Source organism: Gavia stellata, chromosome 3, assembly GCF_030936135.1.
Source record: "Gavia stellata isolate bGavSte3 chromosome 3, bGavSte3.hap2, whole genome shotgun sequence".
Lineage (NCBI taxonomy): Eukaryota > Metazoa > Chordata > Aves > Gaviiformes > Gaviidae > Gavia > Gavia stellata.
This window is the reverse complement of record NC_082596.1, coordinates 27,968,091-28,040,179: the sequence shown is the minus strand read 5'-3', so window position 1 is coordinate 28,040,179 and position 72,089 is coordinate 27,968,091.

Genomic DNA, 72,089 nt, shown 5'->3' with positions numbered 1-72,089 from the left:
CTATATGGTAAATTCATCAAGGGAGAATTGTAGCGCTCTATAAAAAGTTAGAGTGTCTTAGTAGAGTTTATGAAGTATATGGAAAGGAACTGTAGCTATAGGGCAGGGAACATAAGACATAGGACATGGGAATTAATTAAAGTTCATGACAATTTACAGCTCTGATGTTGAGGCCAAATGACTTATGAAGTCCTCAGGTATACAAGCAGGTCAGTGATAAGTAGAAATTAGGAGTTACTTTTCACCTGTGTGTGCACTGGTAAGACTAATATGAGAACATGGCACATGGGTCTACAGTCAGCTTTTTAAACAAGACATTCAGTAATTGGAAAATAAGAGTAAAGGAAAATGAGGAAAAAAGAGTAAACAAAATTATCTGAGAGCTAGAGAAGTTACTTTGCCTTCACAAACTTGAAGCTCAGTGTGTTTATTCCAGTGAAAAGATGGATGTTGAAGTAACCTTTAATCAAACAGATACGGCCACAACAAGAGTTATGGCTGGAAGGTCTGGCCAGATGAAGTCAGAAAACATGAAACATACTCTGAGCAGCGAGGGCAAGTAACTGCTGCAACACAATAACAAAACAACAGTGGTATTGCCTAAACAAGTCTGAATGCTTTTCTGGAAGACTTGTGTTTACTCAACACAAGTTTCACTTTAGTCACACATATTACTGAGCTCACTCAGTATGTGAAGACTGGATAAAACATTGTACTCTGGGATGTGCAGGAGAACAGACTAAAAGAGATGTTGGTCCATCACGGCCTTAAGCTTTAGCAACCTGGGTAAGGCCAGGTTTCTGTCACCCCTTGCTTCACACATAAAGGTGGAAAAACAACCCTGAGGGATTATTTGTCTTTGCTTTTAAAGGAGGAAAACAATATCAATCTTTTTACAGAACTAGTTAAAATGCATTTCAGCAGATCCTTTCAGTTCCTTTGATTGAAGTTAAATGACTTAACATTTCCAAATAAAAATGTCTGATTTTGGTTTGTTCGCTTGAACATTTTACTTCAGGAGTCAGAGGGACTCTGATTCCTTGTGGGAACTGTAGTTCAAATGTAACGTTCACATTTTTCCACTGTGTTTTGGGGGGTCCAGCTGAACTGGATCTCGTCTGATGTTTCACCTTCAGGAACGTTTATGGTGTAGCTCAGTAAATGAAGCTTTTGCAAAAAGAAGAACTGGGGCATGCATTATCTGAACTAAACTCCCATGAGGCATTGCTATGACTTTCGTGACCATGAAGTAAAGTTTAAATGATCTGGCCTGAAGAGTTTTAACAAACTAAAATGTTTCCCTTGGAATTAGTGTTGCCCAGTGAAGACTCAGCAACTTCAAGGAATATTATTAACATTTCCTCACAGTCAAGTTCAGTTTTGCAGAAAATGCTTTTTGTATGAGAGAGCATTCATGGAAATTTCCTGACTAGTTTTATTTAAGAACTAGAGAACCAGCTCTTAATTGAAAGGGGGAGAGTGCCAAATATTAACACCCCCAGGGACAGCAAAACTGATTAAATACGTGTCTAATGTTCTGTTTTTAATCCAAGGGAAACTGCATCGATGGCATACGTGTTGTTTTAAGTTTTTTTCATTTTTATGAAAAAATGTCTAAGTAAAACAGCATGTTCTTCATGCTGGGGTCCCACTCCCTCGGGTTACTCCCATCGTGCTCACGGTGCATAAGCACTGCTCTTTTCTCTGAGCAAGCAGACATGCCAGCAACATGAAGCAACGATGAAGAAAACACTGAAGTGGTCCTTGTGTGCGCCTGACTGCTCGGTCATGAGTCGCGGTGATCTAGAGACCTGAGCTCTCTTACACAGGTGTGGTTACAGTTTCCATTAACTTCCCATGCGGTGCTCACTTTTACCCTCTTACAGTGCTGGCTGTGGCAGTGAAACAACCAGGCCATGCTAAGGCCACAAAAAGACAATCGTCCTCAGTGACTTGTCCTTTCCTGAAGCTACAGCTGTTATGAACAGCCCCACTTGATGACTAAAATGGATGGTGTGAGATACTAGAAATAGCAAAGTTTTGCTGCAGAAAAATCCAGCTTTTTTCAGAATCACAGAATCACGGATTGGCTGAAGTTGGCAAGGACCTCTGGAGGCCATCTGGTCCAACCTTCCCTGCTCAAGCAGGGCCACCTAAAGCCAGTTGCCCAAGATCATGTCTAGATGGCTTTTGAATGTCTCCAAAGATGGAGACTCCACAACCTCTCTGGGCAATCTGTGCCAGTGCTTGGTCACCCTCAAAGTAAAAAAGTGTTTCTTGGTATTCAGAAGGAACATCCTGTGTTTCACTTTGAGCCTATTGACTCTGGTCCTGTCACTATGCACCACCAAAAAGAGACTGGCTCCATCCTCTTTGCACTCTCCTTTCACGTATTTGTACACACGCATAAGATCCCCGCCTTGAGCTTTCTCTTCTCCAGGCTCAACAGTCCCAGCTCTCTCAGCCTTTCCTCATAGGAAAGATGCTCCAGTCCCTTAATCATCTTTGTGGCCCATTGTTGGACTCTCTCCAGCATGTCCATGTCTCTCTTGTACTGGGGATCCCAGAACTGGACCCAGGACTCCAGGTGTGGCCTCACCAGTGCTGAGTAGAGGGCAAGGATCACCTCCCTTGACCTGCTGGTAATGGTTTGCCTAATATAGCATAGGATACCATTAGCCTTCTTCGCCACAGGGGCACAATGTTGGGTCATGTTCAACTTGGTGTCCACCAGGACCCCTAGGTCCCTTTCTGCAATGTTGTTTTCTAGCTGGGTGGCTCCCAGCATACAGTGGTGCATGGGGTTGTTCTTTCCCAGGTGCAGGACTTTGCACTTGCACTTGCTGAACTTCATGAGGACTTCCTCATAATAGTAGGTGTTACCGGACAATAATCTTTGCTGGACAGAAACAAATTACATTAAAATGTAGTTGATAATTTAAAGACAATTATTCTGATGATCTATCAATGCTTACTGGCATGTATCCACCACCAGCACTATTAGATTCATTAGAATATCTTATCTCCTGCTATATCAGATCCACCTTTTCCAGAAAATGTGCATGTCATTGATCAGCACTCTCTAACAATGATGAAAATCTAAAGATGTGGAGCTATTGAGACTACCCTTAACACTGAAATAACATTACCAAATGTTTCAAATCTCTGCTGGCAAGAGGAGAAAGCAAACATCTTGGGTTTTATCCCTTGACTTACTACCATTGCTGCACATGCTGAGAGGCAAAATGTACCATCTCTGAAAGCAAATCCGCATCTCTCTAATACAGACATTTAACTTACTGACAGTGATCAGATGGTCTTTTGCGATACAGACAGGTGACTTAAGGAGATAGGGATGAGAGTCCAAATTGCCTTAGCAGCTCTAGCTTCTCAAAGGCTTTAAATTTGTAGGATGGGTTATAGCAATGTTATTGTAATAACTGTAATATCAGCTGTCTTAGTGCTCATTAAGTTACACCAAACTACATGATTTTTCTTAAAATATATTACATATTTATATGTATGTGTGTACATATACAGTTTTTTTAAATTAAATTCACAAGATGGCCAGCTGACATAAATCTAGGTACAGTGCCACACTCTTCACTGGTACTTATTTCCTGGAAAGGCTGATGGATAATTGTAACTCTGGCAAATATATTTGCTTAGGTGACTCTAAGGCTGAAAGCCATCTGTATAATCTGAATGTCTCATCCAAAAGTCACATGTAAATGTAGGCAAAGGTTAAATAAAATCTGAACCTCTTTTACAGTACAGAAATGCAGAGCTGAGGTCAGATTAAAACCACAATCCAGTTCTGTAGACAACACCCTGAAAAAAGGCAGAAGTTCTGAGAAAAACTCATCCATCCACAACAAGCAGGTGCTTTTCATCAGTGAACACAAAACCAGAGAAACAGAAAAGACCGACAAAGCATTAGTTTACTTTTACCACTAATTTGTGGATGACTAATTGGAGAGCACTGTGTGACAGCAAGCAACAAATGCTCAGTGTTTATATCAAGTAATCCAGTGAAATGGTCAAAAACAAGACAAATCATTTACAGGAGGCTTTCAGTGTGGCAAAGAGTTTCAGAGTGGCTTTGCCAATACACAGCTAAGCTCTGTTGGAGATGTTGTATCTGATTCTCAGCGACTGATCCTGGTCTCCGCATACAAGAGTAGTGACTGTGTCTATCTGCATAAAAGGATTAGGTTTCTGGCTGCTGTTCTCTCTCAAATGGTTAGGAACATGGAGTTGGAACTTTAGAAGAAAGATAAACGTAACAGTTCAGTGTGATGTGGACAGGTAGCACATCTCTGATCTGCAATGCCAAAGACGTGCCTAAGGGAGGAAGCGGAAGAGCTGCAGTGATTGGCACTTGTTTCCAGATCTGCTCCTGGATTAGATTAGGACTGCCGTATTTGTGACAAGGGTTTCCTGGCCAGAAATATGTGTGCATGCACCACCCAGATGGCCTGCACATGGACTGGAAGTGCATCCCAACCTCAGCATGTCTGATGTACTGTGCATGTGGTATGCAGCTGTGCACGCATCTCCAGTCAGACGGATCCAGTACACACTGCATTTACACTGTCATCTGTACAGTCTATAAACTACCGGGGGAATCAGGCATATGGTACATGTATACAATGTAGGATTTCTGGTTGCTTTTCGACTTCCTACATCCTAAGATTCAGCATTGGGGTAAAAAGAGGACATGCCTGGGACAACCCAGACAAATGGGGAACATTCTTTCTTGCATATGATTTACCCAAAAGGTGATTTTTTAGAAGTTGGAAGATACCTGTTGTGCATTTATGGACTGGGACACAGACAGCGTGAGCAAAACCAATGCTTTGTTCATCCAGTGAAAGAAAGTAAGTGTTTAATACATGATTCCTGGACCAAGCTGAGAATGAAATCATATCAAAGCAAAAATGCACCATTCAAGCGATGCAACATAGCTCCCAGATGCATAAACCTTTGGAGTAAAATGAAACCACATGATCCCCATTCATAAAAGCAGCCTTTGGTGGCATTTGCTCTGCCTTTGACTTGCAAACATTCAAGTGTGGAAGCTTTTGTTCATGAGGATATCTGCAGGGCTCGGAATACTCCTACATGTAGACTACTGGCATTAAAAACTATATATGTATGCAAACCTCTGTGTAAATAGGCATCTACTATAGCGACTATCTTGAATGCTTCTCTTCATTTTGGGAGTCAGGAAGCAGAGGGTATATGGTTTTGATGAGCAAATGCAGAGTTGGAAGAACAGAGCAGATAAACAGTTCATATAAACTGCTATTATACAGAATCATTTGAAGAAATGTGTGAAAATCAATTCTGTACTTTGGTAAGGCACTGTCTAGGAAAGAGAATATAATGGAGATGATACATGGCTCATAGTGATAGGTATGCACAGTTTTCAGCTGTGTGTAAGTTAAAATTTTATTGTGCACAAGGAGAGATGCTTGAAAGATTTACAGAAAGGAAATTCACAATAAAAATGCAGTGAGCATTTTTGCCAATAACAGAGCCTCTCGCAGAACGTTTCTTTCCCTTGTCATTTCAATTCAAGACCTAAATGTTATTCACTGACATGCAAACTAACAATGACATTTTAAAGCTTGCACAGCGCACATGCATCCAGCTCCCCTAGGAAAAGTCAGGCAAACACCTGACGCCTGCTGGGAATTTCGCTGTGGGTGCCAGACAGCTGCTGCCCATCAGTGTTTCCAGGTGTGCTTATTCGGTTGGGAGGTCGCTCCAGCTGCAGACACAATCATAGCAGGGACCCAGGCAGGCTGGAGAGACAGAGGACATGCTCAGATTTTGCTGCTTGGGCTGCCTTGGTTTTGGCCTGATTTAGAGCACCTGGCTTGTTGCAGGATGCAGATGTTTGCTCTGTTGCCCAAGAACCAGCACTTCATCCCCTTTATAATGAGCACTGTGACCTGGGGGAGTTATTAAATCTCTGGTTGAAAACAGTCTAGTTTTCCTCTCTTTTTGTTTCTCAGCTGACAGTCTAAAGTTCACAAACAGATTAGTGGAAGGAGTATATAGAAATTAAAAACTTAATTTTCAAACCCCTCTGAGTCAAACCTAATTGACAATTTGAATTATAGCCTGCGCAGTTCTTTGTTTCATTTTTCTTTGGGGAAATCCCTGGTTATAGTTTTGCTTTGTCCTTTACTACAGTTTTACAAGCCTATATTTAAAAATTATTCTGAAGCAACTTCTAGAGTCTGAAGCAATTTTAGGACTACTGCAGTGCTGGTGTGAGACCAGGCAATATTCAAAATTGAAGAGATTATACCTTACTCAGGAGAATAGGTACCTTTTTTAAGACCATCAATTTAATTAAAAAACACAGGCACTATATTAGCAGCAAGCTTATGGATCACCATATGCCAGTCAAACATAATGAAATACATGCAAATGTTAGATGGCATATTCTTTTGTCTCTGAAATTAGCAATCTCAGGGAACACGCTCCATGCTGTGTGGGGGGATTTACTTATTTATTTAGCTTTATATTAAAAAAAAGTGCCTATCCAAGTGTGTACCTTTTGAATGATAAGAAAGGTTATAAATAATCCATTGGCAACAATGCTTTCTTTATAGCTTATGGTTTGGCATTCGCACCTTCTATCAGGGTTGTCTGCATCCTGCACAACATTGACATTGAGTCGAGATACTCCTTTTTCTATAAACACGCTTTTGCCTTTGGAGTTCATTTGCATTGAAAGGGGAAAAAGTCATGAAACTGAAGCCCTGGAGAAAATCATTTATGCTCAAGAAACACATTTCAACCTTTCTGTCTGAACAGGTTTGTTTTCTTTTCCAACTTCATTCTTCATCATTGTCACCCATCCACTCGGCCATTTGCATTTGGGAAGTCAGGGGATAGGAGAACATGTGTTCTTTGTATTGCTGCCACTGTCAAGAGCTGTAGTGGAGACTGGACAGCTATGATGTAACAGTTTCTGTGCCTAAGTGTCTCTGGGAATCTTAATAAAAGCAAACTAAATTTAAGTAAGGGACAACCTCACGATTGAGAAATATGCAAAAAGCACAATATATATTGGGAAAAAAATCCAGAGCATGACTCTGATATGAGGAAAACTGCAGAAATAATCTTTCTGATTTATACATCTTGTCTTAAGACAAGATCTTAAGGATGTCACCAGTATATGACATTAAGTTTATGCCAAGGGGAAGAAATTCTGCAGTTCTTTTGTCCCATAGAAATATGATTTTGATTCTATTGCAAGGTCTTTGTTGAGTTCTGTTGGCATCATTTTTAGTACATTATCTTAAATTGTTACAGCTCTGTCTACAGATACTATTTCTATCAGTACAGGGCCATCAGAAGTTCTGTAATGACCAAAGTAATATAGGTTAAAAGGGTCTCATGTGAGGAAATTACCTTTTAAATCAATATATCAGAATAATTTCTTTCTTCATGAATATGACCATTCTTTGCTCAATTAGTGCGTTTGCTAGTGCTCTCACCTTACCCTGGAGATATGCCATCATATTCTGATTAAGGTCTGTTCCTTCAAATACATTCTGATAACAGTGGTAATCGAAGTATTTCCAAAGATGGTAAGTCCTAAAGGCATTTATGACAGAAAGGGCTGAATTCTAGGCCTGATGTGACTTTGTTTTTCAAAAGCCACTTTTCACATCTATTTTAAAATTATTATTATCTAAATTATTTTCTATTATTATTATCTATTTTAAAATAGCCCTACTCTATTTTGATTAGCATGAAACTAAAAATAAAATGTCACATTTATTAAATGTCTCCAATTTCCTGACACCTGTAATCCTACACATACAGAAAGCTTATTGCACTTGTAAAGTGCTGTTTGGGACTATCTAATCAATAATTTTTTTCATAACCAAAATTTGGATTGTTCTTGTTAAGTTATATAGAAAAAGAGAAATTACATCCGAGAAAGGGTAATGACAAAATACACACTTTTCCTACAGTTGAACCACAGGATGTCACTGTTTCTCTTTCACAAGAAACAAGCTTCAGATGTGAAAGTAGACCAGATTCTTCTTAAAATGACAGAAATGCACAGAAATGACATAAAAAGCACAGAAATTAAGTCAGACATTTCCTTTTGTATGTGTGAGTCAACCTAGGCAATGTGTTGCCTATGTAGAATAACAATTTAATATTCAATTCAGTCTCATAATGTACCAAGATTGATATATTTTTGGTACATCCCTCCAGACAGAACTGACACATATCAATATGTCCCATATTGCATAAAGAGTCAGGCAGAGCTGAATAGAGTTCAAGAGAAAGTTAATGTAAGACATTAAAACTTCTTGTAGCCTTCCCTATTTAGCACTGAATTTCTAAAATTTAGCACCCTTCACTACCACAAAGCTGGATCTTGACAAACACATGCTGCTGCTTGAGATTTAATATGATCCCTCTACAAGATCCTTGGTTGCCTTCATATGTAGGGTGCCCATCACAGATGACCCAGTGGGATGCTGGAAACTAACTTAAAGAGGCTTTAAAGGGTCAGTGTGCTTCAGGCAGTATTTTTCAGGAGTCTCTGAGGGCATTGTAGAATAAAGTCCTCTTCACACGGTCATCTTGATGCTTCCTTCTACACATGGAAGTCTTTCCTCATTGCAGTACATGAGGGAACTCCCTTACTCTTTCCATATCTCCTTCCAAAGAACCTTGTCCAGAACTCCAGTAATATTGATCTGCCAGTTCACACAAGCCAAAATACTGTTTATTTACTTACTGTTGGCTGTTGATTCCACTTTTAGCTTTCTTGGGCTTTCTTGGGCAGCAGTCTTGGTCTTCCTTAATTTCTTCTCTATTGTGAGAACACTGCTTGCACACAATAAATAATGAAGGCATTGTATTAGTGTCATAGATTTTTCTCATACTGTAAGGTCTAGCGGCATAGGTTTTAAGAAATATTGTGTGTGGCAGATGACTGCTCCCTGTTTTTTCTGGAATTGCTTGTGTAAAATGGAGGCATTCTGGCACACTTTACTCACCTCTCTGATTTTTATCCTCTTCTTCTCACAGCTTCAGTAAAAGGGACTCTTCTATTTTCATTCCCTTTGTGGGATGACATGTGAAATATATGGAAAACGTGTAGGAAGATTTTTTACAATCGCCAATTTCATCCCTGCAACCCACTGAGATCTCGAACTGAATCACACCCCATCTTCTATATGTCTGAAATAATTCCCATGTTATTCTTTAAAACAGCAGCCAGGAGTCAGTGAGAGGCGGGTGCAGCAACATGAAACAGAAGAGGGTGCAGTACCTACGGAAATCTTTTTTCTGAAGTCAGGGACTAGATCATCTGGCATCTCTCTCTGAAGACTAAAATTTCCTATCACTGAGGAGCTCCTAAAAATAATTATGCTTTTAATCTTCATTATAAACAATGAGGGTACTTTGCATGAACCAGTCTCACTAGTTCTCCTTCCAAAAAGGAGAGGAGCTAGCAGTTTGGGGCGAGGGATTGTGTGGTGGTTAGCAAGACATATGGTGTGCAGCATAAGGACCATACTGGATGCAACTGAAGGCAGTAGCAAAATTCCCACCCACATCAGCAGATCTGAAGCTGGCCCATAAACACTTTCTTTATTTGACAAACCATAGTATAAATTACTTTCTATTTTATAAATGGACTTTAAAGAGGAATTATGAATGCTGTTGAGTTCTCCCATGCCAATGGCATCCTCGTTGCCATAGGAACTAATGTACTTGAAAGGCGGGGGCAAATGTATGGAGATTAAGAAGGGTTTGTAGGACAGGTACCTAAACCAAATACATGGTGACAAGTATTTCCTAGAAAAATTTCCAGTGTTTTATGGAATATTTAGCTGAATTAGGCAGAGGTGTCCATAGGCTGGAGGATAAGGTTGCGGTATTTTATCTATTGATACGAGGTGGCTGGATGGCACATTTGTTCCTTCAGTTTTCTGTTTGCACAAACTGCAATGAAAACTGCCTCCAGACACTAAATCTGTACTCCTGCTGGGTCAGCTTGTGCTACTCTTGCAGAGTAACTGGGGGTCTGACAGCAGTGTGGGCAGACACATCATCAATAGACTCAGCAACACTAAAACATGAAGCAGCAGAAAGGAAGATGCAGCAGCATGGATACCTGTATAGGCTACCAGCTAAACACTCTTCTTGTATGACAAAATGTAACCCATGGTCTTCACTGCAGTATTACTGGGGCTGGTTACAAAATGGCATCTTTGCTTCTGTCATACCTTTGGGTGCAGCAGTAAGTTGCGCTGTGATAGCACTTCCATTAGAGTTTCTCTCCATATGCTGGCAGACTATGCAAACAAACACACCAACAGCCTGAATTCACACCAGGCAGTGGAGTTATGGCAGTAATATTTTTTGCCTTTTCTAGACCATGTGTCAAATTTTACTTTTCTCTGAATGGAAGGAGAATTTTCTCCAGAAGAAAAGATAGGGGAGATCCTATTAGATAGAAGACAGAACACCGTAGGGAGAGTGGGGGGGTTACAAAGCTCTCCAATGTCTTCTTTTTAGCTGTGTTGAATTTTTGTTCTAATTTCTATTTAATTTTAAATGAATAAAAATAATTTGTAGGCCTTAGGACCCTCAGGGATACTCAAGCCTGCAGCGAATTTATACTTACTTACCACTTCAAAGTGAACTGGGCTTTCTCTTACAGTAGACTAGTTAGCATTTCAGGGGGAAAAATTCCAGGGTATTTCTCACCGGAGATGATTGTGGAGGAAATGTACTTGACTTCCAGCAGAAAAAAGGTGGTTTTGAAATACTACCTTTTTTATATGGGGCTGTTCCCTTTAATATCTTCTCAATCCTCTGTTGTCCAGACAGTCACAGCTTCATTCAATACTGAGTTGTAACATACAAAATCTCTCCAAATTTGGGCAGATGGACAACAAGGGCTTTCAGATCCTACGAGTTCTGGTTTTGGTGATCTTATGGATTTGTGGAAAGCTGTAAAATTCTGATTTGAAGGGACAATTATTATAGGGTTTTTTCACATGTTATGGGTGCACTAGCAGATCCCAGCAGAGATCTGCGTCCAGCTGTGCTATGTACCTCTCTGCAGGGTCAGATGATAGTAGATGTGAGGTCTTCATCAGTAAGGGTGTATCTGAAGCCATGTACTTTGTGCTTTCTGCGTTGTTTACATATTGTTCTGGTGGTGAAGCAAATTAAGAGCTTGGATGGAAAACCCTAAATTTAACTCATAGTATAGCTGAAAATAATGACTGGAAAAAAGATTACATGGGGTTTTAAGTGGCAGAAATTGGCGGGCCAAACCCCCTTTTGTGCAGCTGGAGCAGTGGTACCGACCCTTGGAAGCCACAGGTGCTTGATTGCTGCCTCCTTGGGGTGTTCTGCCAGAAATTCAGAGACAGAAAATTTGTTTGGCACTGATTGCATGTTGGCAATTCCCAGTGTCAGACACTTCGTAACCTGTGTACCTCAGGCACCTCCAGGATAAAGCAGCAAATGAGGGGAGTAAGTCTAAAGGAGTAGACATAGATGCCAAGTCCCTTCATGTCTCTACCTATAAATGAAAATTTCAAGAGTAATTTTTCCCAGCTCCTTTTTCTCCAATATCAAGACTATATTTTATCAGCAAGTGATGTCTTAAAAAAACTGATTCCTGTTTAAATCTGTCTGAACAGCTGAAAAATGCCCTCTCTATTGTGCTGAATTAGATCAGTTTTAAACGGGACAATTAGCAACAAGAACACAGTGAACACCTTGGTTCACTTCAAAACCCATGGTGAAACCACAGCAACAGTTTCTCATATTTCTCTCCACTCAGAAGTACACAGGCTACATTTCTGAAGATCAGAACTTCACAGGCTTACTGAAATAAACAGAATGCAAAAAAGAAAGGGAGAAAATGGGTGGCTGGAGACTAATGTCCTTCTTGCTTAAGCTAGAAGGTCTCATTAAGATTTTGCATAACTTTCAGTTAACTCTGAACAAAGTCCAGCACTTAGTGATATTGTGCTCATTTATTTTATGGGCTAGATCTCTATGGGCTCATAAAACAAGGACTGGATAATGCTTATTCTTAGATTTATTATATTTCATTTTCTAGTACAAACGTACAAGAAAATACATCTAGTATTCCAGGCTTTTTTGTCATAATTCTAGAATAAAATCAACCTAAAACCCAACTAATTTCAACCATCAGCAAAAAACATCTTTCATTCATTCTTTCAAGGCCTTCCCTGCAACAGCCCCCAAGTCTTTAAGGCAAGCACTGCACTGGGAAGATCATTAAAACCTTTTCTTTTTTTTTTTTTTTTTTTTGACCAAGTGGAGGAAGAAGGTTCAAAGGAGAAGGCTTCCCACAGAGAACGAATTATTCTACAAATGTCTGAACGACTGGAGTCAGAGTTTCTACTAAGCTGTGTCTTGAGATTGACTTTGGTGTCTGAGAAGGTACTATTTTGATTGACATTTGGAGGGGATTTGTTTCCTGTTTGTTGGGTATTTTCCCCTTTTTTCTTCTGTAGCAAGAGAATCATGAAGTCTCTCTCCAGCATAGATTCTTTGGTTGCTTTCACGTGAGTGTCTTGTAGGGTCTCTCTCTCCTTAACTGTTCATATTCTTTAAAGATGTTAATTACCTTTGAAACCTCTGCATCTGTGTCAAATTTGATTGAATCGATCCAGAAGGGTCAAAAACTTCTTTGTCTGTGTGAGAAGCTGGACTTGCAAAACACCTGCAGACTCTAATGCAAGAACCCTGATTCTTTAATAATCCACCTTTCTAAGTGATAAGGGCTGACCAGTGTCTGCTGATCGTAGTTATGGCAGTATCCCACAGGTGTGGGATCCCACCTGTACAACAAGAATTGTATGACTGTATCATAGCTTGATGAGCTCTCCAGATACAAAATGAGAGGTAACTTGCAAGTAGGATCATTTTACACAGGAAGCCAAGTTTGCTTTCACTCACATTCACTCCTTTTGCCCAGTTGTGGTACCAAAGCTGACTTCAAAGGTGGCTCTCTTAGGGATCCCGTCAACAGTGCTTCCCTGGACTAAGTGGTTTCCTTTCCCATGGGGCAAACTGCTGAGTGACTCAGACTGTGCAAGATCCTTCCATGTCACCGACAGAAGTTGCCTTCCCTCCACACTTGTCTCAAGACCATCTTTTTGAAAAAAACTACTGAATTCCCAAACAGCAAAGCAGAAGTCTTCTTTGATCCACTTTCCAACCTTCCCTGCCCAAATGTCTGTTTTAGAGATATAACAAACAGTAAGGTTGGCCCAGAGATGGGTACCACCACCTCGCTTCCTTCATGGTGTAGCACCTGCTTATGACTGGCGGTTAGAATTTGACGATACCTTGTGAGATCCAGCAGTTTATTTTTGTGTGGGAAACAGAAAAAAATGGAAAAGTGGAAAATGGGCAAATAGAATGACGAGGTGAACTCTGGGGGGGATCACCTCAGGGCTGAGCATAGCAATTCCCTGCTCTTAAAACCACAACCAGCCCAGAATGACTTGTTTTGAAGCACTTAAAAATGCAACTGAGTGGAAATTGCTGAACAAAACATGTTATAATGAGTGTGGGTGTTTCACTGAAGTGACATGTTGCACTCTATTTTGTCTACTGACTAATGCCACAGTCTAAGGGGCAGGCATCACATCAAACAGATAAGAACAAGAAAACTCAGTGGCAACCCCCACTCACCTCAGCTGTGCTCTCTTGGCTCCATTCTGAACATGGTGATGATAGGCTGGCAGAGCTGTTGTAGAAAATGAGGTCTGGAACATTTAAAAACATTTTTGAGTGAATTCTGTTTATTAAACACCACTGAGACCTTTTACATTAATTTTCAATCCTTTCAATAACTTGTTTTCCAACAGCACTAAATCACCCACCTCTTCTTCAGTTCTTAATTAGGCTGTCAATTAGGTAAATCACATCTGCTTGTCCTTTTCACCACAGTTCTGCATGTACAGTAGCTCTGGATATTTTAGAGTATACATCCACGCTGGCAAGGCAAGATTGGCATTGCTCCCACTGCTGTTGCCACCCACCCCACTGTTTTCACAAGGGTGCACGCAGATGCAGCAGGGTTGAGGATCACTTCTGCTGCAAATGAGTTGGGTTTGAACAAGGGAGTTACTCTTGGCTGAAAACCCCTTAGTATACGCAAGTATAAACAAAATTAGCAATAAACGTGATCAGTTGGCATGACTGTGTACTTAGACTAACGACGAAATAGTTGCCCGGGCTTAAATGGCTGCCAACTGCTGTCACTCTGCATATTCCATGTTGTGTACAACTTTTCCGTAGCGTGGAGAAGCAGGCACTGTTTCAAAGAGGATGCAGGTGTGGAGTCACACCTGGCATGTAGGACGATTTACCTCCTTCACCCTGAAGGCCCACCACGATGCTGGCAGATGAAGTGGAGTGTCATGAACAGCTCTTTCTGGCTTCTCAGTCACTTGTACTGTGCGCAGGGTGCTGGGGACATCCCTGCAGAGCAGGCACTCAGTCCTGCCTGCAGCCCTGCTGCAACTCGCTCTTGCTGTTGTTGCAGGCACCCAACTGTTTACCTCCCTTGTTTGCAATGTGGCTGAGCCCACCCAGGGTCCTTCACCAGTTTATTAGGCTGGACCAGCCTTACATTGTGTGTCTTAAAGTCTTGTTGATGCAGACGGTATCAAGAGATCCTGAATTCTTCTGGGCTGAATCTCTCTCACTCATCAGTACCTCACAAATTCAGGTTTCCTATGTTACTGGACATAGCTGAGGAAAGAACATTTAAGTGGGTGGAGGTTGCAAAATCTGGCTTTGAGATTATAGGTCCTGACTCTTCTCTTCTGAGCTCCTTACAGAGTCATGTAAGGAGTTACCACTAGGTGATATGGCATCAAAAGTGCCTCTCCTTCCTCTTGTTTTGGCAAAAGAAATGCATTCCCAGCAATCCTTATCTGTCTTATGACAGGGCTGTGAGGACTCGGGGAGCATCGCCTTCTGGGGGGTCTGGCTGTCAGCTCAGGGCTGGCTCAGAGGCAGGGCAACCTTGGGTGGTCCCTTCCTTTGGTGACGTGGGGAGAGGCTCCCAGACAGCCTGACCTCCTGTCCCAGCCTTGGCCCGTCCCTGTCCCCAGGGAGGTGCCTGATGCCCCGGGATGGGGCTGCCCCAGCTGCCCCCTGTCCTGCCCTGCTCCTGGCTGGGGCAGTGTGACGGGATGGGCTGTGAGGGACCCCCCCAGCCCCAGCAAGAAAATATTCTGAGAGGGTGCTACCAATATATGGAACATAAAATTTGAAGTTAAATGTGAGGGAGAAAATAATTTGCAATAGCATTGCCTAACCCTCATTTTCTGCACCAATATATAAAAAGGACTGCAAGGAACGCTGACCTTTTTTGATAAAATTAGGTCTTTTTTCCTGCTCTGAATCAATTCATCACACTCTCCTGACCACAACTGTGTCTGGCTGAGCTCCTGTTTGCAAGGCTGGACACCCTGAGACCATTTATTCTTCTGGTGAGGACAGGGTTCCCCAACTCAGTGATTGCCACAAAAGCTCACGGTTATGCAACAAGGATCAGTCAAGCCACAGCCTCTCCAAGCTAAGCCTAAACTGCTGCATGTTTCCCGGAGGGTGCCACAGAGTTCTCCTATCGCCAGATCAGGACTTCTCCAGTGCCATTTAACATGGCATTTTTAAGGAAGCACAGCTAGTTTTGAAGGTTTCCACCCTCTTCCCACCAGCCTCTCATCCTTAGCTGTCTGCCGTCTTCCTCTCACTTGTGCTGATGTAATGGGCTGTGGGAGAGTGGTGTCAAACAAATCAATAAAATACACATGCACACACACAAAACTAACCTAAACTTTTTTTTTGCTTTTTTTAAACTCAAATTCTTCCTGCGGGCCCCAAGCTGGGAGCATTGGCTTCAGCGTAATGAGTGTCACAACTACAGAGATGTTGCCTTCTGTATTGCCACAAAGTAGACTCTGCTATCCTCAACTATTAATTGCCTTCTTATGGTCATGTATGTGACAAGCTCCTCCAAGAATTATCACTTTCATCTAGTATTAAAAAAGTCTACAGTAATAATGGGAAAAACCGGGGCTACACACAATATTCACAGAAGTGAATAGACAACACAATCTGTTGTAACACCCTTCATTAACTAGTTATATGCTTAAGTCTTGTTTGTCCCTTGCCCCAGTATTTACTCTACTTTCCAAATGCTAGAAGTTATGAGTTGCACAAAACCAAAATGTTTCTCCAGCCCAGCTGGTTGTGTTCTCCAGAGGCTTCTTCCTGGCCTTTCTCAGCTGCAGAAGGGAAGACTGCCTCTTCTTTAAATTCCCAGATGAGTCATGACAAAAATAGTGTGGTGCTTGTATTTGTACTAATGCACCTGCAATATCATCTCTCTTCAAGCTATGAGGCTGCAAATTTCTGCACTTATCTGTGCATAAGTTAAAATGCTTATAACTCTCTGCCAGCATAAAACATGTCTGCAACTCTGCAAGCTCTGCAGGAACTGAGCAGAGACACAGGAGAAAGTGTATGTCCTGAACAGTCCTAAGTGATGGGAAATACATACAACATTGTACAAGTTTAGAGTCACATGATGAGATTTATATTTAGATTTAAAATCATGTGGTTTAAAACTTTTTAGGCCAGTCACCAAAATATTTTTATGCTCATACAATGTTAGTTCCACAGTAATGAATTAGTTTCAGTTATTCTTTTTTTGTTTGCAGATACTTTGTTCTAGATCTCATTTGTCAGTGCTAGTTATAGTTTCATCTCCAATAAAAATATTTAATTATTATTTTTATAACATTTAAAATAATGTTTCAGTCCACTGTGCCATAGTAAGACATCAACCCTGAATATGTTTTTTTAAAATTAATAAATAGATAATTGCTGAATTTTGTAATCTGTTTGATCCTGTCTGAGTGATACCACTCAATGTCATTGTTTGCAGTTCAGTTCCAGTTCTGACAGCTTTGTGCAACTCTCTCACTGGGCCCATTAGCAAACTGCATATTTTTCATTTCTAATACATAGCTTTTGCTTCTAGTGCTACTTCTTGCTCACTTAAATGACCTGCTGGTTCTGGGACATATTCTGAGGACGTTTTCAAAACCACAGTAAGTTACTTTGGAGCCTAAACCTAATGGAAAATGAAAAAGAGTTGGACGATTTTGAAAATTCATTTCCTCCTTTATCTTCTAGGTAATCTTATTGCTTCTATGTCTCATGTTCAGTTATTGAATCTTGATCTATGCAGTGTAAGTGGATGTGGAGAAACTCAACTGGCAGATTCAGTAAGTGGAGATCCTGCTTACATAAACAAAGACTCAGGGGGAAAAAACAACCAAAAGCAGCTCTGGGGGCACTTTAAATATATATCACGATCTCACAATCTCCTCCAAGTTAACAAATTGCATTTTAGAACTCTGTTTGGTAATTATTGCATTCATATCTCAGAAGTAAGACCCAGGCATTATGGTTGGTTGGAATTCATCTGAATAAATAACAGTTTGCCACATTCTTAACAAAAACATTATTCATTAGAACTATTACGTATTAGCAGCACTGAATAACATTTGGCAATTGCTTTGGGTATACATTACTAAAAGGTCCATAGACACATACAAATTGCTCGGTGCGCTAATAAAAAACAGGGGCAGTAATGAAATAGTAGAGTGAGTATTAAGCTCCAGGACTGCAGTTTTATTCTGCAAAATGTTCCTCTTGCAATTTGTAAACATCTTAGAAACGTGAATGTTTTTAAGCTATTTAATGATTGTTAGTCATAAGACTTGATTTGTACTTGCTGCAGGACCCGCCTGCTTCTGCAAAGGGCATTAGTTGCAGGCTGAGTTGGTCAAATGATTTTAAGGCATGAGAGCAATAACCCCTAAGGTCTTTAGAGTTTTTTGAACAGAGATTCCCACGGGCAGTTATCATAAAAAGATGCTTTGAAGAAAGTAGCCAAATGGGCGCTATGGCTAGTAGTGCTGACTGGTAGGGTAGTAGGAAGTGCATAGATACTATGGGAGACTTTCTTGGCAGCTCCTTAAAAATAAATGGCATATGTTCAAATCATGTGTGACCTGCCTCTGCCCCTACGCATGGCCCTGGATTGCAGGAAAAGATGACACTTCTAATGAGCCAGTACGTGACTGCCGTTAGAAGAAGCTTATGTTTTTCCCTGCTCAGTAGAGGTATAGCCAGGAAGAAAGCAGGTTTTTTGTACATGCAAAATTTCCTTTATCATACACAAACATAATTTCACAAGAAAGGAGGCTCTAACAAAAGAATTTCTGGGATCTTATTATAGTATCTGGACACTTCTGGACCTCTAAAGAATCTAACTATCAATGGTGCTGTGAGATGGTTCTACTGTCCCAAAGAACAAAAACAGCTAGACACATCTCCTCAAAGGCATTGGAAATGCTTCACTTCCATATCAGTCTAAATTACACGCTCAAGACCCTGCAGAAAGTCTCTGAACAAGCAAGAAGCTGAATTTCGTTACCTCAATTTCTAGTTTTATGGCTTATGACTCCAGTCCAACCACTGAAATCTGCACATAATCTATTAACCGAATAAAGGCTCCTTCCTTTATTGAAATCCAAATGGTTTGCAAAGCATCTGCTCCCAGTTCTATCGGCAATCTGGAGGATACGTTGCAGCTACTTTAAGGTAGAAATAAGGTTCAAGAGTCATAGATTTGTATACATGTTACCCACCACCGTGACAATGTATAGGAAATGAATCTGTAATGGAGCCAACTTCAAAAGTTGGAAGGAACAATATATTTTCTATAAGGGGAGAGGACTAGAGTGCTTCTTCTTGTGGTATCCATTTAAAAACATTTAATATAAAGTTAAGACAACAACAAGCCTTAATATGATTTCTGATTCATTGGTATGAGATGATACTTTGAGTGGAGGGAAGGACTACAGGAGGGAATGTGGAAGGAAAGCGTAACCACAGCCAATTGTTTCTTGTGTTCTGGGTGATAATGGTCTATGGGCATGGACTTGTGGAAATGCATCTGGGGGAACAAAAATGCCAAGAAAGAAATCTGAACAAAGAGTGCTTTTCCTCTATTTTTTATAACAGTCTTTCTAATATCTGCTAGGATGCTTTCAGGACAGCCAGGATTTCCTCTTTCTTAAAAGCAATGTGCCACTGGGGCTTCAGTGTCTCCAGACCACTTCAGAAGCAGTCAGGCATCAGAAAGATGGAATTTATCACAAAGACTTCCTCCTTATATTGGAAGTTATGATTTGCTCTTACCATCAGTAGAATACATGGCAAATGAAATGCGTCCATGTGCAATTCCTTGATGCAACTGTCTTGTTTGCTTGCCATCAGCATTTTAGGAGAGTGTCTAACATAATCCAGAAATTCACATTTCATAACCAACACTTGAGTTCTGTTAAGCTTAAGAAAGATTTTTATAAGGTTGTGGTAACAGAAGACACTTACTTAGCCTTGAGAGAAAACACATTAGTCCCATAGCAGAACAGTAATCATAAAAGTGATAGGGGTGTGATAGAGAGTTGTAATTTATTGCCTTTGAGCATCTACTGTGAACTGAAATTAGCACATTCCTATTATGGTTTCCAGTGACGAAGTATTTAATTACTGGGAATAGCATCACCTAACTATATTTTAGAAATACACATAAACTTGTCTTCTGTGTTTAAATTATTTGAAAGGCTTTTTGCTTTCTAGCAGCCAATTTAAATAGGAAGAAGAATCTACAGTTAAAGGCTGGCTGGCTCAGTTCTTCACAGGAAACCAGTGGCTTCACCTGAACTTTTGCACTAGCATAATTCAGCTCTAATGCACACGTACAGTATTATTCACTCTTTTATAGTTAGGCCATAGAATCAAAAAAAAATTTAATTGCAGCCATGAACAGAATAATCTCAATGCTTCTTGAAAAGCAGAGAGAAAGAGGGAAACTGCTTGATCAGATGAGACTGCCCTTCACTTTGAAGTGCTCTTTGGAAAATGGATACGCAAGGCAAATACGTGACACAGAGCTCAACTCTCATTCCCTAGTTTTGGGTAAGCAGGCTGGGAGAAGCACAGGTCAGAGCCGCTTCCCACAACAGCTGGCAAAGTCATTCCTTATCTTTTCTTAGTGGGAGCTAACAGGCTGCTCTGAGCAGAGGCTCATCCCTCCGAGCCTCTATATCTGCTCATTCAGTAGCAGAACACATGAGAAAACGGGAGCCTTCCCTTCCTCTCCTAGGTGAGTGTAAAAGTAGGGTTGGAAAGGGGAGACCTTTGGTTACATAGGCAGTAAAAATGGCAAAAGGAGTGTGTAATTTTTCTGTCTGGTGAAGATTGATAATTATTTCTCTGGGATCCTTTTTTATTTAAGGAATAAAAAAATACCAAGGAGAAATGCTATTTATGATATTAGATATTCCTTCTTTATTTTACAATATTGTTAAAATTTTGGCATTGGAATTCATTTAACGGAAGGGTGGTCATTTAGAAAACGCTGAGAAACCTCAGGTTCCACTTAAACAGTGCTAGTTACATGCATCCATATACAGTAAAGTTGCTAGCATATATAGCACATCACCATTGAAAGACTGGCAACCATGTAAAGAGTATGAACAAGCCCGTCAGTGTATTTTCCCCCATTGTACTGTGAAGCTAAACAAAGAGCATTGTGCTGCATTGACTAATGCTTGAAAAGACTCTGGGTTATATAATAAAAACTGTATTTACCGAGTTTCAGGTTAACATGGGGCACCTGAAGAAAAGGATGATCACAGGCTTGCCTGTCTTCTAGCTGTAGGTAAGAGGGTAGTAAAAAGAAGGAACTATTCATGCTTTTAGCTGGAGTATCATTGAATTTAATGAGAAAAGAGTGGCTAAAACCTCACGCAACACTTTGAAGATGCAGGGGTCACTCTGTCTTCTAGTCTGTTGGAATGACTGATAAACGAGCCAGGAATTATACACAGATTTTGAAACAAGTAAATAAGTCAGCATTACAGTGACACTGGAATGTTTGGCCAAATAAATCAAAATATTAGGGGAAATTAATTCTGCAAAAATAGGGTAACTTATAACTGACTACATGATCAATGAATTGAACTACTATGGAACCCTTTTGAAGACATCTCCATCAATTTACAAGATTACAATAAATAAAATGGTATAGTTGAGCAAGACAACAGAGCTGGCCTTTAATTAATTTTATTTAATGTGTTTGTTTATATGTAAATATGATATGAGAAAGCACCTATCTGAAGTGCCCTTTGACATTCAACTCACAGCACACAAATAATTACAAAGCTACAGCAGGGATGAACACAGTCCTTGGCAACAACAAAATGGTGCTGGCCAGCAAATAATTACAGAACAAAATGTTCTGCCCACAGATTAGAGCTACCCAGTTATCAGAGTCTGCCCTTACCTTCTCACCTCCCATCTCCAACACTGTTCAGATGGCTATTTAACCAGCTTGGCTTTACCTGGAAGCATTCCCAGAGGCCAAGAGACTCAAGATACTCAGTACTTGCCTTTGTAAACAAGGACAGTGTCAGCTGCTATATTTAGGCTGGTTTTGCCTGGAGGAGGCACTCAAGGCAGGAAAGGTGAGTGAACAGATTCTAAATATATATTTGTATGAAAATGATCTTCGAAACACACTGGTAAAGTGAATGAGGAGTTGGGAAGGTTGTAGGACACTCTTATCTGGCAGAAATTCTTTGTTTTGTCATTTTCTCGTAGGATCATTGCTGTATTATTGTCACCTAGAACAGCCACCCAGTCTTGAACACCTGTTTGGTTGGCACAATTCACTATCCTTCACCCCAAATCAGGGATTTTTATGACCAACACTCCCTGCGGCTTTATTAGAACTTGCTTCTCCAGATGAGATGAGTCCTTGAGCAAAGGAGTGAAAGTGTTGCTGCCACCATGGCAGTCTAAGGGAAGATAAGATTTCTAAGGAGACATTTTTCTTTAGACAAACTAGTAGAGTTGGAAAGATGAAACACTTCTGGTGCACCAAAGTTGTTCTGTTCTGAAGAAAACACATTTGGCCATTTGTGTGTATTGAACTTGACAGTTTTCACACAATGCTTCTTTGAGTCTGGTCGTTAACGCCTATCCGGCTTATGCAGAACTAGCCATCAGCATCTTAGTCCTGCATTAGCGTTCATATGAGCATGTTCCTGACTATAAAAAGGGTGGTGAGGGATTCACATTTATTGTGCCTGAGTGACTTGAATGACATTTTCTCAGTTTAGAAGCATCTCCACTTGCAGACTCAGCTTGGGATCTGAAAGTCAAGCTGTGCATTTTCTGGCTTCTACAGCTTTGCCATTAAAACTGCGTTAAAAAAAATTCTGCTCACAATTAAACCTTTGCAAATAAATTGTCCTCTGAGTTTGCAAAGGAATAGTGAGGAGGCAGCATTTGGTCCTGGAATTGGAAAGCATTTAACAAATCTTTTGGTGATACATAAGCCAGAACAGAAATCAGCTTTTTCTCTCATACCTTTGCCAACATTAAGAGGTGAAAGAAAAAAATGTTGTAGAAATTTATTTTAGTACTAAATACATGAGATAAAAATACAGGGAATAGATCAATTAAGTGAAAGCATGTCGGTTTTTGACAGTCACCTTTCAGAATAAAGACATTTTAAGAAAGACACAGGTGTGTGTTGGAATAAAGAATTTTCTTTTATATATGAAGGTGAGTCAGACTGTCTTGGGACTTCATTTGCTTAACTGACAGGCAGAAAATAGGATTCTGACTAGCACTGCAGCTCTTCTAGCTTCATATGGGAGTTGAAATTGAAAGTAATAATAAACTGTAATGTTAATCACTCCTTTATTAGAGCAGGGACTGAGGATCAAGCGGCCTAAGTTCTTTCTCTGAATCCTTCATTGAATCCTCAGCTGATCTGAAAAATATTAAGTTAAATATCAGTTTGATGTTCACGGATTGGCACTACTTGGTCCTGACCCACAGTCTCAGGGCCAGGCAGTTTTGGCTCCCAGGCTAGCAGCCCGACATAGCCAGCAAGACTGGCACGTACGCCCTTACACAAACAGGGCACCTCTTCGCATTATTTCTCACATAAGCACAGTGCCAAGACACAAGACTACTGTATAGAAAATGCAAAACACCGTTTCAAAGCACCTCCTGGTGTCTGAGAAAAACAACAGTCTCAGCCAGTCCCAACGTTTTTTCCTACAGCAGCATTTCTGTTTCCTCTAGAAATGTTTTCCAGATCAAATGCGATAGCCAGGACAAATTGCTGTACCATACAGTGCACATCTCCCACATTGCAAAGGAGGTCTAACTTGTTAGAAATGAAAGGACTTTGTTCTTCTGGGATCCTAGGGACCTCAAGGTGACCCACGATGCTAGGGACAGTGGTGAGCACCAACAGACTGAGAAGAAGTTTCTCTTTCCATCACCGCTGTTTCCTGAGCCTGCAGCAACAGATGCCACACATCGTGACTGCTTTCAGAACAAATCTTTCAGCCAGGCACGAGTCCTAAAGTTATTCAGCCTTCTCAGAACTCTGTCCTAGCACTGACAGATAAGTCAGATATCCTGTGCCTGCGCCTCTGAACAAGAAGCAGTCGGTCTATCTGGTACGGCTGCGTTGCGGCTCCTAGAAAGCTGAGTGTGGCAGTATTATCCACTGCAAAATATGTTGACTCATGCATTTTTTCAAACTTGTGCAATGGTTAGGCTGACCCACATGATAATAAGATTTATAATGAAAGGAAAGAAAACAAAAACATTTCAGAGAAACAATATAATTCTTTGTGCACTCAGCACTTATAAGCAATCTTTTTACTTATTCAGGCCTGCAAATTGGACCCTAAAATGCTCTCTAGGCATGATCTGAACTGAGACTTCAGAGGATGCTCATGTTTTGATCCCATTTCAACTCACTTGCAATCACATGTCAGCCACCTGCCTTCCTTGAGTCTCTATTAACCCAGCTGGACATTTTTTTTTTTTGGTAAAATTGAGGATTTCAATGAAAACCAGATGTTCCATCTGATCCAAACTTTCCTGGGTAAATAAACGCTCACTCTGTTCCGTCCACTTAGTTATAATATACCAAACGATCTCTAATGAAAATGCTTTCACAGGCCATTTAGTAAAAATAAGGTCCCTGTTCTCCTAGAGAGACATTGATCCTGTGTGCTAATGCGGGAAATGGTGGCAAGCGTCACTCTGCTCTGGTCAGTGCCTGTCCTTCCTGTGTGCTGTGGTGAGGTCGTCTTAGATGAGAAAAGAGCTTAACAGAGATCATGAAAGCCAGGGAAAAGCCTTAGGTGGATTCTGCAGCCCACAGTTTAGTGTAAACATGAGGAACATGGGAGGAGATTGTGCATGAAGGTGTTTGGAAGGGAACATGAAGCAGTGTGGATCAACCATGCAAAAGAGCGGGACCATAGCAGCAATAGGAATATTTGGAGACAAAATGTGCTGAAGAACAGCATTTTCCTACCTTGTTGCCAGTCCACCCTTTCCCCCACTTCAGGCAGGGAAGCCAGATGTCCCCGAAAAACAATTCATTAAATTGATGTAACAGAAGACAAATAATTCTCAGCGGCAACGTTTGGTACTGCCGTTGCTTGTGTTCACATCACAGACACCCTGCCCCATGGCAGCGGGGGATTGCTGAGATCTCATAGGCAACCAGTCAGGTGAAGCAGCAAATGCAGGATTCCCAGTACACAGTTCACGAAACGATATGTTCATTTGAATCCACCCTCATCTTTTGTTCCTCCAGCTCTCATAGTCACCTCAAGCAAGGGCTGATGATGTGCTGCTTCTAGCTAGGAAGCAGGAATCAGGAATCTAACACAATAGTACTGGGGTAATTTGGGGCTGTCTTTCTGGTCTTTGACTAGTAGACAATGTTTGGGACAGCTTCATTGGCATCTAGCCAAAATTACTTGAGTATGAAGAAACAAATGCTCATTATTTTAGGAAGAATAGGACAGTCCTTTGTGGAAAAAAAATAATTATTCCGGTTCCTGTCTGTTAAGGGGAGACTGTGGCTTTTATGGCCACCCCTGACGTCAATGCTCTTTAGCTTGAGATAGAGCTGACCATGGTATTTTTTTAGTAGACCTGTGAAAATATTTTTTATTCCCTTAGACTTCCAACATAAGCAGATTCTGCTTAACCATGTTTATATCAGTTCATACTACACAGAACTGAGAATCTTAGAAGAGGACAACAGGCTATTCTAGGCATGAAATTAAAATCATTTTATATCAAAAAAAAAGGAGGAGGACATATACCTTTCACTGTATTTCAAATGTAGATGATTATAGTCCACTTGCTCTTGCTGGCAGCTTTTTTATTTTCAATGTGTAAAAAGGCTTATTAAGAGGTTTTGCAGACAAATGCAGACCATCTCCAGGAGTCCCCAGAAAAGATCCAGTGAGAAACAGGGCACTGGCTGAGCTCTGCAAGTGGTGAGCAGCAAGTCTGCCTATGAAGGCAGAGCATTTTTGGCCTTGTGTGCCCGGTATCTTGCTCCTGGGAGAGGCAGAGTCTCCCTGGTCACAGTTTTGCTGCGCTCTGAGCTCATGGGAGCTGGTGAGGGAGTTGCCTCTGGTGAGGCAGCAGCTCTTATCCCGCAGCTCCCTTTGACTTACAGCCAACAGCAGGAGTCGGGAAAGTAGTTGGAGCTGGAAATCCCCTGCACTCCAGCGAGGCAAAATACTCCTAGTCAGGTTCAGTGGGAAGGGCCTGGGTGAACCTAAAGAAATTCAAACGATGTTACTCTTTTTTGCAGCTTGTCACATTGCTCCCTTCCCACATTTTTTTTTCAGAGCCCCACACGGACCTGATACGTACCAGAGCCTGTGCTGGTCAGTATGTATTTGATCCGAAGAATGGAGAATGGGATGACAGTTAGTCATGCATAATTCTGAGTTATAATCAAGACCCAAGCTGCCTGTTGTGGGTCGCAGGAGAATTTTACAGTAGAGCATCTTGGCAAGAACAAGGTGAGGGAACAAGGGAAAAATAAGCCAGACTGTATGTAGGCTCTCGGGGAAGAAGTCTTGGAGGCACACAGGTGGTCTGGACCTCTTAGAACTGTTAGGAATGGAGAAGAAAGCAGAGAACAGCTTTATACAGTTATATCCACCCTTGGAGGGAGCTCTTGCCCTCTAACCCCTAACTTCATCTTTGTCCCCTGCCTCCAGTGGGACACAGTAAAGCTCAGGAACCGGCAGTGAGAGAGGGCACAGCCTCTGCACACTGCTCTGAAGATCTTTAGCCCTGCCAGATGCAGCCTGTCCTCATGGGCAGTCTGAGCATTCACTCTCCTGCCCCATCCCCACTCCCAGAACTGCTCCATTAAAACAGGCATTTGCAAAATGCTGTCTGCTGAAAGCACATGAATTGATCTCTCTGCATGATATACCTTAAGGCCAGTAAAAATGAGTTTTCCCATTCTGCAAAGAAGAAAATGAAATTAAAAATGTTAAGTGACTTGCTCAAGACTGAAGAGGGAGCCCATTCTGGAGTTTGGAGGAGACGGTGGAAATAACGCAGTGCATTTCCCAGGATGAATCCTTTCTGAAGGGCCCACAGGTCTCATGAGGCTCTTCTGCTCAGAGAGGGTCAATCACAGCTTCAGCCAAAGAGGCAGAAGTGTTCAGTGAAATTTCTCGTAGTACTGAGGCCTCAAACCTCTTCAGGTTGCCTGAAAAATATCTGGTCTTGACTTAAAAACAAACGAAGCTCTGCTTCTCACAGAACACAAAATCCAGCCCCAGACCCCCAGAGAGGCCATGAACCGAATGTGGTCTTGAGGGGAAACAATGACAGATTTTTAATCTCAGGTTTTTCTTTTACCAGAGCCCAAAATGCTGGTTTAAGGTTGATAAATGGGAGATTAGAACATGTACAGAGTTTTCAACAAATTATTCAGTCACGGTGTATTGAAGGATTTTTTAAATAGAGAATTAAATGCATTTTTAGAAAATATGTAACGTCTTAGAGCCACTCTGGAGTTGGAACAAAACATGTTTTCTTTATTTAAAATGTAATTTTTATGGATGCATTAGACTTGGAGCCAGAGAAAACATTTTTAACTGCTGAGGTTTTACAGCCACTCTAGGGTTAGGAAAGAAAGCTGAAAAAATATTCGGCGTGGCAGATTTTTTAATGCTTCATTTAAAAGTAAAATAAAAAAAAAAAAATATTGTAACCCTTCCACCTGTAGCATAGTTCATCCAAGTGAAAGAGACACCTTTCATTCCATCCCTCCCTGCTGCAGTGAGCCCAAATTCAGGACAACTTGTCTTGTGTGAAGAGAAGGGGCTACCTGCAGCCTGAGGACCACAGCAGAAGCATTGGGCCCCATCCTTGGTCCACAACTGTGGTCAGCCTCTTTGCTTAACTGTAAGCCTTGGTTTCTTGCATGTAAAATGGAGAGAAAATGTCCTTCCTTCTACCTGGTTCATTTAGGTGTGTTGGGAAGCAATTGGGCAGTCGCTTGTATAATGTCTTTTGCAGAGAAACCTTCAGAGATACCTGCTTTTTGACACAGTTCAAGGCAATTCACGGCAGTCTGAAAATCTGCTTCTGAAGGTTAAAATGTGATTGTTCATTTGCTCATTGATGGTTGGACTTGATGATCTTACAGGTCTTTTCCAACCGTAGTGATTCTGTGATTCTGTGATTAATCAAGTAAATAAAAAGGCATAATATCTTGATTTGTTAAAACTAAACAGTTCCCCTCTCCAAGTAAAGTGTTACCCCCAGGAAAGGACCTAAGGAAGGTCCCAAGCAAACAGGATCTCCCAAACATCAGCATGTTCAGAAAGCACAGGGCCTGACACGGCACTTCATGAATTGCTAAGAGAGAAACACATGCCAGACTCGTGTGTAACTACTGTCTCGTGAGTCAGAGTTAAAAGAGGCATTCTATCCACATTTTTTTCATGTTGACAATCTTGCACGTGGAACCTGCAGATCTGTGGGTGAGAGAAGACCCTACTGATGAACATACCCTATATGAAAAGGCAGAGGAACAGACGTACTTTTTGTTTACATGCACAAAGAGACTAATCTACTCAGATGAATAATGGTGTGCTGTTCTCCCTTGCTCATATGAGGACTTGTCCTGAAGTACTTGTCTGTACCATGGGGCAAAAGGCCATTCTCACACTATGGTTATATAGCCCACAGAAACAAATAAAATAGGGCTGAAAAAGAGCAGGAAAGGCCATCTAATCCACTCCCTTGCTTCATGGGAAGATAAATGTTACCAAATTAATACCTCAGCCGACTCTCTCTGAAAACAAAAAATAGTTATGTGTTAACATAACTATTGAAGTTAAAAACCTGGGTAAAAAACTGGCTGGATGGCCGGGCCCAAAGGGTTGTGGTGAATGGACTTAAATCCAGTTGGCGGCCGGTCACAAGCGGAGTTCCCCAGGGCTCAGTTTTGGGACTGGTCTTGTTTAATATCTTTATCAATGATCTGGATGAGGGGATCGAGTGCTCCCTCAGCAAGTTTGCAGACAACACCAAGTTGGGTGGGAGTGTTGATCTGCTCGAGGGTAGGAAGGCTCTGCAGAGGGATCTGGACAGGCTGGATCGATGGGCTCAGGCCAATTGTATGAGGTTCAACAAGGCCAAGTGCCGGGTCCTGCACTTTGGTCACAACAACCCCAGGCAACGCTACAGGCTTGGGGACGAGTGGCTGGAAAGCTCCCTGGCAGAAATGGACCTGGGGGTGTTGGTCGACAGCCGGCTGAATAGGAGCCAGCAGTGTGCCCGGGTGGCCAAGAAGGCCAACGGCATCCTGGCCTGTATCAGAAATAGTGTGGCCAGCAGGAGTAGGGAGGTGATCGTGCCCCTGTACTCGGTGCTGGTGAGGCCGCACCTCGAATACTGTGTTCCGTTTTGGGCCCCTCACTACAAGAAGGACATTGAGGTGCTGGAGCGTGTCCAGAGAAGGGCGACGAAGCTGGTGAGGGGTCTGGAGCACAAGTCTTATGAGGAGCGGCTGAGGGAGCTGGGGTTGTTCAGGCTGGAGAAGAGGAGGCTGAGGGGAGACCTTATCGCTCTCTACAAGTAGCTGAAAGGGGGTTGCAGAGAGGTGGGTGTTGGTCTCTGCTCCCAAGTGACTAGTGACAGGACTAGAGCAAATGGCCTCAAGTTGCTCCAGGGGAGGTTTAGATTGGATATTAGGAAAAATTTCTTTTCTGAGAGAGTGGTCAGGCATTGGAACAGGCTGCCCAGGGAGATGGTTGAGTCACTATCCCTGGAGGTATTTAAAAGACGTGTGGATGAGATGTTTAGGGACATGGTTTAGTGGTCGACTTGGCAGTGTTAGGTTAACAGTTGGACTTGATGATCTTAAAGGTCTTTTTCAACCTAAACAATTCTATGATTCTATGATTCTATGATAACATGATCAAAATTTTTCTCTTTCAACTGTAGAACTGACTTCTGAGAGGTGGTACAGCCCACCAGCCCTCAGGATTTGAGGTCTACGGCAAGACATGAGGTACACATACACACATTTGTGAAGAGGACAGTTATTTTCAGACATTAGCTCATGAAGTGAAAGTTTGCCATTTTGAAAAAAAAAGGAGAGGAAACAATGGGCTATCATACACATTTTCATTCACATGCAACATGTTGCTTTTGTTAATCCTAACTGTGGCAGTGGAGTTGATTATTCCAGTTTCTCTTGCATGGTCAAAAATGCCTCATTTCTACTACAGGACTTAGCCTCCAAATTTAGAGGAAAATGAAAAACACTAACAACACGCACTTGGTTGTGGTGGGAAGGAAAGCAAGTGATGAAAGGAAAATCCTCTGATGATGTCAGCATCAAGTACCTGAATCCAGGATTACATGTCAAAGATCAGCTCTTACCAGCTCTGAGGAGTTGTTCTGCAGGGGTGCTTTAGGAGACAACTGTAACTGCGAAACAAATGCTCATTGGGATCCCTAGGAGCCCACATGATTAGGGGTCCAGATAGACCAGGGAAAGAAATGAAGCAGCTACACATAGAGTTTGGGAGAGATGGATAATTTAAGGAAAGAGAGGAAGGTGAGGGTGAGGAGAGGTCCAGATGGGTAGCAGTCTTTAAAATCATGGAAAAGGATGGAATACAGAAAGGCAAGCCACCCAAAAGATTTGCTGAGAGACTAAAGACAAGCACAGCAACCAAAGGTGTATGCTTTTCCCAGCAGAATTTTTAGAGAATGGTGAGAAGAGGATGAGGTTTCTTGTGGGAGCACCAGGGAAAATGGGAGACCCGTGGGTTTCACTTACAGTGTGACTGCTGCCCTGACTGAAGACCTGCTGCAAAAGCTGAACCCAGGACCTAGAGGAAATGGCAGCCTGGATCACGGAGATGCTGTAAGTAGTTCTTAGGAAAAAATTATGAAAATTTATAGGCAATGATACAGGAGAAAAGAAGGGAAACGGGGATTTAAAAGCAGCAGCAGTGAAGGGACAAGGGCAGTGTACTTTAGGGGCTACATATGAATGTTGTCTCCTTTGCAGTTTAAGTGCCAGAACTGCTCAGCTTTGCTTCATGGTTCTCACACCTATTCTGCTCATGAGACAACACTTTAATATCACCAGATGTAACCCAGATGGTACATATTAATTTATATGTGGATGCTGGAAAATACGTATATACTTTCCATTTGAAGTCTTTTAAGTATGATTTTTATATTCATTTAAAAATTGTTCATTTTTATTTGAGCCATAAGGCAGCCAAAATACAGCTCCCACATGAATGAACATTTATCTGTTCCACCCTGAATGATTCCAGGTTTCTGTGAGACTACTTTTGAAGGTGTGTGCTCATTTCATTTCAGAAATCATTCTCACTGGCTCAACAACAATGTGTTACCGTCAAACGTCCATTATTATGCTGAATGGAAATGCTGGGGAGATAAATTTAGAACATCTTTCATCTCATTTTCAATATTAACAACTGTTCCGTAGACTTGCCAGCAGACCCAAGTGTGTGACAAAGTAGAATGCCTTGATTTAAGCATTTAATTATTTTTTTGTGTCAAACTTGATTTAATAAGTAATGATAATTGGAGTCAGACATGATCTTTAGATAATCAAGAAATCGAACTCTCTCATCCAATGGAGCAGGAGGAAGAAGTGCTGGTGGTGTTTGTCATCATAATCTATGCAACATAAACACCAGTATTTCCCCAGTGTTTGGAATCACTGAGTAAAGGTGATGAAAAAAATAAAATAGACAACTACAGCTAGAATATCAAAACAGTATTAAAGAAAAAACTATGCCTCTTGGTTGGTAGCTCCCAGTTCCTTCCATCCTTCCATCCTGTTTCTTGTCCTCTGCTTCCACGCCAAAGTGGACACCATTTCTGCAATTACATTTTCCAGGCTCAAAACTGGAATCCTAAGTGCTGTGTTTCTGCCAGAGGTGGACCTTTTGCCCCAGAGAGCAACAAGGAGTAAGTAAGCACATAAAAATATCAATAAGTAAATAAATACATTCATTTTTTAAGCACTAATCCACAGAGTACTCTACTATTATTTCTGTTGTATAAAAGTGGGTATACAGAAATGAAGATAAACCCAAAACATGAGCTTTGTACCCTTAAGAACAACTGGAAAAGGTATTTTCAGACCAGTCTGGTCAATCTTTGCCATAATAAGCATTATACCACAAGACTAGAGAAAACTTTTTCCTGGGAGGACCACATTTCCATCAACAGAACAGACAGTGGGGGTGGTACAAGGTAGTCTTGGTGTGGAAGGTAGTCTTCAGTGTGTGTGTCTGAAATGCTCAGCGTGGGATGCTCATCCCACCTGCTCCCAACTGCTTCTCTCCCAAAGTCCCTCAAACCTCCAACCTACCCCCTTCTTTCCCACCAGCCCATTCAAAGTTGCTTCACTCCTACCAGCTCCTCTCCCATAACCAGTCCATGCTTATCAAAACTGGTTGGTTCTCTTTTCATAGCTAGTAGGTGCAGATTTCCACTCTTATTTGAGGCAATGCCAGACAAATGAAACATACTAAAAAACCAATAAGCCGTGCATGTAGTTAACATGATTGCATTAGAATAAACAATGAAATGACAAATCATTCTTCCTACTTCATGATGGATAACACCAGCAGTTCTAGATCTTAGGCAGAAACTTCTCCTACAGACATATTTTTCTATCATTATCTGGTATAAAGATGTTATGCACCTTGAACAATTTGCTCTTGGGTGCTGTCAGAGAATAGTCACTAGATTAGATGGATTGTTGGTCTGATGAGATAGAACAGTGCCTTTACTCCATCCCACCCATCCCCTGAGTAATCTTCTGGAAGTCTACTGCTAATTCCAGTTGTTATTCTCTTTCTGGTTTGTGGTATTCAGTATTTACAGCATCCTTTTGGTAATGCCAAACTCCAGCACAATATTTCAGGTATATTCATAAGGTACAGTCACATCTGGAGAAAGTACCAAGGCACTTCCCAAAAGTAGACAATTAATAACTATGATGAGGACTGTAAGGCATCCTGCAGTAGCAATGGCACACATTTTCCAACAATCACTGCCCAGTGCTTTGGAAATAAACACTCTCGTGTTATGCTGCTGCCTGTTAAATATCTTGGCATTTATCTCACAGCAGAGACCATCGCCTGTGCCAGGGTTCTGTTCCATTGACAATGTCTCTTAATTGCCTTGTTGTTTAAATAAACAAGACAAGATAATTAAGAGATAATGACAAAGAAATAGGATGTTAGGGATAATGGGTGGTAGATCTGTCTTCCACTCTAACTTCACTATCTAGAGCAGCCCAGACTCTCTGCCTGCATTAAATCTCACAGCAACCTTTTGAGTTTCAAAAAGGGCCTTTTGGCCTTGCTGTTTGTCTGAATTAATCAGTAAAAGTGAAAAAGTCTGGAGGAAGAGCTCAGGACTGGGAATCTGAGAGGACTGGGTGATGCAAGAGTTTTGGAAATGTAGAAGGACAGACCTGCAGCACAAAGGAAAGTGATTCTGCATGGAGAATCACCTGGCAGAAGGAGCTGCCTGTTTGCTGCTTCGGTGGTCCTGGTAGTCCAATACTGGCCGGCCTGAGTGGCCCTGCTTCTGCTCCTGACCAAAGCTGTTCAGCCATGCAGCCTTTTTAAGGGCTGGCTGGCAGGAATGCCTCCCTGCTGATGCCAGCTACCTGGGCTGCTGTTGCACACACGCCTTTTCGGTGCCTCTGCTCACACTTTACCTTGCTATTCCCCCATACTGAGGGCTAATCAAAAATGCTGCAGTCGTCCTTTGAACAATCCGTTAGGCAAAAATTAACTGAAGTGGGATATTCAGCTATTCAGAGCTAGGAACAAAGCACTTTTAAAGTGTATTCATACACTTGGGACACTAATAAAATAGATCAGTGGCCCTTTCCATTCATTACCTTGCTTCCTCAACTGGGGCTAACAGACAAAGATACAAATCCCAAAAGATTTGATATGTAGATGCCTTGGAGCATTTTTTCTGACTCAGCCTACTATGAAGCCATGAAGAGTGCAGACTGATGGATCTTACTGCTCGTCTGAGACTTTGGATTTATTTCGGCACTTAATTGTGTATATAGTTGACAGTTTCCAGTTCTGCATACGATGATGCCATTGTACATTTCATGGTATCAGAACAGATTATTCTGGCAGAAACACATAGCTAAAAGCCAAGTGTATGAAATTCTGCTGAGCAAAGAGAGGTAGTGAAAGGAAAAAGAAGTTCCTTTGAACTTCTTTGAAGTTCCTATTCTCTCTCCTGGCTTCCAGCTTGGCTGTACACTTCGCTTCAAAGACTAAAGCAGTATCATAACAGATTTGCTTCCAATTGTCTCAGACCAAACATCTTTCCTGCTGGTTATTGATATTGATCTGACAAGCTCCATGAGAGGTTTTCAGGGCATTCTTAAAGCACTTGTGTTGGCCTCAAACTGTTCAAGCCAGCTGAATGTAAAAAAACCACCATGTAGCCTTTGAGCCTGATTTTGTGTCTGTTCAAGAACAGATTACACCTCACCAAGAAAGTTTTAATACTGGGAATAGAAAGTGAATTTCTGAGACAGAGGTGCAATGCTGCACGGTTGTGTCTGCCTATATCCCGAGTCAGGAGCCACAACGCACTTGCAGGACTGGCTATGTAGTCTTGTTAGATACTCAGACATTGAAGATGAGAACAGAAATGTACATCATTCTTGCTGAGTGCTGCTTGCTTCAGTTGTTGCATATTGCTTTACAGTCAATCAAAGGAGGGGTTAATTTTGGAAATGAAGGAAATATGAGAAAGATTGCTCCTCATGTACTGGGAAACTTACCAAGACACAAACACTCATCAACAATTTCAAGCCTACTTCTGGCAACTGCGGCAGTGGCTTGTGTCAGGCTGGCCTGGAGCAGGTTGAAGAATGACTGCTGGTTTCAAAATCTTTTGAGTAAGACTGAAGTACTTACATGATGCTACAGAGACATGAGGAAATTCTGTAGGTCTTTTGACTTTGAATTTTTTTATTAGTCGTTATCTTCAGGGTTACAGACTAAATAGGTAAGTTGATGAATAGGTAGCTTTTATAAGGACTGGGCTTGTGTTAGAGAGGTAAATTATACTGAAGCTCAGGAAAGACTGAATTGTGTTATATTTCCACATAGCAGAGTAGGAAGCTGGTTTATTGACATTGAGAAATTTGATCAAATCAGTACAACAGTTTGCTGACAGAACCAAACCTGAAACCTGCACCCTTAAGATCCTAGGGACAAACGCTGCTAGCGTAGTGTGTTTAGATCATTTTTTAAAGGATAATGATTAGGATACCTGTTTCAGGCAATTTGGTCAGAGAAAACGAGGATACATGGTACGTGGGTCACCAATACCTATATGACACAGATACGTTTGTGTGAGCTGGAAATAACAAGCAAAGAGCTTTTACAAATACACAGCATTAGAGTGTGCTACAATGCTGCCCACACCAGCACTGCTTTCATGAAGAAGGCCCTGATAGACAAATGCCCACTTCTGTGATTTTTTTGTAATAAGAATAGTATTTCATCATTTCATATTCATATATTTGATTCTGGCTTGCATTTTGAAGTCATTCACAGGCAAAGACATGGGTTCATTTTATTCATGGGAATAGGAACTTGCTATGCCCCTATCCCCCAGGAAATCTCATGGAATAATAGAGGCATTGAGCTTTAAAATAAGTGTTGAGCATCTGATCAATTAACTATGCCACTATTAGAAAGAAACAAAGAAAAGACAAATAAAATGGAAGCTTATTTGCATCTGATTTACATTATCCTTGTGAGCATTGATTCCATTTTTATTTCATTCCTCCTAATACTATTCAGATTGCAGACTGTAACCTTGCTGCACATTTACAGCTGAGTTTCATTGTTCATTTAATCATCTCAGGTGTTACTGAAATAGGGAGCACTGCTGCTTGAAAGATTTCCCCTGGGGTTCATGGGAGCTGCTTGTATCCTGAGGCGGAGCGGGGGGTGGCTGCAGATACATTCTGGCAGTGCAGCTCTGAATTTTGATGATCGTCTGTTGAAAAATCACATGGGCCATCTTCTGTCAAGACCATCGTTGCTGTCTCCTCCTTTTAGTCAGCAATTTCTCTTCAAGCTTGCTACTTAGGTTACATCTTTTTCTTCTCCCTCCCTAAAAACTTGTTCAGCTTAAATATTTGCAATAACGCACATTCACCTCTCCCTCATTCCTCTTGTAGGCAGGAACAAACACACAATGTCAACACTATGCAGATATGCTTTAACCCAGCAGATTTTTTCTGTGGGTTTGTTGGTGAGTTATGAAATCTATGTGGAAAGCTCACAACACAAGAGGATTCTTTGATAAACGTAAGTAACTGGAATTTACCACGCAGATATCTTCATCAGGGACTGTTTTTCTTTCTGTTTCCTAGAGCATTGCTTGCTCTGGTTCAGAGATCCAATAAGTTGAGAGTCTTGGGCAATAGACAGTATTACCCGTGATTTGACATTCTGTTTTAACTAATATTTTATAATGTTTGCTTAATATCTACTGTGTCTGCAAGCAACCCTGCCTGTAAAATTATTTACCATTTAATATTTGCTCAAAGCAAACACAAAAAGCATTATCATGTTCTAAGTTAATTTGTTTAAAATGTAAATTTGTTTAAAAATTTAAACAAATAGCAATGAAAAATGTTTTGAAATCCTCGTTTAGCTGTGGTCTGTTTCTATTGACATAGACCTACAAGAATCTCCTGTCTGGGAGCTCTGATCTGACGTTTCCATTTGAATTCTTGAAATCAAGTTTTTTCTCCATTTTTGACAAGCAAAATTGTGCTTGGTTGCTTACGTGATGGCATCATAATGAACAAATGAATGAATGAATAAAAATGTAAAAATTTCCCCTCAGGCAACAAATTTGCTGATTTTAATGCTGGAAGTGAGGGTTAAGTGCTATGTGACAGAAACTGTACCAGCTGTAGCAAAAGGAGCTGCTCATTTTGATCAGCAGCAAAACATTTGCCTTCGAATCTTGAGACTCCAGTCCCAGTTGGAGCAGCAACCTTTCCCCTATAATTAATTTTTGTGTGCTGTAGTCCATTAGAGAAGAGAGTGACAGCCTCTGGACACAGATTACTGTCTTATGTATGTCCCAAAGGAACATTACGGTCTTAATTAAAGGTGGCTCAGTATGTCAGCCATTGCAATAGTTTGAGCATTTTTAATACTGTGTCAGTATCTAACCACCTTAAAAGAATTCTGGTAGCAAGCAAACTAAGTAATTTAAAGGCAGCTCATGTTCTCTGTAAGTTTTGCAGGACTGCTATTGGGAATACTTGATAATTTATGAAGGCTTACACCACCAAATTAATTACATTTTCCTGATGCCACATGTCTTTTTCATACAAGCTAGCTCTGAATTATAAGTAACAACATTGTCCTTGTTCATTCCTTCAGTACAGGAGACAGCTTACTAATAACACTGGTAGAATTCAGTTGCTTTATTTTAGAAGTGCTTATTAAAGCATCGCTACAGTTAAGGTGGTGTGTGCTCCTCTAATATTAACCCTGATTTCTGCTCTTAATATTACTGAATCTTGGTTCTGAGCCTTCGGTATGGATTTGATTTGGGAGCAATTTTCATACGGTTAGGAAAAAATAAGTTTGCAGGAAGTGGCCAATGCAGACGTGCTGTGATATGCAGGAGGTACAAGCCACATACTTTACTGTTTTGTGTGGGAAAGAGGTTATAGTACAAGTCTCTGTTCTGACAAACAAAAACTCCTAGGGGTCCTTACCATAGACAACTTATTGTTTTCTGTTGTCAGTGGGCTTCCTCTGAGGCCCTGCAGTCTTGACTTATGCTTGGGTTTTGCACAGCAGATACTTCTTGGAAAGTCTGACAAACTTGTCTAATGAGGTTGGCTTAGAAAGAATGAATATTTTTCCATTTTTTTAAATTAAAATTAATTTGAATAAATGGTATGTAAATACAGCTAACCCCTGAACTTTCAATTAGTAAAGAGAGAAATAAATGGAACATCTATTTTCTTGACCAACAGTTTAGAATATTGAAACTTTCTTTTGTGCTCCTTCCGCTTTTGTTCTGGTTTGTATGGAGATGACAGAAAAGAATCTAGGGCTGCTTTTGGCATCCTTTTCAAGAGAGTGATTTGTACTATGAAACACACTTGCATGATACACTATTACTTAAAATGAAAACTGGATTTGAGATAAAATTCCAGGAGGAGAATTTTTCACAGGAAATGTCCCTTTTCTGCAGTTCCTTTGAATTCTGAAGTTTGGTCCTTGAAAGAAACCTTGCTGTTGTGAAGTTTCAGCAGACTCAGGGGAATTCAGTGGGCTGGTACCATTTAAGCTCAGTCTTGAAAGATAAAGAAAAATCTGCATCCATCCAGGAAAGAGCAGAAGTAAGAAAAGAAGAAAATCGCTCTGTCTGTCCTCATCCCTTTAAACTAATATTGAATTTCAAAGCTAATTGAATTGTGTAAATAACATCATTCTTAGGTAATTTATTTTATTCTCCAAACAAACAAATATGCCACAGCCCCAGTCAGAATAGAAAATGAAATAAGGACAATTAAATGCAAATAAGCCCTCTTAATGTAATGTTAAGGGCTAGATCTTGGCAAACCATTGGCACTCAGAATGTGTTTTGATGATAGGTCTTTTCAGAGTGGGCCCCAAAGCAGCAGATCCTAAAGCTAATTATGGTCTGGTTATTTTCTATTTTCAGTTGTCAGTGTTGGGTGACCCCAGTGCTGCAAAAATTTGTAGAAACCACGATGTTTAAGAATTTGCATTAAACTCCATAACATTACTAGCAGGCTTAATGTAGATCACATGAGGAAGTGTTTTCAGAACCTGGGCCAGAACACTACTAACCTTTTGAGCTATTACAGTTATTTATACTTCAATTTTTCATCAAAAAAACAACGCACCCACTCCCAAACCAGCTTTATTTCAGTGCGTATTGAAGTCAACTTTGAAAGGCAAGGCAGGGTGTAGGAAAGTCATGTCCTCTTTTGGCTTTTTCTCTTGGAGAAAGTTGGCAGGTTCTTATGGGAACAGGGAGAAGTAGGAGTCAGAAGAACAGATGGTTTGAGAAATGAATCAGGAATGCTGAAAAGTTTTCTGGGATGGGAGGTCTGGAATTTGGTTATCTTGGAGGTGGAGCGTGGTTTAGGTGGGAAGATAAGCCAAGAAGGAGAGAACAAATTAGTGTTGGAAAAAGTCACAAGAGTTCTGCCAGAAATGTTTTGTCAAAACCATGCAAGACTGGAGGAACCAACTATAGGGATAAATCAGATCTGACATTAGCAGTGCTGACCATTAGTGGAAAAAGGGGTGAATGAGGGAGAGCAAAAAATGGAGGAAAACCAAACCCATATAATGGAAGGAAAAGCAGGGAACAGAGAGGATGAGTTTAGTTTACTGATGATGACAAACTAACATTCACGCAAAGGCCAAGATATATGACATTGATGGCTGCCAGATCATGGTTGAATTCATGATTGAACTCTGTAGTAAGGACAGATAGTGGAGAGAGGGATATGGGGGGGTTAACTAGCAAGTCAGTGGCAGCAATACAGAGAAGAAGTCAAATATTGCATGATTCTGGAGGTAAGGGAAGAAATGGAAATATATAGGAAAGCTGAGTGAAAGACATTCTTGCACCATGGCCATGGCTGGAATCAGTTGCTCTGTGGATGGAGAAAAAGATGGCTGCACTCACTATCTGCTACCACTTTAACCCAAAGTGTTTGACCCACAACAAGCGGTGCTATGACAGGGTCTCACACTCTTTTGATCTCCTGCTAGATTCTTGCTTAATCCAGGGTGACAGATGTAAAAGAGGGCTCTTGGTAATGAAGGCATTGAAAAGGTTCAGGTAAAGACATCCAGACCTCTGTGAGAATCAGTAACTTGGGGGAATGAAGTTGGTATAGGGAAAGAAGTGAGAGAAGGTTGAGTTAGGAATGAGGGTGTGAAAGTTAGAAAAGAAAAGGTGGAAAGGAAGGCGATGTTAGGATCAAGTCTAGGAGGGGAAGAGGAGCAGGTGTTGAGTGGATTCTGTGTTTGCTTTGATGTGAAGAGCAGTAGTGCTGAGAGAGAAGAGGGAGGAAAAATCCCCTGGAGCTAACAGGAACAGGACAAAGGGGTGATGAATGAGGGAATGGAGCTGTAGGATGCAGAAGACAAAAATGAGCAGGACAAAATTCTGCAAAAAAGGAATGGGGTGAAAAGAGCCTATCTCAGCGCAATTATTGGGAAGTACAACAGAGAGAAACCCAAAAGGTACCATGAAAGCAACATGCATAGATGTGCCTTACTTGGAACATGCCGGAGCATCTTGCACACTCTTCCTAGAGGAGAGTGAAAATGTTATTGGACAATGACACTACAGTATCAGTGCAGGAGAAATAATCTTGGAGCTAGCAGCTCCCCAGCCCTTAGACTTAACAGTTCTCCTGGTGAGGTCTTTGCTCCAGTAGTTTCCTTTCTACTGCACTATGGAGCCACGCTCCACTTTTCAGCTATATCAGTGGCATGTGTATTAAAGATCAGTCTCCAAATATTAGTGATTCTGCAGAGAAGACCATGATGAACGGATGGTGAATTACATTTACTGCTGCATTCAGTCTTCAGCTCTGAATAATATTTGGTCATCTTCTCATTATGTTAAGTAAAATGGATGCTGAAGGCCTTCCAGGTAGCAACATCTGTTTGTGCTACTTTACAGTACAAAAAATGCCTCAAGGAACTAAGCCTCAAGTAGTTCAGCATCTGTTTCAGGTTGTTTCAAGAGATGGTATACTCCTTGTAAACTTGCCCATGAAGAATTTTTACATGAGCTTTGACAACAGCAACATTTTTCTGCTTTTTCTGCAGCATGCAGTTAGAAGTTTGGTTTTTTTAAGGATTTGTTTGTGCTCTGAAATTTAAATCTATCTGAAAGTGGCTGGTAAAAACTATGTTAATTGAACATCAATAATGCTGTAAATACTTGCAAGGGCACAAATATATCCAACCAGGACTGTTCAGCTAGAATGGTACTGAACATGTTTTGTTCCTATCTCTGCTTAAAACTAAAAGAAATCCAGATCTTTGTCAGCCCATTCAGGAGCTTGCCATCTGTTCTCACCCTCTGTCTTCTCATAGCAACAATGTCCTTTAACTTCTCTTTGTCACTAATAGCAAAATTGTCTGTAACAGTTGCACAGCAACTTGAATCAAAATCTTTCCTAGAAGACAAAGGACAATTGATTTCTGACCAAAAATGAAGTTCTCTATCTTCTGTTCTGTCTTGAGCCAATGACTTCTGAGTTTATACAACCTTAACTTAGGTTGTTTTAGTTTGAACCAAACCTGAAATCTAACAAATCGGAAAGAACACCAGTTAAACAGTGTTGTAACTTTTTAGTGATACAAATATAAATTAACAAAAAATGGCTGCCCTAGGCCAGGGCGTATTAACTGGGAACTACAAGACGTTGCTGCTATAACTGGCCTGGGTTTAGTTTAGCTCGGGTCAATAAACAAGAAAATATTTTTCTTCTCTCCTAAAGAGGCAACAAGAAATGACCCAATATGAACCAGTTACTCTGTTGTTCCCCAGCAATGTGGAATTTGTTTTCAAAGCATCAGGATGAGAAGACAGAGCTACATTCTCTTGTTGTCTCTCCTTTGGCACCTCTGATGGTTGGGCAGCTCTACCTTGTGGGAGCTTCTTTATAAAATACACTTATATTGCAATCAACTGTCCACCGTTGAATGTGTCAAGGAAGAAATAACGTGAGATCCCTGATGATAGCATATCCAGACACAATGCTGCAGCCAGATCTGTGCATATCCCAGGAGCTCTTTCCATGACTTTAATAGGTGAAACATCCTCCACTTGTAATTATTTGAAACAGAAGGCCAGAACGGTTGGGTATTTGCCAGCCACATTAGGGTGTGAGTAATTCTCTCAGCTCTATATGTATTCATCGCAGTCCTCCTTAGAGCCACATAGTATTTGGGATCCAGAGCTGATCCCTAAGAAAATAAACAGTTACAGACTTTGTAGCAAAAGTCTCCAAGGATTATTGTAAAGGTCTTCTGATGCGTCTTGCTGGGAAGCCTAGAAGGTAATTGCCCTTACCTGCCCCTCTGCTGAGTTTATATTCCTCCAGCCGCTGCCCCTGTCCCCTGGGTGCACCGATGGATGTATGTAAGTCCACATGAGCAGGAGGCTGCTGTGTTGATTTAAAAATTCCCTCTGTTCCCTGCCAGCTTTTCTCTGTCAGGGCTGCTGCACTACAGCGGGAGGGAGCGCATGCCCAGGCCTTGGGGCCACCAGTCCCTGCAGTCGGCATGCTGAAATGCCCAGTAAAGGTGACTTTGTTGTGGCTGAGGGCTGTGCTTGGGAGTGTTCACTGGCACACATTCCCTTCGACCATCTCTGCTGCAGGGTGATAACTGCTGGCAGATGACTGTGAGCATCTAGGAGCTTTAAAATCCCAGAAAATTCCCCATGGGTTTTTTGGCGGAGTCTGCATTGTGCTGCTCTCATTAGTTTCCCTGTATTGCTTGTCCTAGTCCAAGTGAAACTGCTGAATGAAAGGGACAGCTTTTGTGGTAATAATAACATTAATCTCTGCTGGATTATGACTTCATTTATCTATCTATTAGCAAAAAATGACAACAAAAAGGTGTATGCAGGCGCACCTTGAATAGACCCATAATAAGAATGTCATTGTTGTTGCAGTGTACTCAATAAATAGCTTGTTCGCTGCAATGAAAGGGAGCTTAGAATAAACTGTACTGAGAAATAGCACAGATATGTCCATATCCACCATGAAGGAATCAGGAGGGACAAATAAGGGGAGTCAAATCTTTGTCTGGAACTAAAATGTAGTTGTTTTGAGCGTGCACACACACACACATGCACAGTAGTAGTGCATTCTTTCTTTAGTTATTGGATTTTCACCAAGGAATACTGCTAGATGTTGTGAGAGACAGTTCGTGAAATATTATATGATTTATCTGGAAGCAGAATGAACTTGATGTGTTGTTATATAGTCTGGGTTTGTGTGACTATGTTCCTGTTTTAGCACACTGAAGACTGATGTTAAGTTCATACATACACACTCAGGCATCTTCACAGCTGTTTAAACTGTGCCCTCTCGGTTTGCTCTGCAGACTTCCATGAACATTTAGATTTATATTGCCTCCCTCATCACGCCAGTGCTGTTGGTTGGGCTTGTGATGCTGAAGGAAGTGGTTTGATTTTTCTGGGTCTGCATGAACAGTGTTTTAGAACTCCTTTAAGTGGGAACAACCGCTTTTTAAAGTATCGCATGTGATCTGAGCCTTAGGGAGATGCTGGAATGGACATGGAGATATTAAGCAGTTTGGTAATGCCTTTGTGATAAAACAGAAGGAGGTCTTTTGGTTTCCTAGATTCTGGAGTTGCTTTTTAAGTTAAATTGGTGTGGCATAGATTACTGCTGGCTACCCCACACAGAACGTACTACTCCCAAGGATTACACAAAAGGATTTTAAGAAGGAAAAGCAAGGATTTCCTCATGCCTCTGTTTCATAATCAGAAAATATACTTCATTACCTTTAAACTATTTGTACTAAAGTTGGGTTGACCATGCATGAGTAGCTGATGGTTTCAAAACTTCTTACAACTGCTTGCTAAAAGAAAAGATTACCACTCCATTAATTGTTTTCTGTAGCTGTATTATTTCTTATTGCTCTTTCCTGTAACATTTTTTCCCCACAATTTATGATCATTTTATCTAGAAGGGCACTGGCAACCTGCAGCACAAATAACTCAAGACCATATGTAGGTCTACCATGTCTGTCATCAGCAGTAAAGAGATGTCTGAGAAAAAAGGTAAATGCCAGTACCAACGTAAATGTCCAACATGAGAAGCTTAGAGCATAGCAGCTTTGCTGAGAACTCCCTGGCACGCTTTATGAAGATTTGTCCTGTATTATTATTTCTGGTTGCTGACCTGCGGGCAGTTCTGTCAAGGGTCATTGACTTCTACCACATCAGACAGGGAATGAAACCCTTGGGTTCAGGATGAGCAGTTTGGTTTACCTCCTTGAAAAGATGGGTGGAGGAGGGAAGAAAGAAAGATCTGGTCCTACAAGTTAGTCTGTGGAGCAGTTCCAGTGGCAAGAGCATGAAGGTGGCAGAGTCTCACAACATTGCTCTTAGAGCCGTAGGAGCCCAGTCTCTGCGAGGTGTAGAGCCTGCAGACATGACTCAGTATCCTCTGTGCTGTGGCACCATCACTCAGGAGATCCTATTTCTTTAGTATGTTCCCCTCATATAGTAATAATCTGTGTTTTCAAATGTGCAGGCATAATCAGCTGTGCATTCTGACAGTGCCAGTGTCCCTTGTATGGAGGTTAAGAACATGGCTCATGGCTTTTGGGCACTCCCAGGTGGCCAGGTTGGCCTGTGCTTGGCAGCACAGTGAAGCATGGCTGTCAGGTTGGTGAAGAAATGCCTGTGCTCTGTGGTCTCCCCAGCCTTCTGCATCCTTCCTTGCCACATTTTTTCTGCCCCTCAGCCAGGCATCATGCATACACTAGGAACGCGCATGTGAGAAGAGGAAGGTCCCCTGCCAGCAAGGTGCTGTTCATGTGCCAGGGAAAACCCACCTCCAGCCTTAACCTTTGACCAAGAGCATCGCCATTTCAGAGTTACTTCTTATTGCTATATGTTGATCTTTGATGAGCTCGGCACCATAAAACCCTCCTTTCTGAGTGGCTCTCACTTTTGCTTCTCCTCTGCACTTGGGAAAAGAAGGATTTCTTTCTCTTACTGGCTAGAGGAGGTGAGGCCAGAAGGAGAAAGAGCTTGGGTGGCCGAGTCGCAGGTGGCGAGAGAGCTGGGAAGGGTCTCCAGATGGCTGACGTAAGGGTTCATAAAACGATGAGGGCCCAACCTTCATCGTTCCTTTAAACCTAAATGTTTGTATGTGTTACCAAACCATCATGTAAAACTATATAAACGTTTTCACATGTTGAACTACAGATTAACTGTGGTGCTTATGACGATAATTAAAATCACAAACACAACATATTGTGAAAAATACCACATGCACATTTAATTATGATTCAAATTTCCAGGCATGCAGTCAGGGAAAGGAATTACTGTGTGCCTCTTGAAAGTTGCTCTTTGTATTCAGCAAATCTTAGACAATACTGAGTATCTTGCAGGATTGGACCTTTTTATTTGTAGAATCTGGAGATCTTTCATTATTTCTGGAGTTATTGTTTAGATCTGGAATTTTTTTAACTACTTTTTAAACTGAAGGAAACTGACATATAAGGGTTTGACATGATCGGTACGTAGTATTTCAGATCAAGTACCTAGAAAAAAAGGCTTTAATTTTTAGTATTTCAAACCATTTAAAAGGGTGTAAATTTTCAGGGGTGGGGGAAAAAAAGAGTTTACAAAAGGGTGTTTTATTTTGGGCTTTTAATTCTTTTTACATAATGGTTGCAACATCAAAACAAATGTTTCTGAATGTTGCTTTAAGTATCTGCTTTTGGGGATGTTTTGCCATGTTTGTTTCCTGTCCCACAAACTTTGCCATTCAGCACTGAGTCTGCAGCTTGGTCTTATAGCCAAGCGAGCCAGGACGTTCACTTGGGGAAGTGCCTTTCCATGAAGAAACACCAACTACGCTGAAATGCAATAGCCACATCAGCAGCTGAAGAAAATAAAAATGGACCCTGAATAATTATTATGATATGTATATTTTTGAATTTTTTAACCAGTCTTATAAATTTTTTGAAGTTTGAGATGTGTTTTTGAATGTTGGTGGTAAGTAAGACTATAGAAATGAGGCAAGCAGCAGTATCCTTTCCAAAGCAATTAGAGGCTGAGACACAGAGGTCTCATTATTCTTACCAGCAGAATGGAGATGGGAAAGTAACTGCCTGATGTAGGCAAAAATATAACCTGATTTGCACAAACTGCAACGCAAAACGGAAGAGTTTGGTATTTTGACTTCTCCAACCTCATTGCAGTGCCTGTATTCTAATGTGATCCTGTGCTGAACTTTCTGTTTGCTTACAATTTTGGGCCTAATTCTCCACTAAAGATGTGTCTGCACAGTGCAAGGCGGCACTGCAGGAGAGAGACCGTGACCAGCTCTGAGCAGGCAGGAGTAGCTCCATGGCACACTGCAGCGACATGCACAAAAATTGTTGTAGGGGTTGGGACCACCGTAATGTTAGCACGCTGCGGATGGGGCTATTTGAGGAACCTTTACATCATCCTGTGCTAAGCAGTAGAGACATACCCAGACTACATGTGTGAAACAAGTAGTAGTAAAAGCTTAATGATCCAGGGAAACCATTAAAAATACCCAAAGTTGCTTTTTTCCCCCACAGTCAGAAGTATTAAAAATTAACAATAATGAATAAATTTAAAAAACATTCAAAAAAGAAATAATGGCTCACAACATCATAGGTAATGTTTAAGATTCAGACAGAGATCCTAGGGTATTTAAAGAGGCAATCTCTTAAAAATATTTTTGTTTGTTTTAAAAAAGAAGCCATTTTTCTGCTATAAAATATTTTGTCAAAACTGTTGAGTGCTTGAGCCTATTTTTTTATTTTGTTTTATGCATTGTTTTCTTCTCCTTTGGGTTTCTGAAAATTTTCAAATTAATTTTTTGTCAATTTAAGTTCTCTGTAAACAATCATCAAAAATGAGCAAAGCCATATTTCTTTCCATTAAAAGATTTTTTCCCACAAAAGGTAATATTTTAAGAAATCAACAACAGTTTTTGTGAAACATTACACTTCAGGAAAAAAAAAGCCACACAAAAAAGAAGTGATACTTCTGTAAAAAAAGACGTGATGTTAAAATCTGAGCAGCTGCAATCCAAAGCAACACGTTGCAGAGTGTCGAGAAATTATAGCTACGAAGTCAGCAAAACACAGGTGTAAAGGGCTCCCTCTGTGGAGCACAACTAGCTGTGATGTTTGCTTGTGTGTTTGAGTTTATTGGGATGTTGTCTTGGGAAGTCTTGCTGGTAATCTTCCCTGGGAATCTGCGTGCAGTGTGAGAGAAATATCACACTGAGCTGGTCAGCTTGAACCTTGCACTATGCCTGCCGTGACCCATACCATTATTATTACTATTATTTTTAGGATTGGTTGGGGTTTTTTTTTGCTCTGCATTAGTGTAACCAAGATCATAACAGCAGCATATGCACAACAAAGCTGCTAACCGAGGAAATATCAGGATTACAGCATTTCTTTGCACCACAGTTGCTTATCAATGAAGCGTATATATAGCCTAATTAACATAACTGGAACGACTATAATTATGCTATCATTTTGTTTACTTTAGCACATTCTGTTGAGGTATATGGGTAGCAATATTTGTTATTGAAATATTCCCCCTTGCTACATTCAGGCTGTTTAATTATCCTGTTAGTCTATTTTATTTATGGCGTGATTTAGTTGCTTAAAAGTGAGGAAAGTGTTAAAGTCCACAAACTCTTGGCTTACATATTCTTCTCTATTTTGGATCTTGGACACAATCTGATAAAGCTTTGAGTCGTTCTTACTCATGCAAGTAAGGCAGTCCTGTGATAATTAATGCCACTATTGGCTTAAATAAGACTTCGGAGGATAGAAACCTAAAAATAAAAATAATCAAGAACATACACAGCAAAAAGCCTTTCGGGCTTCCCATCTGAGAAAGTGCAATGCAAAAGCAAAGCTGCTAGTTTGGGATAGCACTGCTAGACAAAGACAATGAAGGAAAATTATATCAAATATTTCTTTTTCCCTGGCTTAGACTGACCTACTGAAGTGAAATTGCAACTGTTTTTGGTAAAACCAATATATCTCTCCCGCAAAAGTTTCCAAAGAAGGTTCCTTGTGCAAGCGGGACTGATGCTTGTCTCAGTTTTTGGATAGTCCGCATGGACGCCTGCATCTTCGTGGCTTCAGCAGTGGCATCACTAGTGCTCTCTAGGTCCATGAAAGCCTGAGCATCCTTGGCATGTTGCAGCGTGACCACAGCTCAGGAGAGGCAACCACAGCACATTCTTATCCCTCCTGCCCTTGTCTTAGGCCAGGAGGGGAAGGGAAGAGTACCTAGGGTGTCAGTCCTTGCTGGCACATATTTCTGGAGGTCTGAGGGGGCAGAAATCCTTGTGATGGTATTGCCTTGAACTTCCCTCATGCACCTCATGCACCCGCAGTGCAGGCACACAAAGCCCTTCACTGGCTTTCACCAACAGAAGTGGTGCACAACCAGCTCACCAACAGAGACCTGCATCCTCTTCTCCCTTGTTTTTCATCAGGGTTAATGCCTCTTGTTTTACAATGGTGTGCAGAACATTAATAAAGAAAGTCATGGTTATACAGCTATATGATTTCCATAATTAGGAATGTCAAGAGTGTATTTTAAGGTGAGGATGTATAAATTAACATAGACATACTGAAAGCGTTGGCAGTTTACCACACCTTTGGGTGTAGTACAGGGCCTTTCTTCACATTAAAGAAATAACAAAGGTCCTCTCAGGTCTCTTGCTGAGTTTGCTGGTTGGCTGGAAATTTCTTTTTTTTTTTTACTTTTGATGGAGGAAGACTGTTCTTGGTAGTGTTTTCATTGGCAGAGTACCTCTTATGTGCAAGCTGTCATACTTACAGTCACTTCTAATCAGGAACAAGTTTACTTCTCAAGCTGACACATACCACAAATGAAGTTCCTTCCTTATGTGGCAGGTCAGAGGTGTCCAAATCTTCCCAGGGATCTTCCGATGAAAACGGGATGGCCTGAAATCTTCTCTCTCCTCTCCCTACCATCCCATTTACAAAAATACAATATAGACATCTAATTTAAAGACATCAAGTATAAAAGGGCAGGGGGAGTGGAATTTAGTGGGTTTTTTCCCCGAAAATTGCAATCACACCACAGTCCAAAGAAAAGGAATAAATGAAGAAGCAGCATATTTCAAGCCTGCTGTTAAAGAAGTCTCACAGTGGCTTTGCTGCCTGCCTGCGTTTCTTTACCACTCTTGGTCAGGCACCATATGTAAATGAACACTGCTTACATGCAAGCTCTCCCTTAGAGTTACATCAGCTACTCCTAATAAAACCTCAATATGTGGAACTTAATCATCTACCAGATGTTTTTATTTACCAGTTCTTATTTTTTATTTAAAATTGCTCATGGGGTTTTCTAGTCACTTGGATCTAATTTAAATGAGTAGACCCAAATTAATCTCTGACAATACATCATCAAAGTGACGCAGTTTTACATAAGAGACGAGTTTTATCCACGGACCATATTTTTTTAAGAATAAAACAATCTGTTAGTGGAACACAACCACATATACACTCCTTCTAACCCCTGGACATCCCCATGAATATGAAGAATTGAGGACATAAGCTGTGGAGACAGATATACACATGTGCATCTCTTTCCATCTCTCTCGCTGCCATCCCAAGGTCTTTAGTGTTGAAATGATGGCTGATTCTCCCTCCTTGTCTTATACAAGCAGAAAGAAAGAGAGAGCACTGAGGCTCAGAGCCAAGGATCTCAATGTCCGGTGAAAGCAGTGAAAGTTGTGCCTTAAGAAGAACTGCAGGATTGAACTGCCATTGCAGGGTGTGAGACTAACCATAATTTTTATCCAGCTCCTGCTCTCTTCCTCTGACATACTTGTGGCATTTGCTTTCTCACTGTGGCCCACTAGTTGGTAAAGGAGCACCGAAGTGTTTCGTGGGCTGTAAAGAGCAGAGACCAAATGTTGTGACATGCCTGTGAATGACCATGGCAGGACTTGCTGATCCTTGTCTTTCACTTTCGTGCTCCTGTTTCAGACACTACATATGCAAATGTCTTTCTGCTGCTTGCTAAATCGTCCTTGAAGTCTAGCCCTTTCTATTCCCAGCTTGGCTTCTCTTAAGTACACTGTCAATCATGTTAGGGTTTTCTAGACGTGTGATGGTTTAGTGGGTTTTATACAAATAGACACTAGTTTCACTTGCTAAAAATATATGCTTTAATTTTCCACTGTGACTTCTTATATTCAGCGTGAGGATGAGAAATCCCTTTGGTTTAAACAGCTTTCTAGTATTCTGCAGTTGTGTGTAGGAACAACCTCACTCTGAAGTATGTGACGGACAGCACCGTCACTTTATTGAGATGACATAGCACAACAACATCTTCCGGCTCTGAAACCTTTCACAGTGACTGCAGCCACAAATGTGAGCAAAACCAGACTGTAAATACAGGTTGTTGAAGAGTAGTTGTTGAAGACAGCTGTTGAAGACCAGGAACTCCTAAGGCTCCTTTCCGTTCCTTGCTGCACTTTAACCATGGGCACCCCTCCACAGCTGGTTGCACAGTTACGCACTCCCTTTTCCTACGCTCACAGCTTGATACAGCCTTACTGAACTTACTGCTGTGAGTATGTGTGTGCACTAACTGCACAACGTCCGGGCGCGGGGCCCTGCCACCTCAGAGAGGTGACGTGAGACCCTCTCGCCTTGCACAAAGAGAGTCTTGCTCTATCTGCTGAGACTCTCAGCAGTACCATGCTGTGAATCATTTTATCATCATATGGGAAAGCAAACAGGATTTGCCCTTTATTTTGGTGGTGTTTGTGCTTGCCACTCAAACTCTTGCCCTCCCCATCCCTTTTCCTACCATAAACACTGCTTCTGCTCCCCTTCCCCTCCCATGCAGCCCCTTTGCCTTTGCCCTTTCTTCTCCTCTTGTACAGCTCGTATTTCCCTTGTACTGGGTTATCTCAACAGTTTATTTTAAACTCCTCTGCTAACCACATGGCATTTGTGCAGCTGCACACCCCACTCAGGCTTACTCCATGCCTTCTTTGTTTACTGTAGGTGCAGGTGACAGCAGCATGGGCTGGAGCGACCAGCTGGCACTGTCAGGAAAAGCAAGAAGTAAAGCTTTGCTTGAACAAGCCTAAACTCCTGTGGTCACTAACACCTTGTCTGTGTGACCAGCCTTAGCCTGGCGAGATCTACTGGTTTATCCAACTGGGAAACAAGTAGCATCTTCCTTCGAGGAAGGAGATTTTTGAAAAGTACCAGAATGAGCGAGGAATGAAAACCTTATGAAAGGGAGCCTGGCACACCCCATGCGCAGCTGAGGGTGCATGTGATTTTGTGAGGATCCCCAAGTCCTGTCCACTGCTGTGGTCCACAGGGAAGTGCCTATAATGGGCAAGGCAAGAGCAGCAAGCAAGGTAAATAACTGCAGACAAACAAAACCGCTGTGTGAACATCCACTGACCGACACGTCTTCCTAACCTGGGATTACAGCAGGGCACTGGGACTCTTGAATAAAGAGCCTCAAGGTGTCTAATGACCACAAAAGGCAGAGGTTTATGATGTACTTAAACGTACGTTTTCCAAACATTGGTTTTCTAGTAAGACCATGTTGACCACTGCAGTAGTGGAAATATTTGTTCATGTGCGCGGGCTACCTCAAACCACTGCCTTTGCAGAGGACAGCTGCTACGTAGAGTGCTGCTTTACCTACCTTAGTCATTTCCCAGCAGACAAGAAAGTAATCCTTTTCTCAGACCAAAGTGTCTCTCGTAACCCCGAACTGAGAGACGTCACGAAAATACTGCATTTTTATTCAAACCAGCCATTGTTTAATTGTGTTGTTTTTATCAGCAAAGTGCTTTCTTTTAAAATTTCCCACATGCGACAAGTCATGTTGTAATGCATTACTTCAGGCTGTATCTTTCACTTTGCATTAGAGTGAGACAAGCTTAACATGATTTGATGCTTGCAACCTGCTTCAAACACGGCATGTGAAAGATTTGAGAGAGATGCATCTTTCATGGGAAACAAAGAATTTATAGATTTCTTTTCCCTTTTATTTACATTTTCTTCCCTTTTTAGTTTCAAACTGAAGTTAACTAGTGGGACTGTTAGATAAAGAGTTAATCAATGCGTCTCTTTCTTACTTGTAAAAATTCTATCAGCTTCCACTTGTTTGCTTGATTTCTGCTTTATATTCTCCCTACTATCTACTGGAGAGGAAAAGCTACCTGCTGACTATAATGAAAAAGTTTTCTAACAAACAAAGCAGCAATTAGATTGGAGAAAGAATGGGTATAGGTTCTCTTAATGGGTGCTGATAACAGAAGAAACAATTCTACTTTTGAAAGATGAAGCTTGATATGGCTAAATACTGCACAGTCAGCCTCTTATATTCTAAGATATTTTTAATTCTCTGACTCAAAGGTGAACATCGCAACTCTATCATACAAATGAACATACTTGCCTCACAACAACAGTGAGGAAAAACAAAAGAAAAATAATCTGAGTTGTTCGAGTAGCTTCAAATAATTTAATTTAGCATATTTATTGTAATCGATTTACACCTAAGCATAGTAAGAATACATATTTGTCTTAGGAAAGTAGCAAAAGGAATATTTTAACATTTGAATTTGGGTTTTTTTCTCCGAGAAAACTCTTTTGTCAAGAAATATTTTCCTGAAATATTTCTGAGCACATGCTAGTTTCTCCCATACGCTGTATACAAGTAACAGTATAAACATGCTGGTGCATAGAGTCTGCCTGAAGAGTTTTCTGCTTTCCTCACTACTTGTGTTTTATTTTCTTTGAGACTATTAAGATGTTGTACTTACAGCAAGAAGTAGGTTCATGATTCACACTGGGCTAGACACTGATGTTTTTATTCCTTCTGAACCATCCTATTTTGCCCCATGAGATCACAATAATTTCAGTGGATGAGCTGGACTATGAACGCAGTTCATTATACACGTAGGTAACACAATCTGGTTTTATGGCCTTTTTCAGTGTGAGGATCTTTATTTTAACTGCACATTTCATCTAGTATAGATGCTAATATAACTGCAGCAACCTAATTCTCCATCATTTCAGGTCTTAAAATAGCGATTTGAAAAGGTATGCTCTGGACCATCCGAGAAGCAGAATCCTAATGCAGGAACCACAGGGTAACATTATATAATTCCCTTTTTTGAAATCAGAATACTTGACCAAAACGGTCTTTTCTGGTGTCAAAATCTATTAAACTATAACTTTATCTTCTGTCCCAGTGTCACAGATCTAATCAAGAATAACCTCAGCCGAAATGGGCATGAATTGTTTTATCTGTGTTTGCTTTTAACCTGCTTTAGACTAGAGAAAGGTTCTAGGAATCCCCATAACTGTCCTTCCAACACCTCGGTGTAACAGCTTTTCTAATTGACTTAATAAATTACAACAATTAGGTTCTGAAGTAGCTCTCCAGTAAATGAAGCAAAAAGAAAGAAGAAAACCCACCCTCAAGCCCCAAAACCGCTATGTAAACAGAAGTCTAGCTTTAAAATGCCCCTCCTTCCATTTCTGAAGAGTTTCCTATAACACAGCTGTTGGAAATAACGAGACTAACCTCAGTACAAGGGTCAGCACCCAGTGTTTCTCTGTAAACCGAAGGATATATTTTTGTTCAGACTCCCTGAAGTTGCCCAAATGGCATGTCAAACGAAGCAGCGATGTTATGAGCAAAGCATGTGGTCTGTGTCTCATGGCTGGTTGTAAATGATTGGGGATAACTTAGAGGTAATACTGATAAAAATATTTTTGTTTCCATAATGGAAGTGTTTTACATGCTCTTCTGGTTTCATAAAGACTAAGTACTTGGTGCACTCTTTCACTGGCTTAAGAGGTGGTGGGGATAGAGGTAACAGCGTTTGCTAGCTCATCACTGCCAATGCATCTGCATTTAAACAGAGAACAAAGGTAGATGTAATGCTCTTTGGCTATGGTTAGCCACTCTTGCTTCTAAATGAGATTTTCACAAGCTGGCAGGATATTAAATTTCACTGCCAACTATTTGATTTAGTAATATAACTGAAGTAGTAATGGCTAGAATAACCCATTGATGTGCAAGAAGACAGTATGTCAAGAACTTACTGCAATGGATGCCCTGATGCTACCATATGCATCGGGTCAGACCGTGGTAACATCCAAATCCTTGAGCAATAGTTAAAGCGCTTTACAGCAAGCCAACATAAATCTAGAAAGTCAGCCAGAATCTTGTACTAAATTTTTCCAGAGCATGTGCCAGAAGGTGTCTGTTGTGCTAAGCACCTAACTAGGTATCCTGATTCGCAGTGCTGCTGAACGCTTTCAGTGCCAGCTCTCTTCACACAGATAGCTGCATGAGCAGCACTGGAAATTACTTATTATAGGTAGATTGGCCACAAAGCCCGGAGGGGGTCTCTGGGAGCTTCCCACTTCCTCGCTGCACACTGATGAGTCCTCCTGGTTGTTGGCGCTTCCCTTTACGATCCCTAAAATACCAGCTCTTAAACAGTCTGTGCACATCTGTGGGGGCACAGCTGAACAGCAGTGTGGATGCAGCATGCTGCTTCTGTTAGTTCCCTATTTTTCTGATTTGCCACCCCTTCAAAGAAAAATGCCTTTATGTAAACTAGTTACCTTCAAATCACCCTTAATGCAACTCAGGTTAAGGTAAAAGGCAGACGAAAGTATTGATTCACAACATCCATAGCAGATTATGAAAACAAAGGTTTATGCAAGGTATGGGCAGAATGAAAGAAAAAACCCACAATCGGTACACATGAAGAGGAAATCAAAGAGTTACTTCTTACTACAGTCAGCTGAGGTGCTGAAGGTGCCTCAACGCAAACCTCATCAGCCACTTTGTCCTCCTTCATGCCCGCAGTGTCAGCTTGCGTCCCTTAGAGAGGAATCATATTGGGTGAAGCTGCCAGCTTTAAACGCCTCTCCAGCCATCCTTGGGATTGCCACTCACATCAGCCTTCCCACGCTGGTGGTGTGGGTCGTTCCTTGGAAATTTGTACTGACTGCTCCCTTTCAGCCCTCTCATGACAGGCGTGACAGAGTTTGGTTGTCAGCGAACCTTAGCCAACTTTTCATTTTTTATGTATGTAAATTTTCCTTCCAAAAAACTAATTGGAAGTTCTAGTCTTTTAAGAGACAGTGATGCAGTGCGCAAAAATGCTTGATAAAATATCTAAATAAATACATCATGGAAAACAAATAAATCCTGGTGATGATAAAAGGCTAATCCAATAAACTAATCTGATCAAAAGATCAGTCTTGTAAAATCAATTACATTTGTCTTCAAACACAAAGACATAGACCAGGTTCTTAGAAGGAATACATTCTCTGTAGGGATTAAACCACAAATTGATTTATGTATGCACTCCCCTAAGAGAAACTAGAATATAATTCCTGAAGTATCTCTAGCAAGAACCAACGGGAATATTGTCTCTTTTGTACTAGTTTAGCAACTCACTTGAAAACATGTAAACAATGTTTGGTATACAGCATGTGATTTATAGCATACACTGTTTTGTCTCAGTGCTTTCAAGGAGAACAACAGCAAGCTGTAAAACCTTCTGCTCCAGATCATTCCTTCAAAATAAATCCAGTTCAGATGCTCTGTGAGGACTGGTATTTCAAAGTGATAACTGACAATTTATGAATCACCCACTTTGTTTTGCAATGAGACAGCACATCTGTAATCCATATTTATTTCCCATTAATAACTGTGAGGGTGCTGCTGCATTGATTGTTTCATATCATGTACATTTCACCTTACTAATTAACCTTGAAGAAGAGCAAAGAGGAGCACTTTTCCCCACTATTTTTTTCACACTCAGGGAATATTCTAAGGTGAACTGTTTCAAATAAATTCAAATAAGATATTGAACCAACAGAAGCTCAACATTTTCATGAGTTTATTAATGAAATCCATATTGGCATCATTTATATTTCATTCCCTTTTCAGACATCCACATCAAATATGAAAGTTGAGCAAGACAGAGAGGAAATACTTTATTTCATTAAACAAAACAGTCAAAATGTTGAGTCACTTCAGGGTTGACATTGGTAACAGTGTGACTTTGCATGCCTCCAGGATTTGTAAGGTTGCCAAAATAGGTTTTAGGAAACTGGTGGGACTAGACTACCAGGAGGGAGATTTAACAGCAAGAAAACTGATTACAACAAACTCTGCTAAGGGACAGTTATAACAGGCCAAGGTGCACTCCCTGCCTGCCCTTAGGCTATGCTGCCTGCTGAAATCCACAAAAAAATTGTAACCTGGACTGTTCCCATTCGCTATTCTAGCCTCCCTGCCTTGGGAAATGACTACACAAATTGCAGCGGGGTTTGTCCCAAAGCCCTAGCAGAAGTGAATCAAAGACAAGGCTCTAATCATGCCACCTATGGAAGTTTCTTCTCCTGCATGTAGCCAAGGAGCTCATGGCTAGCTGTGAAGAAGACTCCATACAAAGCATGTTTCATTGAGCAGAGCACATCTTTTCCACTTTGCCCATGTTTTCTTTTTCTTTTGCCCAGTTTCATGTGTGATGCAAAGGTTTCTGTGTTAAAAGTGTCCCTTTTTGACATCTTTTAAACTTACATTAATGTTTATTTTGAGTCTTTGATTATTGAAGCATAATAATCTCCATTAATAAATCCTATATAGGTAAGCTGAAAAATTAACCTTCCAGGCAAAAAGAGATGTGGAGCTGCATAGGAAATGTTGGATGCACACAGCACCTACTTTGTAATGCAGATCCTAATCACCGCTAACGGCTCTTGAGTCTGTCATTTCCTTCCACCGTGTAAAATCGGCACACTTAAAAATACCTTTACAACAGGATTCTCTCTCCGCTCCTGCCTAATATTGCTCATAAATCAAAAATACTGAAGATGTAATCATTGGCTTCATGTCACACTAAACATTCAAAATCATTATCCCAAAATCCTTTGGGGAAGCAGACAAGATGCTCTCAGTTCAGCTCCCTGTACATTGTAGGTCGGTAGCACAAAGACATAGCACGTAATTGGAGTGTAATGGTAGTCTGAGCTCACAAGAGGTCAAGGAGAAATTAGTCCAAATCACCTCCTACTTTAAAAAGAGGCATTTCAACATGGGCACAGTTCAGATTTGCAGCTGATATATACAAGGCTTTAACACTTCCAGAAACTGAACAGTGAACAATTTGGGTGTCTGAATATAACAGGAAACATCAGCCTTTTTGATCCAGGTCATTTCTCTGAGCATTTTGGCTTCAGGATGAACTCTGAATTCTTGAATTTATATTGGAGAGCACAAAACTCAACTTTAGACTCCAGATTATAAAGGGAAATGAAGACCAAAATGAAAGCAGCATGCTAATACTAACTGTGAAATGTTTCCAATAAATACCAGATATTGCTTTTTAATGTTATATGGCATTTTACAGATGCAGAAAACAATCAGACATCTATTGTCAGCCAATTAGTACATTAAAATAAATGCAAATGCAAAAATCACTGACCTGATATCAGTTTTGATATCATGTAAATGGTATGTGTTTAATTTATTTTACCGAGGAAGTTTTTAAATTACTAAGCACTCATGCTGAATAATGGGAGAATAAATCAGGAAAGGATCAGTCTATATTTGTCCTGTTTCTTATATTCTCCAACTGTCCGATACCAGCTGCACCACACAGCAGAAGATTAGGGTTAAGACTCTCTCATCTGACTTGAAGTGGCAAATGTGTTTCTAAGATTCAGGAGACAAAGTAGTTGTCTGGATTGGAACTTAGGTTACCATTCACATCCGACTGTCAGTTAATACATGGTAACACTGTGCACATTTCACACTTTGGGTATAACAAATATTTGCTTCCTGTAAAAATGTTTGCAATACATCAACAGTAGCATTTATAATACAGTCAGGCTGAAAGAAGGGCGAAGTGGCTAAGGTATGAGCCCAGGACATAAAAGAATCCGCTTTCAAGCTTCACCCCAGGCTTTCTTGGTGATGTTGGACCAGTCATGTGGCCTCCCATGTGCCTTAATTTCCCTTTTGTATTGCAGGGCTAATAGCATCACTCTCCATCAAAAAGGAGGACAGTCCTGTAGGTTTGTGATTCACCCTAGCTAGCCTGGCAGGAAGAAACAACACATTGTGCTTCTCACTCTCTGTGGTTATTTTTGGACCTTTACAAGGAGGTAAAAGAGAGATGAAAGCACCATCTGAATTGTGCTTTCTGCTGCTGTAACAAAAGTAATGGTGTCTATCAGATTTAATCAAGCTGTTTGCCTGCTTTTACTCTCCTGTGCTTGAAACACTGCAGCACTTTGTTTTCTTTGTAGTGTTTTGATGCAACACTTCTTCATTGGTTCAGTTTATGCTTAAAGAGATTTAGAATTGGACATAACTTTTAAGTGGTACTTTTAGTGTTTGTCTCAAGGGCCTGACTCACAGAATCTGTCACATTCCCCCAGCGTGCTAACATTTCAGCTGAAGCATTGCAGTCGCCATTGTAAAGCAGTTGCCATATTTTTATATATATTGCTTTGTAATGAGTAAATGGTTCTTTCCTGTTGAAAAGAACCTGGTAGAGCAGGAGGTGGCAGGTTCCAGTTTTGCCTTCAGAAAACATCACAGCTGCAGCTGGCTGGGGGCGTGAGCCCCTAGGGCAGACCTCTTTTCCCACAGCCACATGAATTAGGAGAGGGGACACATATTTACCACTGCAGCACATGAGGCTAAGCAGCAGGATGCAATTCTGGTACACTAAAATCAACAGCAAGCTCTTGTTGACTTCTGCTGCAGGAGAATTTCATCCTCAAGAATATAGCATTTCCCAGCAGCAGGAAGAGCAGGTCTTGCACATGCCTGCTCTTTTGTGGTACCACCCATCGTTCATACCGCAAAACTGAGTACTGCCTGTCTTCTGCAAGGTGCCCGCACTCACCGTGCACTCTCAGCTGAAAAAGAATGGAGATGCACATTGTTTGGATATTTTTGAAACTGGTATTTCTGCTCATTTCCACCCTTTCCTGTCTTTCCCATGTCTTTTTTTTTTCCCTCTTCACACTCTTTCTCCTCTGTCTAATATTTCCAAAGCCAGCTTTGAAGTCTTTGACCTTGAAAACAGAAAACAAAAGAGCAATTGACTTGCCAAGTGCAAATACCTTGACAGATGCAGCATATAAACCAAGTTGTGAAGTCAAACAAACCTGTAACATCTCACATCAGAAGCCCTCTCTCTCCCTCTGTCTGGGTTTTTACACTGTATTATTTTTCCTTGATTGCATCATTCCTTTGTGAAGACCACAACTCTCGAGACCATAACTACCCTAGTCTCTATAATAAATGTATCATAGAAATGGTGTGATTTATGGATTTTGGTAGTATTTTTAACAATCCTGTTAGATGTCAGCAGTGATTTATGGCACGGATCCCTCGATCTTCTAAAAAAAGCTGCAACAACCAAAAAACACCTCAAGAGCCTCTAGCTCTTAGCAATCTCTAATGCTGTTTTGTCAACAGGGAGGATGAAGAGGGCACACTGTATTAGTACGGGATTCACACTCAGGCTGCCCAGGAGATCCTGGGTCCCTCAAGGGCCACAGTTGCTCAGCTCCACACTGCGAGGACTTCTCCTACAGGTGAGGCTCACAGTAGGTGTTTAACCTTAGACCTATACTTCAAAAATACAAAACTGAACCTGGCAATACTTGGACCTCCGGGTCGAGTCCTTTAGCACAGAGGCAGCAGTAGAGTTACAACAATTTCTGTATGTAGGCAAACCACTAGAGGGAGGGAGAGGTCCACAGTGCCCGAGCAGCCCTTCCCCAGCCAGCTTCTCCATCTCCTCCATCACCAAACACGGGCTAGACCCTGCCTTTTAATAGCGGGTGGGGACCTCGGGTTTGACCCTATTCGTAGGCCGAATGAAGGTGGCAGCAGTTCCCCAAGGTCTTCAGTGGTTGGCCCTCCAAAAACCGCTTAGCAGCTTTTCTTCAGCCTCGGCCGCTGCTCCCACATGGATGCAATTTCTCAGCGCCAAGGCTGCAGGCCAGATGGACGCGTCCCGTGGGCTGAACGCGGCCCAGGAGCCATCAGCTACAGCACCATATGTAAGTGGTGTTTTACACACATATCAAATGTCAGGCCTCGGCTAAGTCGCAGATGAAGTATAATGCTACTACTGTAGCACAGCGCCCTTAATATTATCCCACAATGTGGAAGAGTCCTTCCTCCAAATCATTAGCAACAGATGAGCTCTGTGTTTATTATAGGCCCCCAAGTACTCTGCAGCAAAAACATACCCAGAACGAAGTGTGTCTCCATTCCTCCTCAGCTGAGTTTTAGCAAAGAATTTAATAAAGATTTATAGGTTTTCAGAGATTGTTTTGAGCTTAGCCAAGGTCTCTTTTTTTAATCAGACTTTTCCGTGGGGGACAGGGGAGGAAGTGTTTCCAAGGTTATAGAAATTGAAGCAATATCTCAGGTATCTCCAGCCTCACTCAATGTGCTACCAGCCCTTTAACTTATGAGAGAACAGACTTTGTTTTTACAAGTCTCATCCAGAAAAGCTTTGCGTGAGTAATAAAATGTTGGGCCCCGTAAGCTTACGTTAATGCTCACGTCCCTGAGGTTTATTATGTTTGGAAATCAAAAATTAATCCCATAAAATATCCAAAAAGAAAAAGAAAATGTGCTGAGGGCAAATAGGTGAAAGTTATCCTCTGTCATTATTTGTTACTTAAACTACTGAAGGCCATTTTGATGATTGGAGATGGACAAATGCCAGAAGTTTCACTACTGCAAGGATCTTGAAGTGTTGCTAAGAAATATTAAAATCTGGGGTTGTGATAGACGTCATTCTGGTGTGAGTAAAGCGAAAGTCTTCCTTCCTGCTAAATTCATGTTCCAAGCATTCTGAAATGCTTTTCAGAGAAGATATGCAAGGTTTCTCCATAACTTGGATAAAGGCATTGAATTCAGGAAGGAATGCCTTGGAGTCAACATTTAAGCCTGAAGAGAGCGTACTCAGTTGTTAATTACGGGGAGTAATATAGGAAGAGTTGGGGGAAAGACTAGTTTGGTAGACCTTGATGACCAGATGATCCCTGTCAGCCTAGAAAAAACATCCCAGGTCTGCTCATTTTTCCTACATAGGCTGTGTTTGTTCCCTCCACTACTGAGCATTCAGGTTGGTTTCCTGCAGAGTCTTCTCAGTTAGACCATACTTTTCCTGAAACACAGCATGCAAAACAGGACACAATGCTCAAGATGAGTAATCAAAAGTAGGGAGAATAACAAAAGAATTACTTCACATGTCTAGCATATTTTTTTGTGTTTGCATTTGCTCTGGCTGGGATTTGCTGTCTTTTTCTGCAGACCTGCAGTCCAGCTCACATTTTTTTTCCTTTAAGCACACATCTGATTATGCCTACATGTGTTTTACTTAACCTATTAAACTGCATCCTGTTTATTCCAGGGCATTTTTTTTTAAATTTATCAAAGCCATTTGGAGTTTGGAGACTTTGCTATATGAACTCCTCATGTCACCATCTAAGTCTTTAACAAAAATATTTGTTAACTAATGGCAGACCCAGACCCCTACTGCAAAATCCTGCTTACTAGGTCAGTCCAGTTGCCAAATGTTAGGCATTTCAGATTGAACACAAATCCAAATCTCTTGGAGAGGCCATCAACAAGTGGCTGTGCTGTTAAAAGAGGGGCAGAGTTTTCATACTCTACCAGAACAGATAGTCCAGTAGTCTGTCCCTAATATCGACCAGTTTCAAGGGAAGATTTAAGAAACTGCAGAATGGGCAGCTGCGGAACTAGAGAAGATTATGCTGTAACCAGAAAATTACAAGTGACAGTAGGATAGCACATACTGAATTTCTGCCAGACAATATTATCTGGGAGTCTGAACAAGGGAGAGTGAATGAATGAAGAGCTCTTAGGAAAGATAAATCTCGTACCCAGTGAGAGAGGATGGTTTTGTTTTTAAGCCCCTGCCTGCTCAGCTTTGCAGGGGATCTGACAACTGTTTCTACCACAGACTTTTCTTATGGACCTTGAGCAGATCAGTTAATCTCTTTGAGCATCAAATCTCTTCCTGATTCTAAGGGATACAGGCAGTTGAGGTGTTTGAGGGGCTCCTTGATACTGTAACTAACCCTCTTCCCGCCCACGCCCCCCCCAAAAAAGCAAGCTCTGGAGAGGAAAGGATGAAGCCAGAAGGAATCAAAGATTAATAAATGCCTTGACTGGAACATAATTTGTGTCTGGTGAGACACCCACACAAAGTGAGAGGATAGATTGCACAGCTTAGATAAAAGAAGTGAGAGTAGACAAGAGCTACCTGTGATAAAAATAGACAGGTTTAAAGACAGTCAGGTGAGGAGGAAAAGGATTTTGTTGTTTTATTCAAAGCATTTGGATCCCATATAGAAAGTGTATACAAAGTGAGAGTTGCCAGTCATCAGTAATGAAAAGTCAAGTAAGAGACTATGACACATGAATTCTCTTAAGACCAAAGTCAAAACAGATTTATGGTCTAGATTAGGACTCTGGTGCAATTTAGGCAGCAAAGTCTGATGCTGAGATTCTGAGAACTCATTACACATGACTTTGGGGCTATATAAACCCCAGGGAAGCTGAAGTTCTGCTTTGTGCTTAACCAGAGTGGCTCAAGAAGCAGCACAACTCAGGACTTAGCTCCTGTCTGCATAGAAGCAGACACAAACACTTGAATCTTTTGCAATACCAAAGGTACTGTCAAGAAACCCGGTGTTATTACGTCTAAGGGGTTAGCGGGGTTCATTGTGGCTGGAAGCAAGGATCTATCTCTCCTCACTAACTTCCTCGCTATCCAGATGATCTGACATGGTACAAGGAGACTCCATCTCCTGGAGTGCATGTGAACAACTCTCCCAGAATAAGACTATTCCTTGATGACCCTCACTGACCCCATTATACAGCATCTCGCCCCGCTCCCCAATCCAAGTGCTGGAGGAGAAAGTGGGTGCAGAAACAGCTGAAATGTTGTTTGACCCTAGCCGGTGGAAGGGACAAGACTCCTTGGGCAGCATGGAGGCAAATGTGCACAATATGGCCAACCAGTGCAGATCAGGGCTAGAGCAGCCCATACAGAACAGCACAGAGTGGGCACTAGTATCACAGTTGTTTATTACTAACATCTAATAATTTTGAAATTTTGTGTACTGCGAATCATGTTTCTACCATATGCTGATACCAATCATCACTATGCTTGAAGCTGAAAGGATCTATGAACAATTAATTCCTTACGGTAAGCCTCTGAGAGGCTGGATTCAGTAGGATTTCTCAGTGTCATGCATGTGCACATGCATGCACAGACATGCATAAGTGAGCACAAACTATATCGGATTCTTCACAAAACAAAGTCATAGCTTCTGTTTTCTCCGGCGGTGGATGAATGAGGACAGGTTAGCATTTATGTAAGAGCCCAGCAAGTGTTTCATTCACAGCAGGTATGGAAGGTCCAGTGTCATTTCCTTTCTTCAGGTTCAGGTCCTTTCTTTGCTCCAGAGAATCTCATTCTTTGGTAGACAGCTTTCTGGTGGTGAATGGTTAGAGGAAAATGGATGTGATAAGGTACAATAACAAAAATTACTTCCTCATGGGCTTAAAAGGAAAGACTAAATTTCCTTGCTTCTTCAGAAGAGGGGGAGTCAGCTCCCACTTTCACAAGAAACAGGTCTTCTTTCACAAGCAGTTCAAGTCTACATCTCAGCCTTGCAATACCCATGTTCCCTGCATAGCTCTGAATGCCCTCATACAGGTTCAGGTGACTCATATTCCTCAACAGATTTTGTGCAATGTGCAGAACTCCTTCATCTATATGTGCCAAACCACTGAGTTTCTGAAGCCAGAAAGTGAAAGTAATTTCTAAATCAAATTTCAGATCTCAGAGGAATAATGCAAGGCAGAATGTACCTCCTCTTTTTGTACATTCACTGGATACGATGTAACCTACTTTTAAGTAAAACTCATCATGTAAAATACTGTGTCTCCTTTGTTCAAAAGAGCTTTTAAAGGAATCCATTTGTCCTGTTTTCCTTCCTGTTTTTTCTTTCCTCCTCCCCTTTGAATAACACAGGTCTTATTTCTGACTTGCAGGGGTGGTCATCTGCTCATCCCATTCTCATGTGGTCTCCCTGGATAGAAGAGAAATTATGAACCTTGCATTCCTTCACTGTCTTGGTCCCCAGGGAAATAACTGTAGCCACAGATATAGAGCAGAAAAAATGAGTGAGCTGGGCTTTTCCACCATCCTTTATTTACACTTTTCATGGTTTCTTTTCTTTCAATATTGCTTATGTATTTATGTTCAGCTAGCAGCCTGGCAGGGATCAAAGTCTTTACTCTCACTAGTGGAGTTTCTTATCACAGCAAGGAAAGGATATAAGAGCCCAGATAAAAAAACTAGATAGCAACCAAATTTTTTTAACTTGCAACACCGTTTGGAACTGCTAGAATTATGACACCAAGTATTGTTGTCTGGATCAATCTAGAGTAAACCCATCAGTCTCAGAGCAACTCTAAATGCACAGGCTTTTGGTGCCCACTAGTAGCAAAATTACCTTTTTATAAAGTAGCACACCCAAAATGAAGAAGGGTATGATACAGTGCTCTAGAAGTTTTGTACTTGGCACAAATAGAGCAATATAAAGGCCAGGGCAGAGGGCAGGGAAAGGATTAGTGTGCAGCAATTTTGTAGCATAAACTGTGATAAAAATATTGGCAGAGATTAGTAACATTTGCCTGGATTCAGGTTTCTTTACAAACTCAGATATTAGATGAGATTTAGCAGGATCTTTTTACCCAAAGGCAAATGAATAACTCAAAGGTTTTTTAATAACTCTTGTGAGCAGCAGGGAAACCAGATCTTTTCCTGATTTTTATTTGCCATTTATAATTATTTTTGATTGCATGAGACAAGACCATGAACCCAGAAACACAAAACCACTATAAGAATGAAGTTAATTGGGTGAATGTGGAAGGAGAGGGAGAAGAGGAGGATGTTTTAGCAAGCTTCATGGTGTTGGTGAGCCACCAGCCAGCCCAGTGTGGCTATCATGAAGCACACAGGTAGGATGCAGCAGGTGAAACAGGGAACTATTCCAAGGTAAGATTGCGTAGGATTCAAGAAGGATGGAAAAATTACAACATAGTTTCTAGAATGAGAAGCTATTTCACTTCTATTTTACAAATAGGATTTTTCAAAAGAGGTTTTTTTACCAAAGATCTTGATGAGCCTAGCAGAGGATGAGCTGGACTATCATTACATTGCATAGTTTTTACAGGTAGCTAAATGCAGGGGAGGCACTATGTCTGCACAAATTGCAGCAAGAGGACTCATCCCACTTCTCACCTTTCACTCAGTAGCCTGGGGTTTGTGCTTTCACCTGGCATCAGGGAAAACCGTTTTCAAATTTCCTGTTGAAGGGAACCTGAACCCACATTATCTCCTTCACCAATCTGTCCCTACGCTTTCACTCACTCTCACTTTGGACCCATTCCAGTGAACATAAAGTACCAATATCTCTCCTCAGGTGAGTGTTATAACCACTATGCTCTTGGGTAAATAAATCCATCATCTCTTATTCCACCTATGCATCCAGTCTGAGAGCTCTCACAGGGTGGGATCTTATGGCAAAATATCAGTTCATGGGTCCTGGCATCACAGGTTTCAGCTCAGCATCCAGTTATGTGATGATGGCCACAGCACTCCAGCTGGTGGCTTCTGCCTGAAGGGAGAAATGCATGAAACTGTACCTAAAAGAAACTGTACCTCCCGCATGCACCATTTATTCACTGAACTCAGTGAATGAAAGAGTCTCAGTTAGACTCTTAGATGAAGAATTTCATTGAGGCAAAGTGTTTGATGAGGCAGTTACCCCAACTCCTACAAAAATTGGTAGACAATTTGTGACTCTACAGGAAAGAGAAAACTTCTCAGCAACCACTTTTGGAGGTACTCAGAGGAGTCTGCAGCCGTTGTTTCTTCAAGATGAGTTGATGGAGCTATGGGAGCACAACTGAGCACAGGTGTGCCTATGGGTCTGTATTATCTTAAGTTGGTCTTGCAAAGAGATGAAATGAAAAGTGATGGGGTAACTTCAAAGGCACTTGCTTAAATCTAGTCAAGGTTTCACTTAGCTTCTCTTTTTAATAAGAAATAAAAATACTAAAGGAGTTGCATAGAGATGAAAAAATCAGGGGCACAATAATGGACCTCAGTGCCATGAGTACCAGGGGCTAATATGAGAGACTGCAGTAAAGATGTGTGTTGTGGGGAATTACTGAATGTACAAGTCATTATTTTCAGTAGAAATAACACGTAGTACCATGAGCCACTGACGTATCTCATGGGGAATTTGCAGGAGATGTCCTTTAATTAACTTAAGTCACTAGTGAATGTAAGTAAATAAATCAATGCAATCTTGATCTTAGAATTGAAGGTTCCTTCATTGCCTCGGGAGTCTCTCTCATGTATTCTTTCTTGGTTATTCAGACTGATTGGGCTATTCAGTGTGGAGGTGCAAGTTTTCCTCCTCATGCCTGAGTATGTTGTCAGCAAGCAGAAGAAAGGAGGAGAGGAACTTCCTCAGAGCTAGCGCTGGGTTTCAGTGGTTACCTGAATTGACAGTGCAGTTACCGCAAGTTCATGATACCTGTTCCTTGAAGCCTGCTCTTTTTCTCTCTCTGCATACATGAATTAACACGCCAAAGGCAAGTTAGTACCAGGATCTCCAGGAACTTTGTTTTAGGGAGTCAGCAAGATCGGCTAAGGCAAATGAATGAGTGTCAGAACGAGGGTTTCTAATTGTGCTCCTGTTCCAAAGATGGGTTTTCAGTTATATTAATGGCATTAGCTGACTATGGAGGGAGAGAGAAAAAGAGATCAGAAGGAACTAGTAGCAAGTACTGAGTGTACGGAGGCCTATACTCGCCATTGTCAGTTTGTGACTGAACAGGTAAATCGTATTTCACACTATTATTTGGAGTTCCCTGACTGAGCAAAATCTGCCTGATCCAAAGCCCACCCAAAATTTCAGGCAGAAGACTGACTTGCTCTTTTTCAGTCCTTTTACAACAAATTACTAAGCCGGATTTGGAGCCATTTCCATACGGGGCACAGTCAAAACAAATGCAAGGACTGAGAAGTAATTCTATAGCTTTGTGCTTCAAATTCACATTTTCTGCTGAGGTCAAACATTTGCTGGCTAGTGACAACAAAATCATCTTATATTACATGTCAAGTGTTAGCATAGCTTAAAAGACAAACCAATTTCAAACATCAGAGAACAGAATAAAGTTTAAACCATAGGAGCAGTAATTTCTTACTCTGGAAATCAATAACATTGCACTTCGGAGAGCTGCAAAACCTCTCCAGTTTCTATTGCCATAAGCCAGGGCTCTGATTCCCACTCTAAGCATTACTCAGTTTCAACAGACTTTGATCCTTGCTGGGAGGAAACAAGGATCCGACCTCTGCCTGAACTTGGGTCCTGCAGAGAAAAAGATTCCCCAGTTAGAAAAATAGAGGTTTCCAAGCTTCTTATACATCTGTTAGCTTCCCACCAGGCAGCGTGTGCATGTGCCCGGGTAGCGTTCGTGAGCAGTCTCCTCTAATTAACCTCTCAGAGAAGGGTGCCAGCTAATTTGCTGACCAACCCCAAACAACTAGAAAAAAGAAGGAAATACAAAAAAATGCCAGGCAGTGTTTTTAAGCATGATTCTTGAATTACCTTTGCCAGCTAGAGCAAACAAACAGCCCTGGCTGCTGTGCAATAACCTCATTCGTCGGTCTGCTTCTAACACTGGTCCCTCCTCACCCCCAACTCTTCTCACTAGGAAGTTTCCTTATGTGATTAAGTCATTATTGGTTTCCTTGGGTAGATATAATGGAAATCTCCCAAGTGGAAGGAGCTGTAAACATAGACCAAAATTCAGCTCCCTGCAGCTCCTAAAAAACACACAGACAAAGCAACAACCTGAGTTACTGTACTGGTTTTGGCTGGGGTAGAGTTAAATTTCTTCATAGTACCTCGTAAGGGGCTATGTTTTGGGTTTGTGATGAAAACAGTGTTGATGACATAGGGAAGTTTCAGTCATTGCTGAGCAGTGCTTGCACAGCGTCAAGGGCTTTTCTGTTTCTCACACTGCCCCACCAGCAAGCAGACGGGGGGTGCACAAGGATTTGGGAGGGGACACAGCGGGACAGCTGACCCCAACTGATCAAAGAGATATTCCATACCATATGACATTGTGTGCAGCGATAAAATGGGGTGGGGGAGAAAGGTTGGCCAAGACTGCCATAGCTCAGGGACTGACTGGGCATTGCTCAGTTGGTGCTAAGCAATTGGGGGGGTTTCTGCATCACTTGTTTTATTGGAGGTTGATGTGGTTTTCTTTCTCTTTTTTTCCTTTCCCATTTTTAAACTGCCTTTGTCTCAACCCATCAGTTTTTGCACTTTTACTCTTCTGATTCTCTCCCCTGTCCCACTGGGTGGGGGAGTGAGCCAGCGACTGTGTGGTGTTTAGTTGCCTACAGGGATTAAACCATGACAGTTACACTTGAAACCTTTCTAGGGATTTGCTGAAACCTACAAATTAGGCTGCATGCATTTCTTGCAACTTCCATAAAGTGGTAAACCAGCATACACTCTCCCATTCAGCATAATTTTTCAACTCTGTTTTGTCCCAGGTCCTAAAGGCTTCCAAATACATATCTCCACTTTCTCTCACTGGACTTGGGTTTCCCTGTCTTTCTCCTGACACCTCGTCACGCCCACCAGCCATAAACTGAACTTCAGCCTCCTGTCTCCTATCTCTATCCCCCCCGCTTTCCTTCCTCTGCTTGCATTTCTTCCTCCTTGCTGATCCTGTGGGCAAGTCTCAGCACGGAGTCAATGGCTGAAAGCACATCAAGTCTGCCAGTGCTCTAACCTTGCTGCAACCCCATTGCTCCCTGCAATCTGCCCTGGTCACAGCATGACCCGATGCAGCACAGCTGTGTGGGACACACTGGGAGGACACCTCCCTCTTCCAGCTCACCTTGATGATCTCAGGCTGAGGTTTAATTCTCCCTTGCCTCTATCCTGCTTTCTTCCACTCTTCCTCACTTTTCCCTTCTCACCAGTCACTTTGGGATCAGTTCTCTCTCATACAAAGGAAAGAGGGTAAAATACCTAAAAATAAGTACAGCTGTAAATGGACTGGCTGTTCTTCTGCTTGCTTTCCATGTAGCGAGGCATAGCAGGGGGAGATTACCAGGCACATAAGATGGAGTGAAGGGGATGCAAATGTGAGAGGCCCCGTCCAGCATATGGGGATTTCTCTTCACAGGCTTGAATGCCGGTCACTATGGGGCTTCAAGTACCTTTGAGTTCATCGGTTTATGAAGACAATTATATGACATGGTTTGCCTGTGATGGTTAGAGGTTTTTTTTCACTGACCCAGTTCTTTTCATCTCTCTGTTGCTCCAATTTTCTCTCCTAGAGAAAGGGATCAGGTAAAGGTATAACAGCTGTTTTGGGTAAGTAGATTTTTGATGTTTAACGTAGCCTGGCATCCTAAGTACTACGAAATTAGCTATGGTTGACACTAATATGTTGGACTGTAAGTTGCAGTGTCCCACAATGCCTATGTATTCCCTTCAGGATATCTATATATTTTCTGTTAAAGTGGGTCAAAAACTTAGTAGGATTGCTTAAGGTGTTTGCATCTTGATGGTGACCTGAACACTGTACTGCAGGAGTAAGAAATTGCTAGGAGCTGTATAACAGTTAAAGCCATGGATGTTAATAACCACATATGATGAGAAAGCAGCCAGTCTGGGACATGGAGCTGGACCACATCCACAGCACCACAGAAGAAACTTCTGGCAGAGACGGTGACTCCCTATCCTCACTGTGCTTTGTTCACGCCCTTGCCTTAACCAGCAAGTTATTGCTTATGGGCATTGCGCCTTTCTGTCTTTTTTTTTGGGGGGGAGGGGGGTGTCCTCAATGTTTCTACCAGGCCACTTAACCTATAGTGTGGGGAAAAGATTTATGTATCCTCTGTTCTCCAGAAGTTGTGAGCCCCTGAATAAATAGTGCAGTATTGAACATCTCGGAGCAAACACGGCAGCTGGGAAGCTGAGGAGTGGCCCTTTCTTGGACAGCTAGGAGTGGAATACACACCACAGAAAGTAATACCGTTGATTTTCAGGACAGCAGGATGTGATATAAAGTTCCTGTCCCTAGAACGGCAATCTGGCAGGAATCGCTTACTCAGCAGACAAGAAGTTTTCACTGGTCTTGTTAGCTCTGGGACCTGATTAGCCTCAATCCAGTTGTGGATACTGGTCCATCTTTCCCCAGAGATGGCTGTTAAAATGATAGACCTGCATCTTTGTAAGACAGAGTGGTTTTCATAGCTTAATGACCTTTTATCTTCCTGGGATAAGTCAGGTTATATCAGAGGAGGTTGCTATCTATTCTGGTTACTTGCTTAGAGCCCCTAGCCATAATCTAGTTCATTTCTCTGCCTCCTTGCTTGAGGGCAGATTTTCTTTTATGCCCTCAAAATACTATGTTTCAGTTATTTATAAATGTTCATCAGATCATTTGCCTGTACAAATTACAGCCTGAGTATTATCTGTGAACTGTGTATTTCCATTATTCATCCCTGTCTCCGCTCCTGATTGGATGCCTGAAACTTTATGAATAGAGAAAGAAATGAATGATGAATAGTGAATCATGAATAATAAACAGAAGATGAGTACATTTTTTCAAAATCCTATTCCTCCATGAATATGTGTACCCCTCTATATCAGTTGCCTTCACCAACATTCATATGCAGAGAAAATAGATTGAAACAAGACTAACAAAAAAAGGGCAAGAATGCAGCTGAATTAAATCAGGAACTGTGGGGTTCTGCACATAGTTGTGAATGCACTACTCAGCAGTTATTCAGCTCCAGTAAAATCCAACTGTTCTGGGGACAGAGTTCGTTGGAGAGGCAAGAGCAGGATTTTTCTCCACAAATCTCCCATTACCTTCTCCAGGAAGGTGGACATGTCGCAGTGCTTCTGCTTTCTTCTGCTTCCTCAGCTGTAAAATAGAAATAATGATGACCTTCCTTCTTCCTGTAGCACCCTCAGACCTCTGAATAAATCATGCTAGGTGAGAAAGAAGTGCTTTAAAATACTCATCAGTAACTGGCATAAATCCTGTCAGCCTTTAGATTCTCAGCCTTTTAGGCAACTTACAGGTATGTTCAATGCAGATGTTGCTTAGAGATTATTCATGAATTATCTTTTTCCCATGACAGATAATTGATAGGTTCTATGTGCCTGACTTGCCAAATCATGTTATACTTCAAAAAACCCTTCTTGTTCATTTAAACAAAACTTTATTATCTTGTGCAATGTCCAAAACTTAGTAATTATTGTTTTCCTAAATGGCAACAATTTGCCCTCCTAAGCCTGTAAAAAAAGTCTTCTAATTTAAACCTGTAGAGACATCTTGGCAGTGAATGTGGGCAATTACAATCATTCTTGCTCTAATTTACACAATTATAGGAATGTATTTTTTCTTAGCTCTGGGCTCCAGCTGTCTAAAGTTGCTGACCGGAATGGAAGCTGTGTACGTGCTTTTTTGAAAGGAAGAAGATTTTGTTTAGATTGTGAGATTTGTACTTCTCTTTATCATGTTTTTAAGAATGGTTCTGAATTAATGACATGTGCATTTCTATCTTCTTTCTAATTAGGGAATCTACATAACTCTTGCAGCTTTATACTAAAAGGCAACAGGATTTTCATCTTTAGAAGGTAAAAACCAAATCTCTAGGGTCTTACTTGTAAATGAAAAAATAAATAAGCCTGGGCCTTCTGTATGTGATCTAACAGTTAGTAGCTAGTTATTATCAAACTGTTTTGAACATTTTGAAATTCAGAAAAGAAATGTTCCTAGTTTGAATAAAAACAGCCAAGCCTTTCAGGAACTGCTGGAGGGTACTCAACCAAAAGCATCCATTAGTCACCCAGAATTACCCCTCTAAATCAGACAGAAGAGGGACTTAAAACTGCTTTTCTCATAGAGGAGTGTCTCAACCTGCTTCCAAAGAGCTTTTTGCCAGCTGGGACCCAAGATGGTTATGCTGAAAGCAGCACTCTTAAAATAGTTTTGGTTTTGACTTTGGCTCTCTTAGTGACAAAAATCAACTGCATCAAAAAATTCCCGGTATGCGTTAACCACTCTAACCAGAATCGCGTAGGGTGAAATAGCTTACAGATATGCATTAAACAGACCTGTAATGCTCTGCTCTTTAACAGTTTGCTGAAGTGAAATGCCAGAAATTTCTGCATTTATGGGATGCCAGGATTTGAAGATTTTTCTGGAAGAGCTTTTAAAATAAAAAATGTTTTTAACAACATTTTATACTATTAAAGTATGTAAGTGTTTTTATAAGTACTGGATATACTTTCGTCAATCACAGAAATAAGTGGTGTGTCTGTTTAGATTTTAGCCCTGACTCTCTAAAAAACTGTAATCAGGAAGTTCAAAGTATCAGCCTAACCTAA